The sequence below is a fragment of the Pistacia vera genome, unplaced genomic scaffold, assembly GCF_008641045.1.
Source record: "Pistacia vera cultivar Batoury unplaced genomic scaffold, PisVer_v2 Contig134, whole genome shotgun sequence".
NCBI classification, from domain to species: Eukaryota; Viridiplantae; Streptophyta; class Magnoliopsida; order Sapindales; family Anacardiaceae; genus Pistacia; species Pistacia vera.
In genome coordinates this window covers 243879-315967 of record NW_022195402.1, presented here as the reverse complement: position 1 = coordinate 315967, position 72089 = coordinate 243879, and the positions used below count along the sequence as shown (strand labels likewise).

At 36.7% G+C, this 72089-nt stretch overlaps 1 protein-coding gene, 1 non-coding gene and 1 pseudogene across 2 annotated transcripts; all 3 read right to left on the bottom strand.

Moving 5' to 3' along the window:
• Positions 1-12864: 12864 nt before the first annotated feature.
• LOC116122452 lies at positions 12865-12971 on the bottom strand. Its single transcript, XR_004126900.1, has one exon. It is a non-coding gene; the product is annotated as a small nucleolar RNA R71 (small nucleolar RNA).
• Positions 12972-31767: 18796 nt separating this feature from the next.
• Positions 31768-32583, bottom strand: LOC116122439. Its single transcript, XM_031408283.1, has 2 exons — positions 32291-32583; positions 31768-32125 (listed from the first exon to the last, which is right to left on the bottom strand). Exons 1-2 carry the CDS (start codon positions 32581-32583, stop codon positions 31768-31770), a joined length of 651 nt encoding a protein of 216 aa, XP_031264143.1.
• Positions 32584-49921: 17338 nt separating this feature from the next.
• On the bottom strand, positions 49922-70487 carry LOC116122438 (annotated as a pseudogene).
• Between the last annotated feature and the right edge of the window lie 1602 nt (positions 70488-72089).

Below are 72089 nucleotides of genomic sequence, written 5' to 3'. Positions count from 1 at the left end.
GATGAGTTTGAACACTACATGCCCACTCGTGCATTTTTAATATGCATTACTCTACCATGCCTCTAGTGTATTTATCAACCCTTCGAGGAGGCAAATCCAGAAAAAATACATCTAGTTAAGTCATAACCCATCACTATTAAGGAAAAACTCCAATGATGATTAACCTCCCAAAGGTAGAAGTGGCTCTTCACGGGGGCGAATAAGACTATGACGAACGATGGTTTGATTAATCCCATGGTGATGGAAGGCTCGTTTTAATGTTGACTTAATATCATTATGAGGGGTTTTTGCATTAATTAGTCTAACGAATTTTATCTTATTGAGCATGTTATAGTCTTGGCATTCAACCTTAGCATACTTCTACAATAAGACCAAAAAAAGGTGTTGGTACATGGCCAATCTAAAACCAATTTCCTAGAGCTTTGTGGAATTTGGTAGGTCACCTTATGTTCATACATTCCATTACAAAAATATAAAATCTTTGGGATGTCTTCACGCCTTCTCTTCATCTTCAACATCTATTCTAGTTTACATTGACTATAAAGAAACCTCGAGTTACATTCGAGGGGATTTAGATGAGAAGAGAATTACATTGAGAGTTTTGGAGAGCGGCAGGACACACAAGTCATATTTTATAAAAATTACAACATCCCTAAAACATAATAAATCCTAAGGTTGATGACCAAGTACTAAACACTATGCATTATTGACACCAATCAATATAGCATATATTCAAATTTACCAAATTTGAATTTATTGGGTAAATTACAATTTATCCCATATAATTGTGCAAAGTTCCATTGGTCCCTAAACTTGCAAAATTTGTAGTTTAGTCCCTACCCAATTTGAAAAAAAATTAAACAATCTAGAATAGTAGCAACTTATTCTATTCCTAATAACTTGGTGAAAACGTTCAAAACGCCGCCTTAAAATCCCTGAAACGCCCTTACCTAGTAATAACGGGAAAGTCCCTTTCACCTTCCAATTCACACACGAAAGCTCGCGGAATTCTCTCCTTGACAGGATGTTGGTACGATGATTACCAATACCCTAGCAACCCAAAAACCAAGCCACTTCCACTTGGCTCGCACATGTAATGCGAAGCCCAAAAATTCCCAGGCGGCTGTGCATGTTATTGCGCAACCTTGGCCTACACTGGTAGGATAGTGTCGAACACTTATGCTCATGGTAGATGCTAGGCATCTTGGATGGGTGCCTGAAATAGGCATTTGGATAGGGTTATGCGTAGTGAAGCATGCACGGTATGTTGTTGCCAACCGTCCGTTAACGCACGGCCAAAGGCTTGGAAGATGCAGCCTAGACAACACGCGTAGCTTGCATGAAGGCTATGTGCAGCCACGCATGACCCTGGTTCAATGGTTGCGCATATCCCAAATCAAGAGGGGCTATACGTAGAAATGTGCTGCTAGGGACAGTTCACAAGTAGGGAACAACATGTTATGAAACGATCAAGTCATAGCAGCGGAAACAAAAAAATATATATATATAACAGATCGTTTCCTTAAAACCAAGATCAGGGCACAAATTTAACAATATACTTTAAATCAAAATCTGTAGAAAAATCAGTTTAGAGTTAAGAATTCATACGCACGTTTGGAGGCTCCTCCAACTTGTCTCTGAATGGGTTTAGCTACCGATCCAAGTGTAGGATCGAACTAGCGGTAGTCCACACAAAGATAACCCCAAGGCACTAAAGAGGGGTTTGCTAGATCCGCTTTAGTCTTAAGAACCAAGAACAAGAATCAAGTGATATTTGATTCAACCCAAAAGGCAAAACTGGCATGGAAGAGAGAAAAGGGGGCTGGATTTTTAATTAAATGTGAATGAATGAAATTCTTAATTTAATACACAAAAAGCTTGCACTTGTATAGTGCACACACAATGCCCTATTCCATCATGGAATGGGCTTGGGCACCAACCCAAATAGCCCCATTTACATATTTTAATTTTAATTATCTTTATTTCAATTAAATTAAATTAAATTAATATATATATATATATATATATATATATATATATTAACATTTAACAATAACGATAATTCATTTAAATATATGAGAACACATATTTAAATATAATCTCACTTATTTAATTTTAATATCAAATTAAATAAAGGCTACAACCTCAGCAAATTTAATTGCACTGTGAGATTACCATAATACCATTTTGCCTAAAAAGATGAAAACGCCCTCCTTATAAATTGGTTCTTAAATTATCTTCTATGTGTGTGACCCATAGGCTTCTCATTATACCGGTAGTGTGTAGTATCACGATTAACACCAATTAATTGTTTCACTACACACGGACCAAGATTGGCCCCTAGCAAGACATCATGGCCACCAGATAGACTCAGATGTAACGAAGCAGTTACTTGTCAACGATATGGTTACCGTACAATCCAATCCTTTCATCATCTGTTATCTCAACAAGATTGAGGCATAGAAATAGTGTCAACCTCAGTTACTCTCGATATGTATGTATTTAGTTAGACCAATGACGAGAATTAAAAATTGGATAGAGCAACAACTTAATCTCACTGTGGCCACAATTTTAGTGTCATTGCCATTTACAGAATTGCATCATGAGATAACTTTCGTCGTACTCAGGAGTGATGAATCCTCTGTCGATCCACCATAGTCTTGATATACTCCTTGATGCAACCAATCACTATCGTATTGACAGCTATGAATAGAACTGCGTTGGGCTAGTGTCAAACTACACCAATCGGTGCACAAGGCACTCTAGTGATCTCAAGTCTAAGGATCACATGCACCACCATTCGTTAGAGGATTTATTCCATAGACACTAGAGTTACCATCCATATGGAATCCTCTACTGGGTCAATCTAGTGAAATTGCCTAGAGCAAGCACCCATGTGTTGCACCAGGTTGTCACCAAACAACCTCGACAAGTGAGATCAGTCACTGCCTTTCAACAGGGTCATTCAACACTATGATAGCCTTACCGTATTATTTGTGCCCTTACTTCAGAATAATACTTGGGCTACGGATGTTTCTAGAATAGCCATCATATGTGCTCATAGGGTTCTCACTATCAAGATTTGAAACACTTGATACCCTCGTCACGGTTCTACCATTCTAAGGATATATATTAATACATACAATAATGATTTACGTGATATAGAATAAAATGCCTTTTATTGATCAATGAACATTATTACAAAAAGTCAATTCTACAATAATTGATTGGCTCTAGGGCACCTACTCTAACAATCTCCCACTTGCACTATAGCCAATCATTCATGTATTTAATACCAAATGATCTCAAGTGCTGTTCATGCTTCTACTATGATAGAGGCTTTGTTAGTGAATCTGCTAGATTGTCGTCAATATTCACTTTACTGACTATTTCTATGATAAGATGGAATCGTCTGAGTATGTGTCTGGACTTCTGATGAGACCGCGGTTCCTTGGCTTGAGTGATTGCTCCATTGTTGTCACAATAGATGTCTATTAGATCAACAATCGCAGGAACCACACCAAGTTTAGTGACAAACTTCTAAATCCAGAATGCCTCCTTGGTTGCATCGGATAATAAAATATACTCAACCTCTATTGTAGAGTCTGCTATGGTGCTTTGCTTGGAGTTTTTTTAGCTCACTGCACCCCCATTGAGACAAAATACAAACCCTGATTACGATCAATAATCATTTTTGTCTGTTTGGAAACTAGCATCACTGTATCCTCTTATAGTGAGCTCATCTTCCCTACCATAGACCAAGAACATATCCTTAGTCCTCTTCAGGTACTTAAGAATGTTATTGACAGCCATCCAGTGATGCTCACCTGGATCCGATTGATATCTACTACAAGTGCTCAAAGCGCATGAGACATCAATCCGAGTACATAGCATGGCATACATGATGGATCCAATTGCTGATGCATATGGAATCCTTTTCATCCTAACTCTCTCATCTTGTGTTCTAAGACACATATCCTTAGAGAGGTAAACACCATGTGACATCAGAAGAAATCCCTTCTTGGATTCTTTCCATACTGAATCTTTTCAATACTTCATTAATATATGCACTCTGACTTAGGCCAAGCAACCTACGCGATCTATCATGATAGATCTTTATTCCAAGGATGTAGGCTGCTTTCCCTAAGTCCTTCATGGAGAAGCACTTGGATAACCAAGTCTTTACCGACTGCAAGTTCGGTATATCATTCCCAATTAGAAGTATGTCGTCGACATACCACGCTAGGAATGCCACTACACTCCCACTCACTTTCTTGTAAACACAAGGCTCATCTTCATTCTTGATAAAACTGAATTCTTTTACGGCTTCATCGAAACGAATGTTCTAGCTCTTTGAAGCTTGCTTGAGTCCATAAATGGATCTTTGCAACTTGCATACCCTATCAGCGTGCCCATCAAGAATGAAACCCTCAGGTTGTGTCATATACACATCCTCTTCAAGGTTTCTGTTCAGGAAAGCTGTTTTGACATCCATTTTCCAAATCTTATAGTCATGATGTGCAGCAATCACAAGCATAATATGGATAGATTTAATCATGGAAACTGGTGAAAAGGTTTCTTCATAGTCAATACCATGAATTTGTTTAAAACCTTTGGCAACCAATTGTGCCTTATAAGTATGCACCTTGCCATCCATGTCAGTCTTTTTCTTGAAGACCCATTTACACCCTATGGGTTTTACCCTTTCAGGTGGTTCCACCAAAGACCATACTTGGTTCTGGTATATGGAGTCCATCTCAGATTTCATGGCTTCAAGCCATTTAACGAAATCTGGATCCGATATAGTGTATTCATAGGTTCTGGGTTCATCGTCTTGTAGACTAGTACGTCACCATGTTGAGTCATGAGATAACCATTTCTCTCGGGCTCAAGGCGTACTCTCCCAGATCTAGGTAGCTCTTGTGCTACCTGAGGCGGTTCACTTTCATCCATAAGTTGTGGAGTAACCTCCTCATAATGTTCCATCACTTCCTGTGGTACATCATCTTGTCCTTCGTCTAGTATAATTTGTGGTTCTAGAACTTCATCGAGTTCTACTTTTCTCCCACTTGTACTTTTTAGAAAAAATTCCTTTTCTAGGAAGAAACTAGAACGACCAACAAAAATTTTCCGCTTTTTTGGATGGTAGAAGTATTATCCTTTGGTCTCCTTTGGATACCCCACAAATATACATTTACAAGATTTTGGGCCCAGCTTGTTTGAAGTCAATTTCTTAACATAAGCTTCACAACCCCAAATCCTTAGATAAGACAAGTTGGGCTTTCGCCCACTCTATAGTTCATATAGACTCTTATGTGCAGACTTTGATAGCACACGATTCAAAACGTGAGTTGCAATCTCTAGGGCATAACCCCAAAATGATGTAGGTAGATCACTAAAACTCGCCATGGACCTAACCATATCGAGTAAGGTCCTATTCCTCCTTTTGGATACTCTATTGTGTTGGGGTGTATATGGAGGGGTGAGTTGTGATACTATCCCAAATTCCTTTAGGTATTCAGAAAACCTTAAGCTTAAGTATTCACCTTCTCGATCCAACCGAAGAGCTTTAATACTTTTGCCCAACATATTCTGTACTTCATTCCTAAATTCTTTGAATTTATCAAAGGCTTCAGATTTATGTCTCATAAGGTAGAAATAACCATATCTACTGAAATCATTAGTAAATGTGATGAAGTATGGATATCCACCTCTGGCTTCAACTGTTAGTAGACCACATACATCACTATGGATGATGCATAAAAGTTCAGTAGCCCTTTCACATTGTCATGTGAAAGGAGAATTGGTCATCTTGCCTAAAAGGCATGACTTGCATACCTCAAATGACTGAAAGTCAAAAGGGTCCAAAACTCCATCCCTTTGAAGTTTTGCAATGCGGGTCTGATTAACATGACCCAATCTACAATGCCATAGATATGTCTGGTTTTGATCGCTATGTTTAGCTTTCTTGGTTTCAACATTGAGAATATCTTTATTGTTTAAATCAAGAACATATAACCCGTTATATAACCTTGAAATTCCAAATAGAATACCATTCAAACTAAAGGATAACAATCCATTAGATATCTCAAAATCATACCCTATATCATCCAAAGCGGATACTGAAATAGTATTTCTAGAAATAAAAGGTATGTAATAACAATTATGTAGTTCTAACAACAATCCCATAGGCAAAGATAAACAGTAAGTCCCTAAACCCAATGCAGCCACATGTGCTCCATTTCCAACTCGTAGGTCCACCTCTCCCTTGGCGAGCACTCTACTCTGCCTTAGTCCCTAGACATCAGTACAAATGTGAGTACCACATCTAGTGTCAATGACCTCAAGATGTTGAGGGAGAGAAGTTAATCTCAATCATAAATATACCTGAAGTCGAAGCATCTGACTTCTTCTTACTTGCGAGGAAAGCCTTGTAGTGTTTCCTCCAGTGGCTAGGCTTGCCATAATAGAAGCATACTACGTTGCCCTTCCTTATGCCACTCTTAAGCCCAAGAGCACCATGTCCTTTGGGCTTGGGATTGGGCTTGGGCTTGGGTTTGGCCTTGGCCTTACCCTTGCCGTTACCCTTTCCTTTACTGGCCACAACCAGTAAAACAGGCTTGGACTTCTTCAAGTCTTGCTTTGTAGTCCTCAGCATGTTCAAAAGCTCCGACAAGGTTTTCACCATTGTGTTCATATTGAAGTTCATTATGAACGGTGCATAAGAGTCAGGCAAGGATTGCAGAATTAAACCATTTGTAATTTTGCATCCAACTCAAATCCCAAAGTCTCAAGCCCTTCTATGTGCTCAATCATCTTGAGCACATGAGGACCAACTTAGGCTCCCTCAGTCAAATGACTTCCAAACAGTGCTTTTGACACCTTGTACCTCTCATGTCAAGCATTTCCCTCGAAAAGCTCCTTGAGGTGTAGAATAATGGCAGCAGTGTCCATATTCTCATGCTGCTTTTGTAGCACTGGTGTCATCGATGCTAACATCAAGCATTAAACGCCATCATCATCATCAAGGAACTTTTGATAAGTGTCCTTTACTTCTTGAGTGGCATCAGGATCAGGCTAAGCTATGTATGGCTTTTCAAGGATATATAATTTCTTTTCCGACTTGAGTATAATCTAAAGATTACAATACCAGTTTGAGAAATTGGATCCATCCAACCTGTTTTCTTTCTCGATTATCGGTCGCAGGTTCATAATGCTCATTTTGGTGAATCTACAATTGCAGAAAAAAGAAAAAGTCATTATAAAGTTCATTATTATTTAATATGGTCTTTTATTAAACGATGCTCCCACTATTTTCCTCAAGTCAATAGCCCTTACTATTAACTCGGGAAAGCCTGTTGGCTTTTCTAATGGACTGAGATCCCATTTGGCCTATTTCAAACCTTCACTTTGGCGAACAAGCCAAAATGGGTTGATTAGGTAGGCTAACAAACTTAATCCACACCAGTTGATAGCTTCTACTATCAACCTCAAATGTGAAGAAGCCAACAAGCTAATCACAAAATCCAATGGCCTCCATCATCGTTCTCAAGTGTGATTCTGAATATCAATAGAGTGGACACTACATGCCACCATGTACACACAATATTTGTACTTCTCTACTATGCCTATGACACGTTTATCAACCTTCGCTTTGGTGAACAAGCAAAACCGTCATTTTAAGTCGACCCATCACCATTAAGGAAAACTCCAATTAATTTTAACCTCCCACTGGTAGAAGTGTACCCTTCGCTTTGGCGAACAAGGTTCTGCCGAACAGTGGTTTGATTAAACCATGGTGATGGAAGACATATGTGACTTAATATACTTTAATTGAGGGGTTTTTATTTAGAGTCTCACCAGATTATTACTTTGTTAGAATGACATTGTTCGACATGTTATTGAACATTCAACCCTAGCATGCATGCTAAACAAAATATTAAATGTTCTGGTACATGGCCCAACTAAAATCGATTTCCTCGAGCCTAGATGAATCAGTAGGTCACCTAGGGGTCTTGTAATAAATATCTTAAGTCTTCAAGTACAATTGCATCGTCCTTTGCTCCGTCTCAATTACATTACATAAACATCATACTAAATTTACAATAAAATTAATCTCAAACTAATTTTACATCAATAAATTTAGAAACCTCGATTTACATTTGAGGGGAATGAGATGAGAAGAGAATGTACATTGAGAAGGGGAAGAAAGGTAGGACACCCAAGTCCTATTTTTAAAAAATTTACAACCATACATACCCAAAAATAATTTAGAACATTCGCCATAGGTCATAAGGCTCATGTACCAAGCACCATACAATATACAAACAAGTACATGGCATACATTTAAAAAACAATCAATTTTTTTGAATTAGGTGGGTTAATTATTAATTACCCTCTTATAGGTGCAGAATGGTTATTGACTTTATAGGTTATAAAAACTGCAATTTGGTCCCTTTGCGAAAGACACAAAATTGGGACAGAAACTTTGTTGTCGCGACGAAGTTTTATTTCGCCGCGGCGAGATCTGCATTTCCATAAAACTCTAAAAAGTTCTAGAAAGATTGTTGTCGTGGCGAATGGTAGCGTGCTGAATGCACCAAAATAATTAACCTTACTAACCTAACTACTAAATTGTATATAGGGTGAGCAAGGGTCGATCCCACAAGGAATGATTCGATTAAATCCTATATTCTATGCCAATAGCCACAATGAAAACAACAAAAAAATACAATAAAACCCTAAACAGTAAACAGGACAGCAGAGTAATGAAAGGGGGTGTTATCAATGCAATCTAAACTGAAAACAAATTATGGTAGAAAATATCAGATTAAAAACACCAGTTCTCGGTTCAAGGTCCACCTAAACATGCATTGGACATACTAACTGTAACATTATTCTGTCTCGTTATTACGAAATTACTGACCCTAGGAAACAACAAGCTCTGTTACCCAAATTTTCCCTTAATTGTTACTACTGAAATAAGCTTTTCAGTTAGATCCTAACCCTTAACAACCTAGAATAAGCTCTCTAAGTTTAATTCAATGGCAACCTTAAGAATTAGGAAAATAGATCAGTCCAAGCAACAATCACGCAAGTTCGGATTATTTAACTTAGGTTATGTTATTCAAGGTGACAGAATGAAAACTTGTCCATAATCATCTATCACCATGTGTTACTCATTGAATAGAAATAGGGCAATTACATATCACAATTCCTAATTCTAACAGATAAAATTCCGATTAAACAATTCAACAGGCCATTACTAAATCACTCAAACAGAAAATTATAAACAATTAAAACAGAATAACATAAACAATTCCAATAAAAACGAGATTGAGAACAATGATACTGAAGTTAAGTTACACGAATGACATGAATTCAGGCTTCAAAATCCCCTTGAACTGAAGAATAAAAATCAACCGCACATTTTGACGTAGAAAGTAAAAAACTAAAAACTAAACTCTATTGCTGTTCTCTCCCTGTTTAACCTAACAGCTCATAAATAAATAATGTATTTTTTCCTTAATTTTTCCCCAGGAATCATGGAAATTACTTTCCTAGATCTTTGCTAAATGATAGACTTCCAAAACTGTCAAAATCTTATTAGATATGGAAAATAGAATTCGTAATCTAGCTTGCACCAGGATTCTCAAAATGTAAAAGAACTCTTTTGGGCTTAGTCACTTCATAAAAGTTGTAGTCCTGAATGTGTAGATGAATTTTGGCTTCTGAATCACCTGCTTTCAATATCTGACGCTCCAGTTAGGCCCATTCGAAGACTCAATACTCAGCCAGGAAATCCTTCCGCGAATAGGAATCCAGGTCCAATTTTGCAACAACTAATGAGGGCCCAAACAAACTCGGATTCTCCTTCCTGGAATGCTTGATTCGTCTACTTTATTGTTCTGAAGAACACTTTTGCAATCGAGAAATCTGACTCTAGGAAAAACCTGAAAAACGCAGTGCTGGTCAGAATAACAAAAATCTGGAATTTCCTAATCTTTTCTCAATTATTTCATAAAGTCTATCCAAATATGCCAAACTTACAAAACAAACTCTAATCAACTCAACTAGGCATAAAGCATAACAAAAACATAATATGGAAGGAACAAAAAATATATAAATTACACTCTTATCAGCGAAGTTTTTATTTCTCCGAATTCTGCAAATCAATAAATCGCATAGTTCGCGTTTTTGCAGTTTTTCACATAACGACACATATCCAAATCAAATCGAACGCACAAGCATTCGATCAGGACACCAACCAACCAATATAGCATCCATCAACACATTATTAAACCAATTGATCAATCAAATCACTCATTTAAAAGCAAAGCAGATTTAACAGAATAACATGTTATTAATCAAATACATGTTGTAAATCAGACATTAAACTGTAAAATTTGGTACCCAAGGCTCTGATACCACTGTTAGGAAACGATCAAGTCATAGCAGCGGAAATAGAAAAAATATATATAATAGATCGTTTCCTTAGAACCAAGATCAGGGCACAAATTTAACAATATACTTTAAATCAAAATCTGCAGAAAAATCAGTTTAGATTTAAGAATTCATACGCACGTTTGGAGGCTCGTCCAACTCGTCTCTGAATGGGTTTCGCTACTGATCCAAGGGTAGGATCGAATCAGCGGTAGTCCACACGAAGATAACCCCAAGGAAATAAAGAGGGATTTTTTAGATCCTCTTTAGCCTTAAGAACCATGATGGGAATGCAAAATGTCATATTTACCCCCCTTAATGTCTAGTCTTTTATACTTATTTGCTGCCTAAATATACTCATTATTATTCTATTTTGATTTAGGATGCAAATGGAGGCGTTAATTGCAAAACGGAATTAATTAAGTGAATTCGGACAGTTTCAACGTTGTTTCGTAATCTGGGCATAACTCTCTCATCCGAGCTCCGATTGAGATGATTCAAAATGCTGTGGAACGATAAGAAAGAGATCTACAACTTTCATGTTTTGAGTTTGGAGAGATACTCGCTGCATCAAGGTTGTAATCGGGCTTGAAGTTGACGCACCTGCACTGCTGACGTTCTGGAACATTCTGCCCTATCATGCAAGTCAATTAGGCAGTTTATTATTGGAAGATTTGAAGACCTGTTGCACGCAAGTTACAGCTGGACACACCACTTTCCTATTTTATTTTAGGACTTTATTTTATTTTCAATTAATTAGAATCAGATTAGGATAAATGTTATTTTAGGATATTAGAATATTTTGAGGAGATTTAGTAGAATTCAAATACTTGAATGGGATATGTTTAAAAGGAGAGAGAGATCAGATTGAGATATATCACACACGCCTCTCTTTCTCTCTTCTGGAATTCGTTTTTCTTTTGAGTTTTTCATGGCCATGAGCGGCTAAACTTTCATAACTTGGTCGAAGGAAACGGAGACCTCGGAATCAATAAAACTGTGAGATCTATCTGTTTTTAGTGTTCAATTTATGTTTTGAGTATTGGATGTTCTTCTATGCATATTGTCATGATTGTTGCGTTTAATTACTAGGAGGCCTACTAGTTTATTATTTGTTGCAATCTACTGCTAAGTTAGATATCAAATCCGTAATTGTTTGATCCCTCTAACTTGTGAAGCAATTAGGGTTAATAATTTGCTGCGTCAGGAATTAGTAATCTTAAGAGGAACATTCAACTAAATTAAATACAACCGCTTGTGTTTGTGTTGTTTAGCTTCATCGATCTCTCTAATTCTTAAGGCTGCCACTAGATTAAATCTTGAGCGCTTGTCTAGGGTTGTTTAGTGGTAAGATTAATTAGGATCGCTTGTTTCTTAATTAATTACAATTAAGGAGAGATAGGAAAATAGTTCCAACGGTGAATATTCAGGTATGAATTGATTTAATTTTGCATCAATGATCAGTTGTAAGATTCCGATGGTGGATGTTGACGAGACCAAGTTTCGTTATATTAATTGATTTCGATTTAAATTGTTTTTGTTTTGATTTTTGCTAAGACTGTTTTCTGTTTTACTCAAAACCCCCCAGCCTTGTTCACATCATCGAAAATTCAGCTAGACACTCTTCGTGGGATCGACCCTTGCTTACCCTATTTACAATTCAGTAGTTAGGTTAGGAAGGTTTTTAATCTTGGTTGTCTACGACAGCACACCAGATTTTGGCGCCGTTGCCGGGGAGTGATTCTAGTTGATTATTTTTGTTTTTGTGATTTTTTTATTGCATTTATTGTTATATTTTTTTATTTTGCAGAAAAAAGAAAAGAAAAAAAAACTGTGAATAGTAGTACTATTCATAAGGAAAATTTTGGTTGAGTTAGGAGTGCCGTGAGTACCCGTTTCGAAGAAAACAACATTCTTAGCAAAATTAGAAAAGAAATTGAATGCACTTTGCATAGGTTAAGGAAGGAAGTTTGGAGAAATTCTGAGGAAAGCAATTTGGCTTTTGATTCCCAATTTGCTAGCAACTCTGATATAGAAGAGGAGGACGTCATGGCTGGAAATCGAACTTTGAAAGAGCTTGCTGCCCCTGATTTGAATCAAGCACCTTTATGCATAACGTTTCCTGTTTTAGATGCTGCCACTACTTTTGAATTAAAATCTGGACTAATACATCTCTTGCCCACTTTTTATGGTCTTGCAGGTGAAGATCCTCACAAGCATCTAAAGTAGCTTCATGTGGTTTGCACAAGTATGAAACCTACGGGGGTGACCGAGGAGCAAATCAAATTAAGAGCCTTCCCGTTTTCTTTGAAGGATTCGGCTAAGGATTGGCTTTATTATCTACCCTCCGGAACTATAACCACATGGAACGAGATGAAGAGATTATTTCTGGAGAAATATTTCCCAGCTTCAAGGGCAGCCAACATTCGAAAAGAAATTTGTGGTATAAGGCAGCACAACGGAGAGTCCTTGCATGAATACTGGGAGCGTTTTAAGAAATTGTGTGCAAGCTGCCCCCATCATCAGATTAGTGAGCAGCTACTTATCCAATACTTCTACGAGGGCCTTACATATACTGATAGGAGCATGATTGATGCTGCAAGTGGAGGAGCTTTGGTGGATAAGACTCCCGAGGCCGCGAAAACTTTGATTGCAAATATGGCAGCCAATTCTCAACAGTTTGGCAGTAGGCTTGACCTTCCATCTAGGCGTGATAATGAGGTAAATATTTCTTCCCTAGAACAACAAATCTCTAGTCTAACTTCTCTTGTTCGTCAAATGGCTGTAGGTAACATGCAAACAGTGAAGGCTTTCGGGATTTGTTCAGTATAGGGCATCCAACTGACATGTGCCCAACTCTTCAAGAGGAGCCTGTTGAGCAAGTGAATGTAGCAGGTGGTTTTCCTGGACAATCGCAAAGGAAGTATGATCCTTATTCGAGCACATATAACCCTGGATGGAGGGATCACCCTAATTTTGGCTATGGGAATCAACAAATGAGTCAGCCTTACCCTCAAAACCGCCCAAATTCCCAGCAGTACAAGCAGCCATACCCCCCTAGACAACAACCGGACACAAACTGCTATTCTGGTATGTCTTTAGAAGATATTGTTAAGTCTCTGCTACTAACACTTTGCAATTTCAACAGGAGACGAGAGCTAGTGTTCAAAGTTTAGAGAATCAAATGGGGCAGATGGCAACCGCAATCAGTAGCTGGAGGCACAAAGTTCAGGGAAATTACCTTCTCAAACAGTGATAATCCAAGAGAAATGTAGTGCGATCGTTTTGAGAAGTGGTAAAGAGGTTGAGATTCCAAAAAGCACCCCTGCATCGTCGGGAGAAAAGAGAAAGACATCATTGTGACAGAAAACGTTCCTAATGACGATGGCGTCTCTAACGTAAGTTTTCGTCGCTGTCCAATTATGAACCGTACCACCTTTTCCTCAAGCTTTAGCAGAATCTAGAAAGATGAGCAAAACAGAGATATTTATGAGACTTTCGTAATGAAAGGTAAATATTCCACTCTTAGATGCTATTAACAGTACCACTCGCTATGCTAAATTCTTAAAAGAATTGGTCACACTTAAGAGGAAACAGAAACTAAAAAGTGTGAAAAGGATGATTGGGAGAAATTGTTTCTACATAATTCAGCGAAAACTTCTAGCGAAGTGCAAGGATCCAGGTATGTTTACTATCCCTTGTACGATGGTGACACTAGGTTTGAGAAGGCCATGATAGACTTCACGAGCTTCTATAAATGTCATGCCATATCCTATTGCTTCTTGAAACTGGACTTTGATAAACTGGTGTTGTAATTCAATTAGCTGATGGTATCTAATGCTTATCCTAAGGGTGTAGTGAGATGTTTTGGTACAAGTTAATACTTAGTTTTCCCTACTGATTTCTATGTGCTTGATATGGAAAATGGAGACAATCTCTCCTATTTTGTTGGAAGGCCTTTCTTAAAGACATCCAAGACTAAGATAGATGTTCATAGTGGCATACTTACCATGAATTTGATGGTGAACTTGTCAAATTTAATATTTATGATGCCATGAATATCCTGATTGATGATGATATCACGTTTATTCATTGATGTGTGATTCTTTAGCACAGGAAGTTTTTGAACTTGATGGAAAGATGAATGGGAGTTGCCATTAGTAACTCTTGAGAAAGAATGAGGAGTCAGCTTTGAGTACTGATTTGCAGGAGACTGTTGCAGCGTTAAATGATTCTCCAAAGTTACAACAACAGTCAACGTCCTTATATTGCATTACCAATTCTAACGAGAGGCCTTTACATTTTGTTTTGCAGGATCCCATTCCAGATTTGAAGCCTCTCCCTAGTTATCTCAGAACGTGTTCCTTGGAGATGGAAACGTTACTTAGTGCATTGCAAGAAGAAAAGCATTAGGTCGAGCCAACGACATAATAAAGGCTCTGCTTGGGAGGCAACCCAAGGGAGTTTGTTTTCTTTTCTTGCATTTTAATTTTGGTTATTTTTGCCCTTTTCTTTGCAATTCACTTCCATTGGGACAATGTCAGTTTTAAGTGTGGGGAGGGGATTTAGGTTTTGTTTAGGTTTGTGTTTAAGTTACGTAAAAAAAAAAAAAAAAAAAAAAAAAAAAAACTGCCTATTTTAGGGTATATCGGCTGGAAACCAAACCCGCCTTAAAAACTGCCTAGCAGTACTTGGCAACCTCAGGTATAACAACGCCAGTACACCTTAAACGAAATTCCCCCGCATTTGTTTTTAGGAAGGTTTATGCTTTAATTCATGTCTTTGAACGTCTAGTGATCATGAAATATAACTTGACTTTGTTGTTGAGCATATTCCTTGACTTAGGATGTTAGCAATCTTTCATAAAATAGTTAATCATATTTGATCTTTGTATTTGAAATAATATGTCTTGAAAGTTGTGTAGACTTGGTGACGAAGCATGATTGAGGAGTGTATAACACCCTTAAAAAAAAAAAAAATTGTTTCTCTTAAGCTAGTCCTAAATTTGGGTTTAAGCAAATAGGAAAAGAAAAGAAAGGTATGTGGTGGGTCGAGAGGAGCGTAAAACGCACTCACTCATAAACCCAACCATGAATGAGATGGAGCAAAATGCACTCATTCTTTTTCAAAACAGAAAAAAAAAGAAAAAAAATTGTTTCCTTAGTTTGCTACCCAGTTTGTAGTAGTAAAGAGAAACAGTAAAAGAAAAGTTGAGAGGGAGTTGCACATGAATTGGTTGTGATTAGTTCCCTTGTTTGCATTGACTGATTAAGAGTAATTGTGGAAGATGATAAAGAGAGATATGTCATTAACTCTGTTTTATTTTATGGCTGCTTCCTAAGTTAGGTATGAAGGCATGGATTAAATATTGTTGCTTATGCATCATGCTGATGTTCTTGAGATAACTGGAAATATGGTGTTCTTGATATGACTGGTGTGTAATGTTTATTTGAATTAGTTTGCCCGAGGACGTGCAAAAGATAAGTGCGGGGAATTTGATGGAAATGCAAAATGTCATATTTACCCCCCTAATTGTTAGTCTTTTATACTTATTTGCTGCCTAATATATCCTCATTATATTCTATTTGATTTAGGATGCGAATGGAGGCGTTAATTGCAAAACGGAATTAATTAAGTGAATTCGGACAGTTTCGACGTTGTTGTTTCGTAATCTGGGCATAACTCTCTCATCCAAGCTCCATTGAGATGATTCAAAATGATGTGTAACGCTAAGAAATATATCTACAACGTTCATGTTTTGAGTTTTGAGAGATACTCACTGCATCAAGGTTGTAATCGCGCTTGAAGTTCACATCTGCACTGGACGTCCTGGAGCATTCTGCCTTGTCATGCAAATCAATTGGGCAGGTTATTATTGGAAGATTTGAGGACATTGTGCACACAAGTTACAGCTCAGAATCACCACTTTCCTATTTTATTTTAGGACTTTATCTTATTTTTAATTAATTAGAATCAAATTAGGATTAATTTAGATTAAATATTCTTTTAGGAGATTGAGTGGATTCAACACTTGAATTTGGATTTTTGCTAAAGGATCAAGTAGGGTTTTGGAGGGGGACCACGCCTCTCTCTTCTCTTCTCTGGAATTTTCTTTTCTCTTTTGAGTTTTTGATGATGGCCATGAGCGGCTAAAGCTTTTGTAACTTTGTCGTCGAAACGGAGACCTCGGAATCAACCAACTGTGAGATCTAATCTATTTTATTTTAATGTTCAATTTTCATGTTTGAGTATTGAATGTTATTCTGTGCATATCTTCATGATTGATGCAATTATTACTAGGAGGCCTACTAGTGTATTATTCATTGCAATCTACTGCTAAGTTAGATATCAAATCCGTAATTATTTGTCCCTCTAACTTGTGAAGCAATTAGGGTTAATAATTCGCTGCGTCGAGGATTAGTAATCTTAAGAAGAACATTCAACTAAATTAAATACAACTACTTGTGTTTGCGTTGTTAGCTTCATCGATTTCTCTAATTCTTAAGGCTGCCATTAGATTAATCTTGAGCGCTTGTCTAGGTTTGTTAGTGGTAAGATTAATTAGGATCGCTTGTTTCTTGATTAATTACAATTAAGGAGAGATAGGAAAATAGTTCCAACGGTGAATATTCAGGTATAAATTGATTTAATTTTGCATCAAGATCAGTTGTAAGATTCTGATGTGTGTTTGACGAGACCAAGTTTCGTTATATTAATTGATTTCGATTTAAATTGTTTTTGTTTTGATTTTGTGCTAAGACTGTTTTCGTTTTACTCAAAACCCCCCAGCCTTGTTCACATCATCGAAAATTCAGCTAGACACTCTTCGTGGATCGCCCCTGCTTACCCTATTTCACAGTTCAGTAGTTAGGTTAGGAAGTTTTAATCTTGGTTGCCTACGGCACCACACCAAACCAGAACAAGAATCAAGTGATATTTGATCCAACCCAAAAGGCAAAACTGGCATGGAAGAAGAAAAGGGGGCTAGATTTTAAATTAAATGTGAATGAATGAAATTCTTAATTTAATTCACAAAACTTGTACTTATATAGTGCACACACAATGCCCTATTCCATCATGGAATGGGCTTGGGCACCAACCCAAACAACCCCTATGTCCAAACAGCCCCATTTAGATATTTTAATTTTAATTACATTTTTAAATTAAATTAAATTAATATATATATATTAATATTATAATATATATATATATATAAAATATTAATATTTAACAATAATGAATTCATTTTAAATATATGCGAACACATATTTAAATATAATCTCACTTATTTAATTTTAATATCAAATTAAATACAGGCTAGAACATCAGCAAATTTAATTGCACAGTGAGATTACCAAAATACCCTTTTTACCTAAAAAGACGAAAACACCCTTCTTATAAACTGGTTCTTAAATTATCTTTTATCTGTGTGACCCGTAGGCTCCTCATCATACCAGTAGTGTGTAGTATTACGATTAACACCAATTAATCGTCTCACTACACATAGACCAAGATTGGCTCCTAGCAAGGCATCATGGCCACCCGATAGACTTGGATTCAGCGAAGCAGCTACCTGTCAACGATATGGTTACCGTACAATCCAATCCTTTCATCATCTGTTATCTCAACGAGACTAAGACATAGAAATAGTGTCAACCTCGGTTACTCTTGATATGTATGTATTCAGTTACTGGACCAATGACTGAAATTATAAACTGGATAGAGCAACAATTCAATCCGACTGTGGCCACAGTTTTAGTGTCATTTCCATTTACTGAATTGAGCCATGAGATATCTTCCCCCATACTCGGGAGTGATGAATCCTCTGTCGATCCACCATAATCTTGATACACTCCTTGATGTAGCTAATCACTACCGTATTGACAGTTCTGAATAGAAGTGCATTAGGCTAGTGTCAAACTACACCAATCGGTGCACAAGTCGCTCCGGTGATCTCAAGTCAAAGGATCACATGCACCACCATTTGTTAGAGGATTTGTTCCATAGACAATGGGGTTACCATCCCTATAAAATCCTTTGGTGGGCCAGTCCAGTGAACTTGCCTATAGCAAGCACTTATGTGTTACACCAGGTTGTCACCAAACAACCTTGACAAGTGATATCAGTCACTGCCTTTTGATAGGGTCATTCAACACTATGATAGCCTTACTGTATTGTCTGTGTCCTTACTTCAGAATAATACTTGGGCTACAGACGTTTCTAGAATGGCCACCATATGTGCTCATAGGGTTCTCACTATCAAAATTTGAAACACTTGATACCCTCGTCACGGTTCTACTATTCTAAGGACATATATCAATACATACAATAATGATTTATGTGATATAGAATAAAATGCCTTTTATTGATCAATGAACGTTATTACAAAGAGTCAATTCTACAATAATTGATTGGCTCTAGGGCACTTAGTCTAACACAACCACCAGATTTTTAGGGTCTTTGGATACCAATTTTACAATAACTCATTCAACAAAATTAAATAAAATTATACCAGGTTGAAAGAAATCAAATTAAACCCTAATCCATGCATATTAGCATACACCAAAATATACGAGTTGTAGTTATCAAACCTAGCTATGATACCATTTGTAAGGATTTCTATCGCAACAAGTGTGGAATCACAAAAAAAAAAAAAAAAAAAAAAAATTTACTACGATAGAGTCTCGTAATCCAAGATCACGATTCGATAACTATAACCACAATATGATTAAAACATACAAGGTTAGATTTTATACCTTGGTTGGTGGCTCCATCTCTGGATGTCTCCAAGGTATCGCTATCGACCTAAAGTAGGATTGAGCGCAACGGTATCCACACAAAAGTAGGTTGGGATCACTCTTGGATTGTTTGCTAGATCAAGCGAAGAGCTTAAGAGGAGTGGCAGCTTTGAGAGAAAATTCTCTCTAGGGTTGCGGCTAGGGTTTTGTGTTTGGGAGGTTTAGTTTAAAAATTGAACTAAAACTTTGCTCTCAAAAGTTGTAAAATCAACTTATCAAAAATAAAAACCAGGTCCCCTTTTATAGTGCAATCCATAGTAGGAATTTAATTAGGATTGTGAATCTCCAAATTCCTTTTCAATTTGGATTGCAACTTTAAAAGGATTTGGAATATCTCTAAACGATATTCTCTTATTAAATATGTTTCCCAATTAAATAAATATTCCTATTTATTTAATTCCTATATAAATGCATATTCCTAATTAAATAAACATCAATATTTATTTAATCCATATATATCTTTATATATACATATTTAATTAATGGGTTTTGATGTATTTAATTAAATTAAATATATTCCTCCATATTAATTAATATTGATATGATTCCAATTTTGCTAAAATTCCTTCAATATAAATATTGAATATTGGCGTCAACCCTAGCAAAATTACCCAAATAACCTTTCCGCTCAAAAGGACGAAAATACCATTTTCCTCCCAAATTACAAAAATACCCTTGTTGCCCAAAGGACGGAAAAGCCCTTCCAATCCATTTTCTCTCTTAACTACTTTTTATATGTGACCTGAAGGCTCTTTATTTTGTTGGTAGTGTCCTGATACCTAATTAAGCATCAATCAATTAATGTTTCGTTTATCAATCAAGATTAGCCTCTAACAAGGCATCATGATTACCCAGCAAATAAGGAATCAACAAATTAGGCTTACCTTTTCTACAATATGGTTACCGTACAATTCAATTCATTCATCATCTTATATCTCATCAAGTTTGAAGTACAGAAATAGTATGTGAAGCACAAAGCGGTTGGTAAAAAGGGATGAGAATGCAAAGAAGCTAAGTAGTAGGAGCAAACTGAACTTTAGCAAAAGTGATGTTGTTTTGCCAAAGTTCGGTCATCTTTATTTCACAAAAGAGAATGCATTTTGTTAGAGAATGTAGTTTGTGGGTTATCTCAAATTGTATAAAAGGGAAAGTTATTCCCTCTTGTAAAACTATTAAGAAAAAGAATCATATAGAAGCAAAATTCGATTTCTCTTGACTTTCTCTGTGTTCTCTGAACCCCTGCCATTGTTTCATATGGCATCAAAGCGTTGACTCACGTCGGCAGTTATAGATCCTATCTTCTCCCAATTTTGAATAATAGCAGTAGAAATGGCGAAAGATTTCCAGACTCGTACAGCTTCAATTATAGCTTCTAGCTTACAAGTAATTAACCCTAAGTTGACAAGGAACACCTACAGATTTTGGAGTTCACAAGTGCTATTTACAGTTGGCTCACACGAGCTAGAAGACCATCTACTAGGTAGGATTCCTTGTCCTTCAATAATTATTCTGTGTGATTCTGAAATTGAGACTGATCTAAGTAAAATTAGCAATGAAATAAAAGCTATTGACAATATAAGTGAAAAGTTGAATCCAACATATGTAATTTGGAAAAGGATAGACAAATCCTTAGTGAGCTGTTTGTTAGCTTCGATTTCTGAAGAAATGTTTAGCTATGTATCCAAATGTCGTTTTTCCACTGAAATTTGGTTAGCTCTAGAAAATTAGTTCTTAACAGACTCTGAAGCTAGGGCTCTTCATCTTAAGAATCTTCTTCAAACTACTCATAAAGGAAATATGAATATTGGTGATTATGTCAAAAAGATGAAAGAGATTGCTGAAAGTTTGTCTGCCAATGGGATAGCTGTGTCTGATGGAGATTTGCTACAGTATGTGCTTGATGGTTTCGGACCTGAGTACGATCCTACAGTGGTCACACTCACTTCTAGGTTAGAATCCAAAATTGATAATGTCACCTTACAAGAAGCTTAGTTCCTGTTGCAGAAGTATGAAATAAGGCTTGACAAGTTTAATTTAGTCGACTTGTATAATAGCTTAGTTAATCTTGCTGCTGCTAGTAGCTTTGGATGTTTTAACAATCCTAGTATTTCTAGCCAATCTAGTCAGAGTAATGACAAAAAGAATGACCAACCCAATGATGTTGTACCTTCATTGATTTCACTTGGCAACCCTCACTGTTCACAAACATATATAGCTCCCTCATTTTATCAAACACCATCTCCTCAACATTTTACTACACCTCAGCCCTTCTCAACTTACAATAACATTGGTGGATTTCCCTCTCGACTTGGTGGCCCTATACCTTATGGAAGAGGAAAAGGTAGAGGATACGGAAAAGGTAGACTTATATGTCAGGTGTGCAACAAAACTAGTCATTCAGCTATTCAGTGCTACCACCGATTTAATTCCTCATATACTGGTGCTCTGTCATCTCCTAAAAACACAACTCAAGGTGCCTATGCTAACTCACCATCACAATACACTTATTCAGCTGGTCCTCATCACTTCTCACATGGTGGATCCTAAGTTCATATGACAAATTTCCCTTACTAGCCAATTTACAATCATCATCATCAACAAAACTCCAATGCTCAGACTAGTCATAGTCTATCACCCAATGTCACTTTTGGTGTTCCCAGTCAACAGCCAACAAGCTCCTGCCAAGCCAATTTTGTGTCCACTGGTCATGGACAACTTAGCCAACCTAGTCATACTCTCACTGGTGTGAATTCTACTTCTGGGCATGCTGGTGGCCTCACAACCAGAAAATACATTCAGCAGCTATAGCTACAGCCTTTACCCCTACTGATCCCACATGGTATGTGGTACATGGACTCAGGAGCCACAGACCATGTCGCATCAGATCTTCATCAATTGAACATCTGCAATAACTATGAAGGTGAGAAGTAACTTCAAGTTGGTAGTGGTGAGTATCTTTGAATTTCACATACTAGTCACTCTATCTTTCTTACTTTACATTCCAAACGTTTATACCTTAGAAATATCTTATGTGTCCCTAAAATCACAAAAAAAAAAAAAAAAAAAAGTGCTTAGTATATCTAGGTTTACAAAAGATAACAATGTTGTAGTGGAATTTGATGATAATTGTTGTGTTGTTAAGGACAAGTCCACAAGGGCAACTTTACTACAAGGGGGCCTTAAAGGAGGTCTATATCAGCTAAATATTCCTTATTTTCCACAACCTTTGCCTGCTAGTACAGCTCATTACACACCTTATTTACCAGAACACTTGCATGCCACTACACAGCCTTCGAATTCAAGCCTAAGTCAGTCTTTTTCATTTTATGCTCATAAGTCAGATTCTATTAAGAATTCTGCATGCTCAATTGAGTCTAATCATTCTTACCCCATGTCTCAATGTACATAGCTTTACAATGCAAAGTCTGCAATAGTTCCTGGAACTAATTGGCAGTGTACTCAAATTCTTATGAATAATATCCATGTTTTTGAACCTCCACTTGCTTCCACTTTTGCTTATCATAATGCTTGTGATATACATGATAATATTGTTAGTAATGGCTTTTACCCTGCTCACTCTGATGATTATCATAACAGTCCTCTTGTTGTGATAATGTTGTTGTCAATTCTAAATGTGATATACATGATAATATTGTTAGTAATTGTTTTTACCCTGCTCACTTTGATGATTGTCATAACAATTCTCCTATTTGTGATTATGTTGTTGTCCATTCAGAATGTGATATACATGATAATACTGTTAGTAATTGTTTTTACCTTGCTTACTCTGATGATTGTCATAACAGTTCTCCTGTTTGTAATAATGTTGTAGCTAATTCTGAAACTTGTAACACCAGTAAACTTGTTGAAGAATGTAGCTATAGTAATGTCAATAACTTTGTCAATTCTGATGCTTGCAAGATTGTTTGCTTGGCTACTAATAAAGGGACTAACCAGTACATGATTTGGCATAAGAGGTTAGGACATCCTAGTCTCCTTGTTTTACAAAAAAAATTGTGTCAAAATTAAAAGCTCCCTATGTGCTTCCCCCACTCAAGTTAAAACACTAGGGACCAATCCTTTATTCTGTGATGCCTGCCAATTAGGAAAACTACATCAAAATAGTTTTCCTTTGTCCCAATCTCATTCTCTGGCACCCTTTGAACTTGTTAACAGTGATGTATGGGGTCTTGCCCTAATTCCTTCTATTGAGGGATTTAAGTACTATGTTCAATTTTTTTATGCCTTTAGTCAGTTCACCTGGCCTTTTCATCTCACAACTAAAGCTAAGGTTAAATCTATCTTTATCAAGCTCCACCATCTTGTTGAAAGACAATTTGGAACAAAATTGAAATGTATTCAGTCAGACCAAGGGGGTGAATATAAAGCCCTTGTTCCTTATCTTCATGAAACTGGTATTCAATACATGCACTCTTGTGCCTATGTTCACCAGCAAAATGGCTGTAGTGAGAGGAATCATAGACACATTGTAGAGACAAGACTTACCCTACTTGTGCATGCCTCTATGCCACTGACTTATTGGTGGCTTGCTTTCGAAACAACATCCTATCTAATCAATAGACTACCTACTGCAGTCTTGAATAATGATACACCATATCATACACTGTTTAGCAAAGAACCTGATTATGATTGCTTAAAAATATTTGGCTATGCTTGTTTTCATTATCTTGGAAATTACAGCAGTCACAAGTTTGATTTTCGTTCTACTAAATGCGTATTTGTAGGATATAGCTTAGTGCACAATGGGTATAAGTGTTTGAGGAATAATGGTAAAATCTTTGTTACTCATAGTGTGAAATTCAATGAGGATGAGTTTCCTTTTTTAATTGGTGATTTTATTCAGTCTAAGGTCTTGTCATTTTCTGATCAATCACAGCCCAATTATGTTAATCCCTTACCTACTTTAACCCATTTATTCACCTCAGTTCCTACATAATCTTTAGCTGATCTCGATCCTTCAATTTCTATGCCAAGTTCAGTTGACCCTAGCACTCCAATAATAATTAGCCCTTGTGATAAGACTGCTCCTCACAATGTAATAGTTTCTGATAACAACACAACAACAAAGTGTCTAACTCCAATATCTTCTAGCATAATACAGCTAACACACGATTAGCCACCACAACTTCAATCACACTTCCAAATACAAACACACAGCCCCATCATATAATTGCTCCTACACAGTGCCTACACGTAGCTCCAAACACACAGCTCTCAAACACAAATTCAAATTCAAATACAAACACACAACCCCATCATATAGCTACTCCTACACAGTCCCCACACACAGCTCCAAATATGCAGCTCTCAAACACAAAATCAATTACAAACACACAGCCCTATCGTATAGCAATTCCTACACAATCCCTACACACAGCTCCAAACACAGAGCTCTCAAACACAAAATCAAAGGCTACAAACATATTACCTATACCTTCACACTGTCCTGATCCTGTTGTACAAAATCTACCCATCATTACATCATCTGATGCTCTACCCACTTGCTTACTTAAGGTTGATCTTACATTAACACAGTTCTCTGATGTTCCTGTATCTGGTGTTCATGTTCCTACCTCTTCTGGTCCCAACATCCATTCCATGATAACAAGAGCAAAATCAGCTGCAAGTGCTCTTAACCATCATACTTCTGCTCTCCCTTATCAAGTCTACCTTACAACAAGTTAGAATGTAGTTGAATCTCAACCTTCTCTAGTAGCTAAAGCTCTTGTCAGCTCTGCCTGGACAGCAACCATGCAGGTTGAATTTGATGCACTTGTGCATAACAACACCTGGACCTTTGTCCCTTCAACACCTGATATGAACATTGTAGGGAATAAGTGTGTGTTTAGAACCAAATACAATGTAGATGGCACATTGCAAAAGTATAAAGCAAGATTGGTAGCTAAGGGTTTTCAACAAACACCCGGCTTAGACTATTTTGAAACTTTTAGTCTAGTGATTAAAACCATCTACCATTCGGATTATACTTTCCCTGGCAGTAACCAATTCCTAGGATGTCCAACAAATTGATGTGAACAATGCATTCCTAAATGGAACCTTGAATGAAACAATGCATATGGCACAACCTCTTGGATTTGTATCAACTGCTTATCCATCTTTTGTTTGCAAGTTAAACAAGGCTTTATATGGATTAAAACAGGCTTCTAAAGCCTGGTTTGACAACCTTAAAACTACTCTTCAAATGAAAGGGTTCAAGAACTCCATTTCAGACTCTAGCCTATTCATTCTACATCAGCCCTCTGGTCTCATCTATGTCCTGATATATGTAGACGATATCCTTATAACAGGATCAGATCCTAGCTATATTTCTCACCTAAGACAAAATTGAATGAGTAGTTTGCTTTAAAGACTCTTGGTTCCTTGAAATACTTCCTAGGCTTGGAAGCCAACAGAGGGTCTACTAGAATACATCTTAAACAAACCAAATATGCCTTAGATTTGCCAGAAAAAACCAATATGATGGATGCTCATCCTTGCTTCACACTAATGGCTGTTGGTACAAAACTATTTGCTGGTGATAGTCTCTTCTTTGATCAACCAAAGCTCTATAGCAGCACCATAGGGGCACTGCAGTATTTGACCCTTACAAGACCAGATATTAATTTCCCTGTCAATCGGCTGAGTCAATTTTTGCAAGCACCTACTGATCTATAGTGGCAGGCAAGCAAAAGAGTGCTTTGGTATATCAAAGGTACTTTATCCTATGGGCTTCAATTCAAACCAACAAGCACTCTTCATGTTGAGTGCTATACCAACGCTGACTAGGGAAGTAACTTAGACGATAGACGATCAACTAGTGGCTATTGTGTTTACCTTCGTCCAAATTTGATTCAGTGGAGCTCCAGGAAATAGAAGGTAGTGGCTCTCTCTTCCACTGAAGCTGAATATAGAGTTTTAGCTCACACTGCCACTGAAGTGGCATGGCTTTAGAGTAAGTTCTCTAAATTAGGGATTACACTTCCTCACACTCCAATCATTTCGTACGACAATGTTAGTGCAAGTGCTCTAGCCGCCAATCCTGTGTTTCATGCAAGAACAAAACATATTGAGATTGACACATATTATATACGAGAACAAGTATTAGCTAAAAAGATTAGTGTTCAGTACGTGCCTTCTAAATTGCAAATAGCTGATCTTTTAACCAAACCACTATTTGCTACCCAGTTTGCTAAGTTAAGAAAAAAGCTAAGCGTAGTTGAATCTGTTCCTCCATATGCATAGTTCAAATCTGCATACTAGTGTCAGCTACTTATTGCTTATCCTAGTGTTCACTTAGTTCAACTGTTATATAAGTTGATTAATTGCTACTTCAGTTCACTTGTTCAGAATACAATCAGTTCAACTGTCATATGAGTTGATTGGTTGATTGATTAGTTCAGAGCTTATTAGTGTCTACTGCTTACTACTTACTTGGTATTCAGTCAGTTCAATTACTATATAAGTTGATTAGTTGGGGGATCAGTTTAGAGCTTTGATCAATTCCTACTTCAGTTCACTTGTTCATAATATAATCAAATTACAGTCATACAGAATGTAGACATATTATATGTTTTATATGTTCAGATTGTTTTGTATTGTAGTCTTGATTGCTATCAGAATTTGATTCAATTGATTTGTGATTAAAGATTACAGACTTGCTCCTCTTATTCTACAAGTTCAGTTCAGCTTACAGTCATAATTTGTTCAGTTGATGCGTGATCATTGGGCCATAATATGTGGCTCAACTATGTTGACAGCAATGTACTGAAGCTTCTCAGTTTGATTTGAGGGGAAGTGTTGATAAAGTAATGAAGCTTCCCAGTTTGGTTTGAGGGAAAGTGTTGGTAAAAAGGGATGAGAATGCAAAAAAGTTGAGTAGCAGGAGCAAACTGAACTTTGGCAAAAGTGATATCGTTTTGCCAAAGTTCAGTCATCATTATTTCACAAAAGAGAATGCATATTGTTAGAGAATATAGTTTGTGGGTTATCTCAAATTGCATAAAAGGGAAAGTTATTCCCTCTTGTAAAACTGTTTAGAAAAAGAATCACATAGAAGCAAAATTCGATTTCTCTTGTCTTTCTCTTTGTGTTCTCTGAACCCTTGCCATTGTTTCACAAAAGCCACAAACAGATTCCACCAAAAAGCAGGAAAAGGATCAACATCTTTAAGAGTGACTTAAGAAATTGATCAGTATACTCACTTCATCCTTGATAGCATGATGAACTGCTACTTTGCTAGTTTTCAGACATTGTAATTCTGGCAGAGGAATGTTCAATACTTCATAGTACAATATATCAGAAGTCTGTCCAAGAACATGGTGAGAAAAAGCATAATATTATATTTTCCATTATATTTCAACATCCCAGATTAACTACGACCATGAGTACTACCTGGTTGTAGTGAATCGGCATATTCACCAAATGATCAATGCCATGGTACTTAATAGGTTAAGGTTTAGGTTGCTAAGAGTAGCAGTTATGTGATGTACGCCTGATTTTGGATGCATCATCCAAATTCAATTTCTAAGCTACTCTTTCTACAACATCATCATACGTAAAAAGCTTTGACCTTGAAATTCAAAACACAATAGCATCAGATACAATTACTCGGTAATGTACATATACATAATATAATGCACAATCAACAAAGATAAATCTGCAGTAAAATTACAGAATTCAACTTCATCTAATATTAAGCCCTTACATCTCTAGACAAAAATCATCTTCCTTCAGCTTTTCAAGAGATCAGAAGAAATCATCTTCCTTCAGCTTTTCAAGAGATCAGAAGTGAACAACCACTTACCACACAAAATCATGCAAAATTTAGCAAAGTTAAATGACGAGTTGATGAATACCAATTAATTATAAAAACAATAAACATAATGTCTAGGGATGACAAGGAAGATGTTCACTACAAAAAAGCAAAGAGATAAATCACAAATGTAGGGAGATTGTAAACCAAAAATAAAACAAAAGGAATATCAAAGAAAAGCTTAGTTTTCTAAATACATTAGGAACCATGGAGGTGTACCCGTTGATTATGCACATAGTCCAAAAATGAAGGAACATCTGGATAGCGATATTGTTTAGCACTTTCAACTGTATGAGATTTTTAAAAGCAAACAATATCTCCATCTTGAAGCTGCAACAGAGACAATGCCAGAGTTAAACATTATCACAGGGAAAACAAATAACACCATGTCTGTTATGCATAACATTTACCTCGCTAGCTTGAAATTTATATCTATAGTCAATGGGTTCGTACATCACACTGGGCTCAAACATAATTTCCTAAATATCAAAACATGAGTAAGTTACCATCCTCAAAATAATGCATAACCATGCAAATTTAAATATGGCATGCTAGCTGATTATCAAATAAACCATTTGTTAGTGTTTTTACTAATGTCGGATGTGCAAAGAAAAGAGAATGGAAGGAAAAACTAATCTGATTTCATTAGGCAACAAAACCTGCATATAACATACTTTGGCTTACTGTTTCAACTACTGTCAGTAAGCTTTTACTTAATCTCAGCTAAACCACTCAAGTCTAACAACTTCATTACAAATTGGTGAAAGTAAGCTGAGTCATCAAATTCAAAATTAACATACAAGATGACAAAATAAACTTAAACTACTGAACTTAAACAGCACCATGCACGTCCATCTTGCAGCAGCAAGATAACTTCAAACTTTCAGCAACAGCAAAACATACTTCCAGCACAGCATCAACCTTCAACACTCCACCTTGATGCTTTGGTTGGAAACACCAAGTTCTAGTCTTAATGCTTCAAACTTGGATTTGCACAAGGCCTTTGTCATAATGTCAGCAACTTGCTCTTCTCCTCTACAGTGCATTAAACTCACTTCACCACACTGTTTAGCCTCCCTTACTGCATGATATTTAATCTTGATGTGCTTGGTTCTGCCGTGGAGCTCAGGGTTCTTTGCCATGGCCACTGCTGACTGGTTATCACACAAGATTAATGTAGGACCATCCTGCACATGGTGCAAATCATCCAGCATCTTCCTAAGCCACACAGCCTGGTTCACTATTGCTACAGCAGAGACATATTCAGCTTCAACAGTAGACTGTGCCACAGTCTCCTGCTTCCTTGACAGCTAGCAAATTGCACCCTTATTCAGATAAAACACATAACCAGAGGTGCTGCTAGCATCATCTAGGGATCCACCCCAGTCACTATCAGTATACCCCACCAATTTTAGACTTTCAGCTTTCCTAAAACAGATGTCTAACATGATGGTTCCCTTTACACACCTCAACACACGTTTTGCAGCCTTAAAGTGCAGTTCACTTAGGTTGCTCATAAACCTTGAAAGATAACTTGCAATGAACATAAGATCAGGTCTGGTGGCTGTGTAATACAACAAACTTCCCACCAAGCTTTTGTATTTCCCTTCATCTACCCTCTCTGCACCATCAGATTTGCTTAGTTTCAGGTTGGGAACCAGTGGGGTATCCACTGGTTTACAATTGTCCATTCCAAACTTCATGAGAAGCTCGGTTGCATACCTTTGTTAGCACACAAAAATCTCACCTGCAGTCTGCCTTATCTCCATGCCTAGGAAATATTTCATCAATCCTAAGTTAGTCATTTCAAACTCAGTTTGCATGGCTGACTTAAACTGGTCCAGCTCTTCAGGATTGCTTCTAGTCACTAATAAGTCATCAACATAGAGAGAGACCACAGCCAAACCCCTTTCAGTTTTCCTTATGTAAAGAGTGTGTTCATTTGGGCTTCTAGAGTAACCAAGGCTCCACAAATGGTCATTTATTTGGCTGTGCCAGGCTCTAGGAGCTTGCTTCAAGCCATACAAGGCTTTCCTTAGTAGATAAACATGATCCTCTTTGCCCTCAACCTTGTAGCCTTCCAGTTGCTCCATAAAAATCTCCTCTGAAATCCAACCATTCAAGAATGCCAATTTGACATCCAGTTGGAAAATATTTCCAGTTAAACTGAGCTGCAAGTGCCAACAGCAGCCTGATTGTGTCTTGCCTAGCTACCGGGGCAAATGTCTCTGAAAAATCAATACCTGGTTGCTGTGCAAAGCCCTTCACCACCAGCCTTGCTTTATGCTTATAGATTGTGCCATCTGGATTGATTTTCAGTTTGAAAATCCATTTCACCTGAATTACTTTCCTTTTTTTAGGTCTTGGCACCAATTTCCAGGCTTGATTTTTATCAATCATGTTGAGTTCCTCCTGCATTGTAGCCCTCCACACTTCAGATTTTACAGCTTCAAGATAACATCTTGGTTCCACCACTGCCATATTACACCTTTTGTATACATCAGCCAATGATCTTGTCCCTCTAACAGCATGTTCTTCTTCCTCATCTGAATCTGCCTCTTGAATCAGCCCCTCATTCATCTCTTCCTGTCTTGATTCAGCCTGCACATCAACTCTCTTTTCTTCCCAGTTCCAGACTCCACCTTCATCAACCTTTATGTCTATTTGATTACAATCTTCCTAGACTTAGGAACATAAACTCTATAGGCTTTAGAGTTGCTGCTATAGCCTATAAGTATCCCAATTTCAGCCTTATCATCCAATTTGGATCTTTTGCTTGCTGGGATCATTACATAGGCTATACGTCCAAATACTTTCAAGCTCCCCACTGCAGGTTTGATTCCACTCCACGCTTCAATTGGTGTTTGATGTTTGATGTTTGACTGCCTTGGTGGGCAGCCTATTTAGGAGAAAAACTGCTGTATTAACAGCTTCAACCCAGAACACTTTAGGAAGATTTTTTTCAGCCATCATGCACCTAGCCATTTCCATAATGGTTCAGTTTCTTCTTTCACAAACACCATTCTGCTGAGGGGTGTATGGCACTATGAACTGCTGCTGAATTCCAGCTTCACTGCAAATTTTGCTGAATTCATTTGAGGTGTACTCTGTCCCGTTGTCACTTCTTACGGTTTTGATCAAGGTTCCAGCTTCATTCTCCACCAGCAACTTGAATTTCTTAAACACAGCAGCCACTTCATTTTTCTGCTTAAGGAAATACACCCAAGCTACCCCTGAGTAGTCATCAATGAAGAGTACAAAGAACCTGCTGCCATTTAAGGATTCAGTCTTCATTGGACCACACACATCCGTGTGGATCAATTGCAGCTTGTGACTTGCTCTCCAGGCTTGATTCGAAGGAAATGAAGGCCTGCTAAGTTTGCCAAGTTGGCAGGTTGTACATAAGGATTTTTTCTCTTCTATTTCAGGTAGCTCCAGCACCAATTCTCTTGCCTTAAGTTCTTTGATTCCCAAGTAATGAAAGTGGCCAAACCTTTTATGCCACAAATCAGACTCATCAACCTTACTAGTTAGTGCTAGGTTTCCTGGTTTTTTCCACTCTACCGAGAAGCTTTTTCCTAGCATCCTGACACTCATCAATTCATTTCCCTCACAATCCATTATTACACAAGCATGATTTTGAAAATGTAAGGTGTAGTTTTTCTCCAACATTTGACCTACACTTAACAGGTTTTATGCAATTTCAGGAACAAATAAAACACTTGAAATGATCTTGGTACCTGGTTGAGTTTGGATAGCCACATCTCCAATCCCTTTTGCCTTCACATACTCACCATTTCCCACCTTGACCTTGGAGTTGTATGTTCTGTCTATCCTGACAAAATTCTCCAGTTTTGTTGCCATGTGGTTAGTACAACCACTGTCTATTAGCCAAACATCACCGGTGGTCTGCATGGAGTAGCATGAAGCTACAAACAGCTGTTCTGGTTCACTGCTATGCTGTTGGTCTTCTACACTTTGTGCTTGCTGTGGTGGCTGTGCATTTTTATTCCTGCACACTTTTTCAATGTGCTTGAACTGTTTGCACCTCCTGCATTGGATCCCAAGTCTGAACCAACACTTACTGTCTGGATGTCCCTTCTTTTTGCAGTGAGAACATGGTGGATAATTCCTTCCTCCACTCAGTTTTCCCCACTATCCATCAGTTCTCTCTTTTCCTCTCTTATCTCCAGCATATTTCTTATTTCTTCCCTACACATTCAACCCCTTTTGAGCAGCCATCATAGCACCTTCATTTGAGTCATCCTGCCTCATCAACCTTCTTTGTTCTTGGGCCTGTAGGGCATGAACCAATTCGGTGAGGCTGATTTGGGAGAGGTCCTTTGAATCTTCTAAGGAAGATATTTTGGACTCAAATCTTTTCGATAGGCTGACTAACACTTTCTCAACTATCATCTTGTCACTCATCTCAACTCCCAACAATCTAATCTTGTTCACTACACTCATAAGCCAATCTACATACTCTTTAACCTTCTTTACCTCCTGCATTCTTAGCATTTTGAACTCTCTTCACAGGTTCATAACTTGCATATTTCGAGTTGTATCACTCCCCATGAACTCCTCCCTCAATCTATCCCAAGCTTCCTTTGCAGTTTCACATGCCATTATCCTTGTAAATACAAGGTCTGTTACTGCAGAATGTATGTGAGAAAGGGCTCTTGGAGCTTTGGACATTTCCTCCTCATACATCCTCATTTGATTCAAAGTTGGGTTTGGACCAAGCTGCGGTGGTTGTTTCTCCTCTTGCACATACTGCCACAACCCTTGCCCTCTTAGGTAGGCTCTCATTCTAACAGCCCAGATGTGATGCTGGTCCCCATTGAACACTGGAGGTGAGAGAGAAGCCGATTGAGTTGCCATGCGAAACCAGGTTGGAGTTTTTCTGGAAAGTGTTGTTCTTGCGGAAGGTTGAAGTTTGATGGTGATTCAGGATGTTTTTGAGTGAGTTTGTTAGATGCTGGTTTGTTAATGCAGCTCTGATACCATGTTAGTGTTTTTACTAATGTCGGATGTGCAAAGAAAAGAGAATGGAAGGAAAAACTGATCTGATTTCATTAGGCAACAAAACCTGCATATAACATACTTTGGCTTACTATTTCAACTACTGTCAGTAAGCTTTTACTTAATCTCAGCTAAACCACTCAAGTCTAACAACTTCATTACAAATTGGTGAAAGTAAGTTGAGTCATCAAATTCAAAATTAACATACAAGATGACAAAATAAACTTAAACTACTGAACTTAAAACAGCACCATGCACGTCCATCTTGTAGCAGCAAGATAACTTCAAACTTTCAGCAACAGCAAAACATACTTCTAGAACAGCATCAACCTTCAACACCATCATTCCAATGCAACCTCCAGAATGGACTTAAACCCCAAAATCCTGTAACTAGAGATCTCAGCTCTCAGACAACTCAACTCTTCATGGTCCACATTTTTAACTGACAATATTAAAAGTCAACCCTTAATACATCAGTCACTCCAAATAACCAAAGCATGGAGAGACAGACAAGTGGACCTAAAACGAGTTGCGTACCAGTAAGTATCCTACACACTCTAGGGCAGAGAGCACCAAATTATCATAATTTTTTGCTCATAGGCAAGGATGACATTGGCTTCAAGTCCAAGCATAACTAAAGGAAATCATCTCCAAAACATAAGAAATAATATAAATCTCTAAGGGGCCGCAAACTGTTAGCACACCCAAACTTTAAATTTCATAAAACGGTGTGATTAACTACTTTTAACATATATTTTTTTTAAAACCACTGAAGTTGCTTTTTTTTGCTAATTGAAGACCATTTTTCCTCAAGAGAATTTTGAGTGCTCAAATCCTTCATTTTTTTTTTTTTTTTTTTTTCCAAATACAGTACTAAATACATTTTGCATTAACTATTGAAAATAAGTCTGAAATACTATAGCAATCCACTCCTTAGTCACAACAATTGAAGAGAAACGTATCCTTTTTGCAGCTTTACTAATTAAGTAATGGACTAAGAAATTCTTAAACCACTCAGCTTGAGTTCGCCACCGTTCATTTAAGGCTTCTCATGAAAGATAAGCAGCAGGAAACAAACCTCACAGAGTTTGATTTCTTCATCAGGATCATAGCTAGCCATTTTTTTAGTTTTGCCAAATATTCGATCGGATTACCAGTACTCTTCACAAAAAGCCTTCCAACATAGCTATTATCACAGAAAAATAATCTCTTCCAGAAGAGAAAAAAAAAAAAAAAATACACTCACAGACACAAATATACAATAGAAAACAACAAAGTACCACAGCTGTTCTTTCTCAGGGTCATAAAGCTTGAAAAAAAGTAATATATCTTCCTTTGTCTTGCCAGGTGGAGCAATAGGCCGTAAATACTGAACATAAAATACAAACGTAAATAACATTTATTTTGATTGGTAAGCCACTCTAAATTAAATGTTTTTGAGGGCTGTTTAGCTTCAGGTAATTTTGGTATTATCAAAACTATACAGATAGCTATAGAAATTAGCATATCGACTTTATACTAGTAGCCTCACTGAGGGATGCTACTATTTTGCTAGTGGACACCTGCCCACATGTATCCACTACTTTTTATCAATATAATTTTCATGTTTCTTTAAAAGTAATAGAAATGACATTAATAACATCACTTAAAATATGGCGATAGTTCAAGGAAGAAACCAGAAAGCTTAAATAGGAAGGAAAGAATTACCAGTCCACGCTCTACTTCCAAGAACAACTTCAACTCCGCATTATGAACCTTATTCGATGTCTCCTTCAGCTGCCCAACCCAAAATACCAAGATAAAAAAAAAAAAAAAAGAAACTGGGCAATGCATATCTTCATGTCCTTAGGCACTAAAACCACTAAAACAAGTGCCCAATTTATATAGTAAAACCATTTGGAATAATGACACCCCAACAGCAAAATGGAAGGAGACATTGCCAAAGCTGATGACAATTCGATACAATATTGCAGAAATAAAACATAATGTTGGAGATAAGCAACATCAATTATCTCATATTGAAATGTATATTTTCATATAGAAAACCTAAAACATAAAAACTATAGATTTGTGACAGCTACCACAAAGTGTTTTACCATTAGCAAGAGCAGAAAAAAAAATACAATGGATGGGAATTAGCACATGCATTGAAACGGATGGTCAAAATCATAATGCTGAATAAATAAAGAACAATTATCAGAACAATTCACTAGTTCTTCCAAGGAAACATATGGATATTAATTCACAATGAAATTACAAATCATACAGGATTACATATTTGCCTAATATAGACAATTGCAAGCAACATATTAGCAATGGCCCAAAAGAAGAATGTTTGTTATAATTATTACATCACAAGGAGTCCCTTGAACAAATTTGGCATTGCCTGAAACTAAACAAACCTACCAAAAAACTCTTGAAACAGTAACTATAGGGTAGTAATAGCAAGCAGAACTACTTATAGTTTGTGTTTCCTCCAAAGGTGTCAACGGCCGATTAGGGCGGTATGTATGGTTCTGGCACTGTGCCCACAGCCAAAACCGCTGAAGTTGCACTAGAATACCAAACTCTTTAGCAACCTCTTGCTGCACACACAATCCATCACATCGAGTCTGTAATACCCTGTATTTTTTTATAGAATTTTATTTTTTGATTTTAGGGGGTAAAGTGTTAGATTTTGAATGTTTTAGGAGAGCAAAGTGTAATGGCCGAAACAAGTGAGAACTAAAGTGAAATTTGTCAGACATTTTGATGAACAGTTATCATTCAAAGAAAGGAAAAAGGGAGAAGAAGGGAACGATGGGGAGAAGAAGAAGAGAAGAAAGAAAGAGAGGGAAGAGAGGAAAAAAAGAGAGAAAATGGAGAAAAGAAAAGAGAGAAAAAAGAAAGGAAGAAGGGAGAGAACGTAGAGAGAGAGGAGTAAAGAATGATGAAGCTGGCTGGAAAAGTGCCCACCGGCGAACAAAACTCCGATGATCGGAAAGAGTGGAGGAAGATCAAGCATGTGGGAGGTGAATAAAGCTTAAAATTTCTCTCTTTGATGAGTTTTAGTTTAATTGATTTGTATTGTTCATAATTGAGCACAATGGCATGAGATTGAATTAAAATATGGAGATTGATTTCAATAATTTTATGTGAGTAGAATGTACACGTTGTTCCTAAACAAAAATGGGTTAAAGATATAATTTTTGATATAAGTGTTTATTGTGCAAAAATTTGTCCATCTGGGATTCTAAAATTGTTTATATGTTTTGGCTTCTTGATTGAAGCTGAATTTTTGATATCTTGTTGTAGGCTTCTTGAGGAGTGTTGAGAAATTTATTTCACTCAAAAACTCAAAGGATTGAATTTTATATGGATTTTTTAAGTTGCCTTGTCAATTCTGGAATTTTCGTTTTCTGCAGAGCATGTATTTTCGGAAAATGATTTGATGCATCTATTCTTATCCAAATTGAGTGATTTTAATTCTGGTGAATCTTATATGTGTCTAATTAAATTCTGGAGAGTTTTGTGAGGTTTAGATTAAGGGTTGAATTGTTATTAATTTTACAAGTTAGTAACCTCAATTCTGGAAGCATTTGGCAGATTTGAATGAGTTGAAAGAAAATTGTGTTTTAAATAGTTACTGATTCTAGAATACTTGAGAAAATTATGGTAACAACTTATGTGTCTGTAGAAGGCCCCATCAAAATTATGGCTCAAAATGATGGATAAAGTTTTTATGAAAAATCCAAGAGTGACCAATGTTCGGTTATAAGACAGTTTTGTTAAAGAATAAGCTAAGTTAATCTTTTGGTGTGTGTGAAGTTTCCAATTAATTTAATAATGAGGTGTTACCTTATGGGGACTCACGTATGGAGAATTTATTGGATTTTATATATAGGGAGGCAAGCGGGGCATTGTTAGAGGATTTCAATCTTTTTTGGCTTAAGGGTCAAGCTCCAAAATGGTGAGTGGAAAATCCAAATCCTAACTTTCATTTTGAAATAATTGTTTGTTATAAACTTCAAATGAGTTGTTTTGGTTTATTATTTGCCATAATTTAGTGATTTACTTTATATAAATATGATTTATTGCCAATGTTATTGGTTTACATGAGAAATTGAGTTTTTTTTTTTTTTTTTGGAAAATTGTTGTTGATAATATAAAAATTGGGTTAAGGTGTTATTATGAAATCATGTTGAAAACTTGCATTTTAGCCTTATACTGCACATGAGAATTTAATGTTATGTTATATGTTTTCTTGATGAATGAAGGCATGAGATTTATATAAAATAGTGAGTTAAAGGTATGTATATTGCTGATAGTAGTTTTCAAACCACCATATATAGTACTCATCCCCCTCATGATATTGATTTGATTCTACCCATGCGTATGATATGATTTTGCCGATCCAAGTGGGTCGAAGGCCCGAGCAAGGCAGATATCACTACACAAGATTTTGTCGGCCCAAGTGAGTCGAAGGCCCGAGCGAGGCAAATATCGCTAGACATGATTTTGCCGGCCCACGTGGGTCGGAGGCTCGAGCGAGGTAAAGATCGGTAGACATGATTTGGTCAGTCCAAGTGGGTCGAAGGCTTGAACAAAGCAAATATCACTAGACATGATTTTGTTGGCCCAAATGGGTCAAAGGGCCGAGCAAGGTAGATATCACTAGACATGATTTTGCCGGCCCAAGTGGGTCGAAGGCCTGAGCGAGGCAGATATCACTAGACAGGATATGATTGTGCCGACCCGAGTGATGCATGGTCTCGTTGGGTTGAAGGCTTGAGCGGTGATAGATTCTGCCTATCAGGATGGATCTAGTGGTTCAAACCATGCAATGTTAGATCTTGTTAGGTTGAACGAATTTTCCCCTACGTACTAGTTGGATAAGAGTTTTCACATGTGATTGAGAGATGGTTTGGATATGTATATGTATATCATGAATTTAAATTGGAAATTTATAAACGCAAGTGCTATCTGTATACAAAATGTTTTTTGAAATGAGATTTTTTAAAGAAAATGAGTATTGATTTGTTACCATGAAAGTTTTCAGAAAGAAGTTTTTTTTTTTTCCAGTGAGAGATTTCGGCATTGGTTATGAAAGATGGTTTATATTATAAAATGTATTTATGGAAATGAGATTTTATGAGCATGAATGTTTTATTGTATATTGAAATATTTTATTTCATACTCAAGGGATCCAACCTATTGCTTGTAAATATGTTTACAAGAAAAAATACCATTCGGATGGCACAATAGAAAGATTAAAAGCCAAGCTTGTTGCTAAAGGCTATACTCAGCAAGAAGAGATCGATTATCACGAGACTTTTTCTCCTATAGCCAAGATTGTCACTATTCAATGTCTTGTAGCTATTACAGCCATTAAGGGCTGGCATTTGCAGCAATTCGACATATATAATGCTTTCCTTCACGGGGATTTGGATTAAGACATATATATGGTAAACACCCCCCCCCCCCCCCCCCCCCCCCGATATACAAAAGGCAAACCTGGTTAGGTATGCAAACTCCTCAAAGTTTATATGGACTCAAGCAAGCTTCACGTCAATGGCATGCAAAATTTCCCAATTCTCTCATTCACTATGGTTTTACACATTCAACTTTCGATTATAGTTTATTTACCATGTGACTAAGATTCATTTAAAGCTTTGTTAGTGTACGTTGTGACATTGTTGTTGCTTCCAATTCCATTGCTTGCATTGAGTCTCTTAAGAACTTTCTAAACACTTGCTTCAAAATTAGGATTTGGGTCCACTTCGATATTTTCTCAGCATTGAGCTAGCAAGATCTACCAAAGGAATTCATTTGTGTCGCGAAAATCCAATCTGGATATACTCTCAAACTCTGGTCACTCTCGGCTCCAAACCTGCCAAACTACCAATGGATCAAAATCGCAAGCTACATAAAGACCCGGCACTGCACTCCAAGATCATAGCTCTTTCAGGAGACTCATTGGCAGGCTTCTATACTTGACACACCTAGGCCATATATTAGTTATTCAGTCCAACTTCTCAGCCAGTTCATGTCTCGACCAAGTGATCTTCACCTACAACTGCACACAGATTTTAAAGTATCTCAAAAGCAATCTAGGTTAGGGTCTTCTCATCTCGGCTAACTCCCCTCTTCAGTTGCATGGTTATGGTTGTCCATTGGGCTTCATGCCCTGATACCTGAAAATCAACCACTGTTTTTTGCCTCTTCATTGGACAATCCCTTGTCTCTTGGAAATCCAAAAAGCAGTCTGTTGTATCTCGTTCTTCTACCGAGGCTGAGTACCGTGCTATGGTAGCCACTGGTTGCAAGTTTCATGGATTCGTCAAATATTTCATGCTTGCACATTCCACATCCTAATCCCCATTCTGCATTGCGATAATCAAGCGCTTTACATTACTGTGAAGCCCGTTTTCCATGAACGTACCTTAGCACATAGAAGTGGTTTGTCACATCATTTGAAACAAAATTCAAGAGAGAAGCATTGCCACTGCCCATGTCCCTAGCCACTCACAGTTAGTCTATATATTCCCTAAAGCACTCCTCTAATGTGCTTAATACTCTTCTTTCCAAAATGGGAATAGTTAATCTCTATTCTCCCTCTTTGGGGTGGGGGGGTGGTATTGGACAATAATAAACTTGAAAATGTTTGGACAATAATAACTTGAAAATGAACATCACATGTAGTTGCAAATCACCACTACTTTACAAAAGGGCCCTCGGCACATTTAGATGAGAAGGGTAGTCATGTGCATTGTAATTTAATAGTCAATTATTTTGTTGCTCAGTTGTACAAATTAGTGGTAGAGTTAGTTATTCTTTTCTTCAAGAATCATCTGTACAAAAGGCATATTTAGGCTATTTTTTTGTACTTATTTTACAATAAATACAATATACTCAATTGAGGAATTCTTCAACCAAACATTGGTATTCTCCTTTCTCGAAGCTTTTCTTGTGCGAGACACCAAAATATGAAGAAACAACAAGAATGAACATAAAGTTTAATCAGATACGAATACTAGTTCATATTACAAAACCCAAATGAAAGTAAATACTAACTACCACCACCCCCCTCCCCCCCCCCCCCCCCCCCCCCCCCCCCCCCGGCCCCAACAACAAAAAAAAAAAAAAAAAAAAGACCAAAGCCAGAGCAACTAACCTTAATGCTAGCACAGTCAAAGCCTTTGTGTGGCTAAAAGATCAAACTTTCATGACCCTCAGTTTCTTTCCACTAAAAACTCTGGTAATGTTGCTTTCTAAAGGAAATGAAGTTTTTTTTGCGTGTTGTGAAAGACAATAGTCAAACACAGAGCCAAGTATTATATAAGGTTTTTTTTTTTCTTTTTTTAATGAAAATAAGAAGTTATTAAGTATATTTTTTATCTGAAAATTAAAAATAATAATAATAATAATAAAGTTGTAAAATTATTTTAAAATGTACACTAAATTTACCGTTTTCCAGTAATCTTATTATTATTACATCTTTTTAATTTTCCTTTAACCTTGTATTGTATTACAATATTTTCTCATTTTTTTCCATGACCTTATCATAAAGATTTTGGAAGCTTTAGTAACAAAGATTACATAAAAAAAAAAAATGATTAATATTAATTCGATTCCATAAATAATGAAAATACATTTATTTTATTTACCTTTAAACCATCCAAAAAGAGCTTTTAATCCTAGTAAAAAACTTTTACTATCTAAAAATAGTTTTTATATCAAATACATAATATAGAGATATTTACTTATCGTTTAGGTACTAGTAATTTTGCAAAACCTTCTATCGTCTGTCGGCGTTAACAAAATTGACAATTGCTCTTAGTTTTCTCTTTTTGCCATACCAAACCAGAAAAAAAAAAAAATGGGGTTTAATGAAAACATTTCCCTAAAAATAAACATATTATTCAAATTTAGCAAAATAGCTCATTCAAGTGCAAAGGTGTCTTCCACTTCAGGTAGGTAGGACAAAAAAGTATATAATAACTTTTATTATTCATACATTTACTATTTAGTTCACAATCAAATAGATGGTTAAATTCAAAATAAATATTTAAGGGTGTGTTTGTTTTGTTATTTTGGGTAGGATTTTTGAAATAATATTGTGGAGTTGAGTTGGGTTATTATTACAAGAATATGATTTCAATAAAATGTGTTTGGTAGAGTATTTTGACCTTATTATTTGAGTTGAATAAATTGTTGAATATTTATTTGGTATATTTTTTACAAATGATTTATTAATACAATATTTTGGTGCATTTTGTTAAAATAATTTATTATTATAACCTAAAAACTTATCAATTTACATTTTAATAATATTAAACATTTGATTGGTAATTTCATAGCCACTAAATTAAAAAATAATCTCATATAAATTTCAAGTACTAATCCAACTGTTTAAAAACACCATATTAAAACATATATGACAAAGCTACTAATTATGAACCCTTAGAACGTTTGTACACCTATACTCTATTAACAACTATGACATAGTCATATGTGCTGCCCACATTTCAGTCGTTATGTTATCCCGTAGAGTCGCCACGTCGTCTATGTATAATACCTTGCTACGGTTGACTCGATTCGTCTCCATTTCCGTCATCTTCTGCTCGTTTTGGCCATCAAAATATACTTGCTCATTACCCGTATTTTCAATATACCGTTGGATGATAGGGTCCTCCGTATTGTACATTCTGATAAAATTATGAAGTACACAACATGCCATAACAATTTTCCCTTGTTTGTCCAACAGGTAATTGTTCATTCCATTGAGAATACGGAACCTTTTTTTTTAAAACACCAAAGCTTCTCTTGACAACAATGCGGAGTGATGCATGTCTATAATTAACAACTCTTGTGGCCTGTAATAACTCTCTCTAGCTACTATACTTTGGGAAAATATATTATGAAATCACTAAATATGTTATAGAAAACATATATGTACATAAGTATAAGATAGTGGGCCCAAAAATAGCATTACTTTTATATACAAATCTCTACATCAAGTACCATAGTCACAAAAATAAACTCAAAATACAGTCAAACAATGTTGTCTTTCTCCTCCGCTACTTGACGTCTGATCCTACCGCATATCTTCTACTACCTGCAAAAACAGTGAAATCAATGGGGTGAGCACTAATTGCTCAGTAAGTAAACCCACAATACTTCTATTCTTTCTCCATCACTCAGATCCTAGATTTTCTTCCCTTACACCAAACTTCTCAATTCTTCTCTACCCTTTATAAAATTCTAGTTTCTCACTTACCAATATGTAAGCACAAATTGGGAAACTAACTCGGGATAGTAGAAATGGTATGATGCATATGCAAAAATGCATAAACTTTTTCTATGCATTGCATTCTCTTTTCTGTTTTCTTATTTTGTTTTCTTTCTTTTTCTGTTTCTCTTCTTTCTTTTCTTTTTCTCTTGCTTTTCTATTCTTTCTTTCTTTTCTATTCTTTTCTATTCTATTCTTTCTATTCTATTCTTTTCTATTCTATTCTATTCTATTCTTTTCTTTTCTTTTCTTTTCTTTTCTTTTCGTGTTTGCCGATCGGACTCGGTTGAGGCATGGATTCGGAACCTTGGCCGTGTGAGTGGGTACAGTGCTCATCTACATGCACTTCTAACGGACTACAAATTCTTCTCTCTTATTCTGAGGCCACTCACTCAAGGCGGCATGCATGTAGGTATGCTTTTTTGGGTACAGTCCTCATCCACATGCACTTCTAACGGACTGTACAAATTCTTCTTTTTTATTCTGAGGCCACTCAGTAAAGGCTCCGTGCATGTGGGTTATTCTTCTTCTCGGTCACTCATGGGTTCCCCATCGCAATAGCCTTCTCTTCTCTTATCTTTTTACATTTCTTTAAATAAAATTTCAGATTTGAACTTCCTTAATTATATTCTTTAGAGGATGATTCTACAATTTATTTCTTTCTCTTTATACTTTAATGTTCTCATACATGTATATGTGCATGGAAATATTCTCATTATGGCATATAAAGATATCATTAGGGAACTAGTATTTTCTACCAACAATATTCCCATACTTGAAATCAATTATAGATTATTAGACTAAAAATAAACTAATAAATTGGAAGCACTTTTGCGGTAGTCATTCTGCACAGGTCATATTCAAGGAGGCATATCTCGAGTTATACACATCGGATTGCTATGATCTTGGTCTTATTTTAAAGCTTAGAGAAAGGGCTACAACTTTTATGTTTAGGTCTCAACCCAGTTCGATATATAAGATGCTAAAAAATTACTCAGAAAGCCATGGATTTGACAGGGCAACCATGGTAACATGTTTTCTCTTAGGATTTTCATCAAACAATTCATATGCACATGCAAATACTAAGTTGGCTATACTTCCACATCTTTCTCAAGCCACCAAAATAGGAGTAAGAACTCCCTAAAGCCAACAATCAACCTAGCTGAAATTCATCCTCCACCTTTCCACATCCATACTTTCATTTTTCATCCAAAATTCCATCAACTCAACACATACAAATACATCAATTCTCATCACATATTAATAAATCAATTCTCATCCCATACTAATAAATCAATTCTCTACACATACTAATGAATCAATTTTTCATCACATACTACTAATTTACTTCCCATCATATACTAATAAATTACTTTGCATGGTCATGAAATTCACATATCAAACAACCTCAATTTTCAATCCATAATTTCTCATCATCCAAACACACATACAACATAAAATAAATTTCTCTACACTACTTGTGATTAAATCAAGGCTAAAGTTGGATTTACTTACCTTGAATTTAAGCAACTCCAACACTATAATCTCTCTTTGGTAGAATTCCCTTTCCTCTTAAACCCTAAGCATATACAACCATAAGAATTCAAAACTTTAAAATTCAATCTCACTTCCTGGTGCAAGAATCTTACCTTTGGATGCTTAAGATTGAAAATCTATCCAAAATCCTATGAAATTCCTTGGAAATTTAGTGAAGAAATTTGAGAGAATTTTGGGTGAAGGTGGCATGAACTATGGGTAGAGTGGCTAGGGTTTCTCCTCTTGAATTCTTATTACATAATAATATATATATTAGTTTCCCATTTTACCCTTGCACTTTCTAAAAATTCCATCTATGTCCCTTAGTCATTTACAAGAATGCCCTCATTTTTATTATCTTCTCCATGTTATTCTATTTCTTTTCACTCCCCACTCTTTCATCTAAATATGAGTGAAATGACCATTTTACCCGTAATAACATTTTAAAGAATATTTTTCACACTTGTTCAAGATAACTTTAACAAAATTCAACTAAGGGTACTAGGGCATGAATAAAGCTACGTACCTTGATGTGGGCGTTACATGGCCCCCTCCGGTTATGGCAGTGATCATGAATATGGTAAGTCACTAGCCTATGAGGAGCGAGGAACCCCTCTCTATTTGGATAACCCGTATTAACCTAATAATATTTTCCTGTAATAAAATCACACATGTTATTTGAATTCCAAGGCCTCAAAAATGGAGCCAATACGCTATAATACGTAAAGAAGATACTTATACCTGGTGGAGGATGTGGGAATCCAGAATTAGGATCATCAAGAACTGAATTTAAAACTCTTGAATCATGCACGGATTCTTCCCATCCAGTGACGACATAAGTGAACATCATCCTAAAGTCGCATACAACCATTACATTCTGTGACAACGTTCCTTTGCCATTCCGGTACCTATCGCCAAACTCCTGTGGAACCGAAGCATAAACATGTGTGTTGTCAATGGCTCCAATACAGTCCTATCATCAAAATTAAATTTTAGTAATATTAATTGACTATCAACATTTATAACATAATGAACTTAACTACCCAATAATATAAAACATAATGAAGAAATACCTTAAAGAAAGGGTAATTTTTTCGGTTGGTCGATATTTCTAGTGGAACATCACTAAAGTCAAGTGGCCTGATGAACTCGTCTTCAACTCACATATCGCCTTGTAAACTTTGCCAACATATCTAGAGATCGTCTCACCCGAATGTTGGAAATCCTCCATCATTGTTCTGATTGTCACGTTTTTACCTATGATTGTAAAGAATATCATGACTTGTTCTTCAATACTCACCCTCCTAGTTGCTCGCATTTTCCCTTGCTATGCCAAAATGTAACATAAGTTTGTAAAACAATCTTTGTCCATGCAGCACTTTTCAAAGATTTTGTCATCATGACCATTTAGTACTTCCAACATGTAATCATGACCAGTTAATATGGATGTATGTCATCAGTGACGCCTATTTGTTTCCAACGCAGCAATAGTGCATAATGCAACTATTATATATGTCAGTATTACTTCTTCGTCATATGCAGTACTTCGTCTTCTTCCTATACACCTAGACGACGCCATTTAAACCTGTATATTTGTAAAACATTGATCATTATTTAACAGTTGTTGTAGTTCTTAGCAAAATATAATATTCAATTTTTAATTCTAATTACAATCCCAAACTCATATGAAACATGTTATCTCACATAAAACAATAGCACAATGAATAAGTTCATATAGTAGCAGACATTTGGGGACATTTTTCAAAATCAAGGTGCTGAAAAAAAGTTTAGGTTAGTTGTTAAAGGAATAAGTGCCCACTGGTGCATACAAAACTGTGGCCAAACACTTAAGACATATAGGGTCATCTACAAATTGTGAAAGTAGTTATAAATCCAATTAGCCTTTTCCTCGGGCGGCAGTTTTACGAATATCTCCCACCACCTTGGATTTTGATATAAGTACTTGACAACCGACATGTAAAACTCTGTGGGTACTTGCATGGCTGTCAAAACGTCAATACAATGGCTCATGGAAAACGGATTAGATGGAGCACTGGTGTTCTCTTCGTCCCCCTCATCTCCACTACGATTGCTAGCCCTCGATCCCATACTCCTCTCCACAAGCACGTCCGTCAATCTTCTAATGACACCCACAAGTGCCTATCTTGGGCCCCTTCTTTTCCTCCTATTTGTTGGTCTTGCATGACCAGATGTGTCTGACCGTTTTTCCCCTATCGTTCGATCCGGATCAGGTTTGAAGTCACTATCATCAATGTCAATTGGTCCCTGATCGGAAGAAGTGAAGTTCTTCGTAGGTTGAGAAGTAGATGTGTAAGCATTTCTCCCTGTGGTATTTTGCTTCTCAAATATGACTTCATAAAGCTCCTTGTGAGAAAGTCCCTTGTGGAAGAATTATTGCGCCTGTGGGTTTTCCTGGTAATGAAAACAAACATATATTAAGATCTGTCAGTCCTAAAAAAAATTCGTAAAAGTACGGTGTCGTAGATTAATATGAATTTGAAATTTTGAAATTTACCTTGATATATTCTTGCCAAACCTGTAAGGGACACGTTGGACTTTGCGACTCATGATCCCAACCAAAGCCCGTGTGTTGAAACAATTTCTGCCATGCTTGATATACTTTTCTCAGGCGAACAAACTTAGAGGCTAGTTGTGTCACATTGAGTCTCCTCCCAGCCAATGATGATAAGTCATCCAACATACCCTAGTAATCTATTGTTTTTTATTGAAGTACCGTGGGAAATTTTTGCATGCTCAGACAACAAAACCAAAAATTTGTGGGTCTTCTCAGCGAACCAGTTGACATTATCACTCATCTAATAATAGTACGGTGAGAACGAAAACCAAGATTGGGAAACCATAAGAATCAGCAAACACATTACCAACACACATACGCACATTTAAACCTCATAAACTAAACACAAATAAATTGTTACCTCGTTCGATCCAACATTACTTGAAGCCGTCAATGCAGGGGAAGCTATGGGCAATGTTCTGGAAAAACGTCGAAACTTCCTCTTCTGCTGAAAGTAGTAATCGATCCTATGACGGCGGGCTAAATTATACTGACTTTTGTTCATATGATTGTAATTTGTTCTTATGATCAAATAATGATGCCGAATCTGCCCAAAATTTCTAGTAACCATGGTTAACTAACTATAGTTGACAGTAACTATAGTAACCAATTCAACTAACTAAACTAATCACTCCTAACCATGTACAACCATATTAACTACAACCTAACCAACTACAAATAAAACACAAACAACTAATGAGATTCATACATAGCATTATGTATAAGTAAATCATAAACAAATATAATACAAATGCAAAATAAAACAAATATAAAATAAACCCTAAACAAAGATTAAACTAATATAAAACAAATGCATCCTAAAACATAAGCCAAATCAGAGACCTAAACAAATCAGCGTGCTGCATTGTTTGGGTTACCTATTAACAAATATTTCAGATTTGGCGGCGTAGGGTTGGAGGACGGTGGTCAACGGTGGGTTAATGAAGTAGTTAAACAACGTTGTTGATGCTTAAAGAATGTGGTGGCTTCGGGTTCGATAAGCTCTCGCCAATGATGGTGGTGGAACTAGTGCTCGTTAAAGAAGCTGCTGGACTCGGGTTGGGGGAGGTTTCACGAACAATGGTGCTAGATAAGGGCTCGTGTGGGCGGGTGGTGGCGCTCGAAGGTGGTGACTGTCGAAGGTGGTGTGCTCAGGTTGGAGAAGAAAATCATTTTTGCTAGTGGATCTAGAGTCCTGTCAACGCCGGAGGTGGTGCTCGAAGGTGGTGGCGATCGAAGCTGGTGGATGATGATGGTGAAATGATTTGCTTTGGGTTCTTAGTCTGTGACTATGGTGTGGAAATGTTATCTATAATTGTTTCTTTTTCCTCAGTAGATCGTGAATGTGTTTATGTCCAGTTGAGAAGTGCTTTGGATATGGGCTGGTGTTTGTTATTGGTAGGCAGGGTGTGTGGATTTTGGCTCAATTTTTCAATCTGTCGAGGTTGGCAGTGGGATGTATTGCTGTTGTCCTCTTCTACTAGTGGTCTTTTTTTTTTTTTTTTTTTTTTTTGCTAAATATCGTTGTAGGAGTTTCAAGTTCTTTGGGTGTTGAGTTTGAATGCAAGTGGAAGATGGTCTAGCTTTGGTTGTAACGTGGAAGATGGTCTAGCTTTGGTTGTAACGTGGAAGATGGTGACTGTTGGGGATGACAATTTGGATTTCCTAACGCCGATGGTGGTTTCAAGTTAAGGGTGGGTTTCTGAATGCCTTAAAATGTGTTAGCGTGGTGGGTTTTTGAATGCCTTAAAATGTGTTAGCATGGTGAAGGAAGAAGAAGAAAATAAGGAAGAGAGAGGAAAAGCAGGAAAAATTAAAAAAAAACCGCTGACCTTTTGTCAAAATGGTCATTTTGTGCGTTAGGAATCAATTTTTTAGAATTTGGTTCTCTAAGCACTGAAACAAACATTTTTTTTGCTAAATCCAATTCCAAATACAAATAGGGAACCAAACTTAAATATCAAAGTGATAGTATACTGTTAAAGTAGAATACAGATAAATATTTCGCATTTATAATATGATAATGAAAATAAATATATTGTTATTTTCAGATACTATGTTTAAAAATAATAATACATACATACATGTCTCAAACTATAAGAACACAAGAACATTATGTTCAACGCTGGAAGCTTTCTTTCTAAAGCAACAACTTTGGAACTTCAAAACCTCGACATGTAAATTCTTAATGTTATGCGTACTCTGTAGATATGAAACAAATACCACATTCAAAGGAGTCCAAGTCCAAGTGATCCGGATCTTGGTCTTCGCCAGCTTGAAGAAGGGAACGGAAGTGGATCAGCACCCTGATCCTTAGACTCCCCAGAGCCACTGGAATCTTCAATGAGCTTGGAAGTAGCATCAGACAAATCCTTTGATTACTTATCCCGCTCTAGAATCGTCCGCGCCAGGAGTAGAGCCTTTTGTTCAGACCTAGAAGCTTTTTGCTCTGAAGCAATATCTTGGTTCTTCAAAACCTCATTCTCTGCTTCATTACAGACCAGTTTAGCCTCCAGGAATAGAGCCTTCTGCTCAGAGCTGGAAGCTTTTTGCTCTAAAACAATAGCTTGGTTCTTCAAAGCCTCATTCTCTGGTTGCTTCTTGATCAGTTTAGCCTCCAGGAATAAAGCCTTCTGTTGGGAGCTGGAAGCTTTTTGCCCTGAAACAATAGCTTGGTTCTTCAAAGCCTCATTCTCTGCTTGGTTCTTCAAAGCCTCATTCTTTGCTTGCTTCCTGATCAGTTCAGCCTCCAGGAATACAGCCTTCTGTTGGGGGCTAGAAGCTTTTTGCTCAAAACAATAGCTTGGCTCTTCAAAGTCTCATTCTCTGTTTGCTTCTTGATCACTTCAGCCTCCAGGGATTCAACTCTAGAGTTCCACCTCAGATGATTCATAACTCTTCAGCTTTGCCTTTGCTTCTGCTAACTTACTAGAACTTAAGGTAACCTCAACACTTAGATTCGACATTCTGCTCTCTAACATCTTCAAAAATGCATATAAGATTACCTTGTCCTAGGAAGAGGAGAATATGAAATGGAAAGCTGAAAGAGAAGAGAATAAACAGAAGAAAATTAACTAAGTATTAACCTAAACAATGGAAACTTCAGAAGGCATAGATGCCATCAACTCATCTGATAAATGATTTTTCAAATCCTTCATTCCTGTAGAGTGGAGCCTTTTAGATAGCTCTAAAGCAGCAGCTAGATTCTCCAATATGTTTTGCAAACCTATCTGTTCCACTTGACGATTAAAATTTTCCCCAAGCCTAGTGAGATACATGATGACCTCACTGGTGGCCTCCTCAGCTCCTTTCTTTCCAGCAGGAGTTTCTTTTTCAATTCCTTCAAGGTTCTGAGAGGAATCAAGTAGAAATTTAAATCTCTTCGCGCGAATAAGACGTTGTAAATCTCATTATAGAAAACTTCAGACCTTGTATATCTTACAATAGAAAACTTCTAGCAACCAGAGTTCTACATTAGGATGAGACAACTCCACCTGCTCCAGAAATTTAGATTTAAGTAAAAAGTGAAGCACAAACAGATTCTGCCGAAAAGCAGGAAAAAGGCTCAACATCTTTTAAGAGTAACTTAAGAAATTGATCAGCATACTCACTTCACCCTTCATATCATGATGAAATGCTACTTTAAGAAATTTCAGACTTTCTAATTCTAGCAAAGGAATGTCCAATACTTCATAGTACAATATATCAAAAGTCTATCCAAGAACATGATGAGAAAAAGCATAATAATACATTTTCCATTAAATTTCAACATCCCACATTAACTAGGACCATGAGTACTACCTGGTCGTGTTGAATTAGCATATCCGCCAAATGATCAACGTCACGGTACTTAATAGGTTGAGGATTGGGTTACTAAGAGTAGGAGTTATGTGATGTAAGCCTGATTTTGGATGGATCATCCAAATTCAATATCTGAGCTACTCTTTCTACAACAACATCATACGTAAAAAGCCTTGACCTTGACATTCAAAACACAATAGCATCAGATACAATTACTCGGAAATATACATATACATAAACTAATGCACAATCAAAAAGATAAATCCGCAGTAAAATAACAGAATTCAACTTCATCTAATATTAAGCTCTTACATCTCTAGACAAAAATCATCTTCCTTCAGCTTTTCAAGAGATCGGAAGTGAACAACCACCTACCACACAAAATCATGCAAAATTTAGCAAAGTTAAATGATGAGTTGATGAATACCAGTTAATTATAAAAAAATAAACCCAATGTCTAGGGATGACAAGGAAGATGTTCACTACAAAAAGGCAAAGAGATAAATCACAAATGCAGGGAGATTGTAAACCAATAATAAAACAAAATGAATATCAAAGAAAAGTTAGCTTTCTGAATACAATAGGAACCATGGACGTGTACCTGTTGATTATGCACATAGTCCAAAAATGAAGGAACATTTGGATAGCGATATTGTTCAGCACTTTCAACTGCATGAGATTTTTGAAAGCAAACAATATCTTCATCTATAAGCTGCAACAGAGACAATGCTGGAGTTAAACATTGTCACAGGGAAAACAAATCACACCATATTTGTTATGCATAACATTTACCTGGCTACCTCGAAATGTATCTCTCTTTTCATTGGGTGTGCATATCACAATGGGCTCAAACTTAAGTTCCTGAATATCAAAACATGAGTAAGCTACCATCCTCAAAATAATGCATACAACCATGCAAATTTAAATATGACATGCTAATTCCTTATCAAATAAACCTACGTTCCAATACAACCTCTAGAATGGACTTAAACCACAAAATCCAGTCACTAGAGATCTTACCTCTCAGACAATATTAAAACTCAACCCTTAATTCACCAGTCACTCCAAATAACCAAAGCATGGAGAGACAGACAAGTGGACTTGAGACAAGTTGCATACCAGTAAGTATCCTACACACTCTATGGCAGGGCGCACCTAATTATCATAATTTTATTCTCACAGGCAAGGATGACATTGGCTTCAAGTCTAAGCATAACTAAAGGAAATCATCTCCAAGAAATTCTTAAACTACTTAGCTTGAGTTCGCCACGATTCATTTTGCCAAATATTGTTCAAAGAAGTGATATTTTGCTTGAAACAATATTTGGATTATGCTGGAGCTATGATCTGGCAGCAAAAGAGAAGATTTTGAAGTTTGGAAACTGGTCTAGAGTAGTTCACATAGCTGGTTTGTAGGCATGCTAAAGTGATATATTTTGGTGAATATGGCTTGCATTTGGTTGCCAAATTTGTATCAATTAAATGTGATGTAACCAGAGTTGATAAGAATGTATGGTTAGGAAGTTATTTGGACTAAAATAGGTTTTGTGATTAGGTACAACAGTTGTCTATATGCTTATGAAAGTCTGCTATAATTTTTTCTGCAATATTAAGAAATATACAAGTTCTTCCTCTCTCTCGGGTTTTTTCTCTCTTTTCTCTCCCGTATAACCACATTACATGCTAAAACAACCAACAACTAGTATTAGAGCAATACTTTGATCTTAAAGGGCTTGCAAAAGCCTTCAGCTTGGCACACTCTCTGTTAGTCCTTACCTCATCAAAAACCAGGCTTCATGGCAGCAAGTTCAACCTCTCCCTTGCCTCCAACCTTCAATGGGGAATAGTACCATATGTGGGCTATTAAGATGAAGGCTTACTTTAGAGGTCAAAGTTTATGGCAGTATGTAGAAGGAGAGAAGCAGCCACCACAGTTGAGACCAAACCCAACCCTGAACTAGATAAGACTCTATGAAGAGGAAACTGCAAAAGCTCCAAGAGCCTTATCCTATTTACATGCTCCAATCACTGATCAAGTCTTCACAAGGATAATGGCTTGTGACACAGCAAAGAAAGCTTGGGACAAGCTTAAGGAAGAATTTGGAGGAAGTACCAAAACTAGAAACATGCAAGTCTTGAACCTAAGGAGAGAGTTTGAGACATTGAAAATGCAAGAGGTTGAAGTGGTTAAGGAGTATGTAGATAGATTAATGAATGTGGTTAACAAGATAAGGTTGCTAGGGGAAGAGATAACTGATAAAAGAATTGTTGAAAAGGTGTTGGTAAGCCTACCCGAGAGGTTTGAATAAAAAATCTCTTCTTTGAAGGATTCCAAAGACTTGTCTCAAATCACCTTAACCGAACTTGTCCATGCTCTTCAAGCTCAAGAGCAAAGAAGAAAACTGAGGCAAGAGGATAGTGGTGAAGCTGCATTGATTGTCCAGCAAAAAAGTAAGCCAACTCAGGGAGGAAACAAGAAGTTTATAGAAGATAAGATAGGAAATGAGAGAGTAAGCAATCAGTTGAACAAACTAGCAAGTTTTAAGAGTTTTGCACCATGTTCCCACTGCAAAAAGAAGAAACATGCTGAGTACAAGTGTTGGTTCGGAGCAAATGTTCAATGCAGAGCATGCACGCAGCTAGGCCACATTGAAAAGGTCTGCAAAAGCAACCCACAGTAGCCTACACAGCAAACACAAATGGCTAAAGATCTACAGTAGAATTCAGAATCTGAGCAGCTATTTGCAACATCCTGCTATGCTGTTCAGTTCAATGCTGGAACTTGGCTGATTGATAGTGGATGTACAAACCACATGACACCTGATATGGAGAATTTTGTGAAGCTAAATCAAGCATACTAGTCAAGTGTAAAGGTGGGAAATGGTGAACTTGTGAATGTTAAAGGCAGGGGAGATGTGGCTATGCAGACCATGATAGGTACAAAGATTATTTATAATGTGTTGTTTGTTCCTGAAATCAACCAAAATCTACTTAGTATAGGACAAATGCTTGAAAGAAATTACATCCTACACTTTGAAAACAAAACTGCACAATATTATATAATGAGGGAAATGTGATGATACATGTTAAAATGGTGGGGAAGAGCTTCCCTGTTGAACTAAAAAAATCAGAATTTCATGCTATGATAGTGAATTCAGATGACACAGACCTATCGCATAAAAGATATGGTCATTACCATTATGCTGGCCTTAGGCAAATGAAACTTAAAGATATGGTACACACCTTACCCGAAATGGAAGAGAAAGAGGGCTTGTGTAGAGTATGCCAAATAGGAAAGCTTAGCAGACCAACCTTTCCAACAAACCAGGCCTGGAGAGCTACTGAAAAGCTCCGATTCATGTACACTTATGTGTGTGGACCAATGCAGACCCCATCCCCAAATGGATCCAGATTTTTAACTTTGTTTATTGGTGATCATTCAAGAATGACTTGGCTGTACTTCCTAAAGCAAAAAGGAGAAGTTGTTGTTGTGTTCAGGAGGTTCAAAGCTGAAGTTGAAAACCCAACTGGAGAAAAGATCAAGGCTGTGAGAAGTGATAATGGGGGTGAATACACATCAAGTGAGTTTGAATCAACATGTAAGGAGGCTAGAATATGGCATCAGTTTAGCTGTACCTACACTCCTCAACAAAATGGAGTGAGTGAGAGGAAAAATAGGACAGTGATGGAGATGTCCACATGCTTGCTGACTGAAAAAGTGATGTCGAAGGAGTTATGGGCAGAATCTGTCAATACTAGTATGTATTTGTTGAATAGGCTTCCAACCAAGGCTTTAAAGGATCAAACACCATTTGAAGCATGGTATAGAGTTAAGCCTCAAGTGGAACATCTAAGAGTCTTTGGGAGTCTATGTTATGTGCTCATACCAACCATCAAAAGATCAAAGCTTGATGACAAAGCAAGGGATGGAATTCTGGTAGGTTATAGCTTCCGATCTAAGGCTTACAAGGTTTTCATTCCAGAGTCAAGAAAGGTAGTTGTTTCAAGGGATGTAAAGGTTGATGAGAGGTCAGTGTGGAACTGGGAAAAGAAGAAAATTCAGGTTGATCCACAGCCACAGTAAAGAGAGCAAGTTGCTGACCAAGTTGATGGGGCAGATTCTGAAACAGAAGAAGAAGTTTCAATCAGAGGAACCAGACCTCGTGCTGAGATTTATGGGAGATGCAATGTTGCAATGCTTGAACCATCATCTTATCATGAAGCAACTAAGTCAAAGGAATGGAGGCTTGCTATGCAGGAGGAGTTGTCCAAGATAAAAAAGAATGGAACATGGGAGCTTGTGGACAGGCCTGCCGGGAAGAAAGTGATCTAGGTAAAGTGGATCTTCAAGAAAAAATTGAACCCTTTTTTGTTCAGTTTTGAAGCACAATGCTAGGTTAGTGGTGAAGGGGTTTGCACAAAAACATGGTGTGGACTTTCAAGACACATTTGCCCCGGTTATAAGACATGATACAATCAAGTTAGTCCTAGCTTTAGCAGCTCAATTCAAGTGGAAAGTGTATCAAATGGATGTCAAGTCAGCTTTCTTGAATGGTTGGCTGGATAAGGAGATCTTTGTTGAACAACCTGAGGGACATGAAGTCAAGGGGAAAGAGGACCAGGTGTACTTACTAAGGAAGGCCTTATATGGCCTAAAACAAGCTCCAAGAGCTTGGTACAGTAGAATCAATGACTACCTAATCAGCCTAGGTTATGCAAGGAGCCTAAATGAGCATACTTTGTATGTGAAGAAAGCCAATAAAGATGTGATCATGGTTTCCTTATATGTAGATGATTTGTTGGTGATAGGAAACCATACAATTCAGGTTAAAGAATTCAAGAAAGCAATGCACAAGGAGTTCGAGATGACTGATTTGGGAGAAATGACTTATTTCCTTGGAATGGAAATCCATCAATCTCAAGATGGCATTTTCATTTGTCAAAGGAGATATGCTAATGAGATGCTTAAGAAATTTGGAATGGATGAATGCAAGTTGGTTGCCACACCTTTGGTGCAAAATCAAAGGCTGTGCAAAGATGATGGAGCGGCCCTAGTGGATGAGATAGATTATAGGAGAATGATTGGGAGCTTGTTATATTTAATAGCAACAAGACCTGATTTCATGTTTGCCACTAGTCTCCTATCAAGATTTATGAGTAAACCAAGTGAGGAGGATCTTAAAGCAGCCAAGAGAGTGCTCAGATTCATTAGAGGAACTGTAGATCATGGAATTTGTTTCAGGGAATCTAAAAATTTCATATTGATAGGCTATGCAGACAGTTATCGGGGAGGCTCCTGTGATGACATGCGAAGCACATTAGAGTATGTTTTCCTACTAAATCATGGTACTTTTTGTTGGTCTTCCAAGAAACAAGAAATAGTGGCTCAATCCACTACAGAGGCTGAATACATATCAGCTGCTGCTGCAGTAAATGAAGCCATATGGTTGAGAAATTTATTGGCTATGGAGGTAAAACAGTGTGAGCCTACTAAAATTTTTTGTGATAATCAATTGGCTATTGTTATGGCAAAGAATCCAGTCATGCATGGTCGAACCAAGCACATAAAAATCAAGTTTCATGCAGTAAGGGAGGCTGAGCAATCCAGAGAAATCAGATTGACACACTGCAAGGGGGAAGTGCAATTGGCTAACATATTTACTAAGTCCTTATGTAAGTCCAAGTTTGAAGACTTGAAGCTTAAACTTGGTGTCCCAAGCAAAAATATCAAGGAGGAGTGTTCAAAGAAGTGATAGTTTGCTTGAAACAATATTTGGATTATGCTGGAGCTGTGATTTGGCAACAAAAGAGAAGAGTTTGAAGTTTGGAAGCTGGTCTAGAGTAGTTCACGTAGCTGGTTTGTAGGCATGCTGAAGTGATATATTTTGGTGAATATGGCTTGCATTTGGTTGCCAACTTTGTATCAATTAAATGTGATGTAATCAGAGTTGATAAGAATGTATGGTTAGGAAGTTATTTGGACTAAAATATGTTTCGTGATTAGGTACAACAGTTGTCTCTATGCTTATGAAAGTCTGCTGTAATTTTTTCTGCAATATTAAGAAATATACAAGTTCTTCCTCTCTCTGGTTTTTCTCTCTTTTCTCTCCCGTATAACCACATTACATGCTAAAACAACCAACAAATATTCCACCGAATTACCAGTACTCTTCACAAAAAGCCTTCCAACATAACTGTTATCATAGAAAAAAACATAGCACTCACAAACAAAAATATACAATAGAAAACGACAAAGTACCGTAGCTCTTCTTTCGCAAGGTCATAAAACTTGAAGAAAAGTAATATATCTTCTTTTGTCTTGTCAAGTGGAGCAATAGGCTGTAAATCCTGAATAGAAAATACAAACGTAAATAACATTTGTTTTGATTGGTAAGCAACTCTAAATTAAATATTTTTGAGGGTTGTTTAGCTTCAGGTAATTTTGGTATTATCATACTATACAGATAGCTATAGAAATCAGCATATCGACTTTATAGTAGTAGCCTCACTGAGGGATGCTTCTATTCTGCTAGTGGACACTTGCCTACATGTATCCAGTAATTTTTTTCAATATAATTTCCATGTTTCTTTAAAAATAATAGAAATAACATCAGTAAGATCACTTAAAATATGATGATAGTTCAAGGAAGAAACCAGAAAGCCTAAATAGGAAGGAAAGGATTACCAGTCCACGCTCTATTTCCAAAAGCAACTTCAATGCTCCATTATGAACCTTATCCGATATCCACCTTAGCTGCCCAACCTAAAATACCAAGATTAAAAAAAAAAATTAAATTAGGCAATCATATCTTCACATCCTTAGGCACTAAAACCACTAAAAGAAGTGCCCAATTTATACAGTAAAACCATTTGGAATAATGACCCCCTTACGACAAAATGGAAGAATACATTGCCAAATGATGGTTCTTGGCCAGAGAATGCAAAAGGAAAGATAAAAGAGTAATCAAAACATGTATGCAAAATTCTTAGTTTTTCATTCAACTTGAGCAATATATGCATCAGTTTAACAACTCTCTACTGTTTTAACAACTACAGCAGACATATACAAATTTAAATTTAAATCTTAACAACTAATTCTGCATACACAAAACACATCATAATACTGAATTAATTACACTTAAGCCATTCTACTACAATACACCAAAATGTTGCAGCCATGCTCCTTGGACCACCTGCAAAAAACTAACTTCAACGGGATCCAAAAACAATTCCAACTGAAACCTGCAATGTTGATGCATTTCCAACAAGGTATCACTGCATGAACACTCCTTGATAGCTTTGTTGGAAACACCAAGTTTGAGTCTAAGTTCCTCAAACTTGGCTTTAGGCAATGCTTGGTCATAATGTCTACAATTTGGTCCTTATCCTGGCAGTGAATTAAAGTAACTTCTCCATTGTTTTTAGCCTCCCTTACAGCATGGAACTTTATCTTAATGTGCTTGGTCCTGCCATGAAGAACTGGATTTTTGGCCATGGCAACAGCCGACTTGTTGTCACACAAAATTGGAGTTGGGCTTCCCTGATTTTGCTTCAAATCTGCCAACACTTTTCTAAGCTAAACAGCTTGGTTTACAGATGCTGTAGCAGAAATATATTTTTCCACTGCTGTGGATTGTGTCATAGTATCTTGTTTCTTTGACAGCCAGCTAATTGCACCAGAATTAATATAAAATACATAACCTGAGGTGCTTTTCATGTCATCAAGCGATCCTCCCCTATCACTGTCAATATGGCCCAACAACTCTAGATTTTCAGCCCTTCTAAACCAAATGCCAAGTCTGGAGGTTCCTTTCACATATCTTAACACCCTCTTGGCTGCCCTATAATGCAATTCACTTGGACAACTCATGAACCTGGAGAGATAACTTGGTGAAAACATGAGATCTGGTCGTGTGGCTATTAAGTACAGCAAGCATCCAACCAGACTTCTAAACAGTCCCTCATCTACTCTTTTCTCACCATCATTCTTGCTCAACTTCAAATTAGAAACCAGTGGAGTGTCTGCAGGTTTGGAATTTTCCATGCCAAACTTTATAAGAACCTCATTTGCATACCTTTCTTGGCATACAAAGATTCCATTTTTGGATTGAACAATCTCCATACCAAGAAAGTATGTCATCTTTGCCAAATCTGTCATCTCAAATTCAGATTGCATGGACCTTTTAAACTGACTAAACTGGTCTGGATTGCTCCCTGTAATCAGCAGATCATCCACATACAAGGATATCACAATCAAGTCACCTTTAGCCTCTTTAACATAAAGAGTATGTTCATTAGGACTTCTAACATATCCTAGACTGCTTAGGTGATCATTGATGTGGTTGTACCAGGCTAGGTGTCTGCTTTAGGCCATACAAGGCCTTCTCTAGCAAATACACTTTGCCTTCTTCACCCTTCACTTGATAACCTTCTGGTTGCTCTACAAAAATTTCCTCACTCAAGCAACCATTCAGAAATGCTGATTTAACATCTAGTTGGAAGATTTTCCAACCAAATTGGGCTGCCATAGCAAGGATTAATCTAATAGTGTCATGTCTAGCCACCGCAGCAAATGTGTCAAAGTAATCCACCCTTTGATGTTGTACAAGACCTTTAGCCACAAGTCTTGCCTTGTGTTTATAGACTGAACCATCAGGATTAACCTTCAGCTTGTAAATCCACTTTACCTAAATTATTTTCCTGTTTTCAGGTCTATCAACAAGCCTCTAGGTATTGTTTTTCTCAATCATAGATATCTCCTCCTACATTGCATTCCTCCAAGCTTCTAATTCAACAGCTTCAACATAATTTCTTGGTTCAAGCACTGCCACATTACACCTTGCATATACATCAGCCAAGGTTCTAGTCCCTCTAACTGGAGGTTCTTCATCCTCTTTAGTCTCAACTTCTTAAAATAAGTTTTTGGTTGGCTGTTGCACTTTGCAGTCAGCATCAATCTTCTTATTCTCCCAATTCCACATTGCATTTTCATCCACCTTTACATCCCTTATTATCACAATTCTCTTTGACTCAGGGATGTATACTCTGTACCCTTTTGATTGATTGCTGTAGCCAATGAATATACCAATCTCAACTTTATCATCAAGCTTTGTTCTCTTCCCTATTAGAACCATAACATAACACACACTCCCAAACACTTTCAAGTAGCTCACTGCTGGTTTAATTCCATTCCAAGCCTCAGCTGGAGTTTGCCCCTTGACTACCTTAGTTGGCAATCTATTCAGGAGATAAACTCCTGTATTGACAGCCTCACCCAGAACCTTTAGAGAGCTACTTCTCTGCCATCATACACCTAGCCATCTCCATGATGGTTCTATTTCTTCTTTCACTGACCCCATTCTGTTGTGGGGTGTAAGGAGTAGTAAACTGGTGCCTAATTCCAGCCTTTTGACAAATTGAACTGAATTCTCTTGATGTATATTCAGTTCCATTATCACTTCTTATGGATTTGATCTTTGTTCCAGCTTAATTCTCCACCAGCAGTTTGAAATTTCTAAATACAGCAGGTACCTCTATTTTCTGTTTCAAAAATTATACCCATGTCATCTGTGTGAAGTTATCTATGAAAAGCACAAAGTACTTGCTCCCACTTATTGATTTAGTATACATAGGGCCACAAACATTAGTATGGATCAGCTAGAGTTTTGTTGTTGCTCTCCAAGCCTAATCCGAGGGAAATGGTGGCCTACTTAGTTTACCAAGTTGGCAGGCACTGCAGAGGCTTCTCTTCTCTTCAATCTTAGGTAAGTCTTGAACCATATTCTTATTCTTTAACTCTTTGAGGCCATTATAGAGGAAATGGCCAAGTCTCTTGTGCCAGATTTCAAACTCTTCCAGCTTAGATGATAGGGTTAAGTTGTTGGAGTTTTTCCACTCAACCGGGAAGCTTTTTCCCAACATTTTTACACACATCAATTCAGTCCCTTCAGGGTCTAATATGGTGCATGCTTGATTTTGAAAATGTAGAGAATAACCCTTTTCTAACATTTGCCCAACACTCAATAAGTTTTGGCTAATCTTAGGCACATACAATACATGAGAAATGATTTTGGTACTTGACAAGGTTTGGACAGTCACATCTCATATTTCTTTGACCTCTATGAAATCATCATTTCCTATTTTAACTCTGGAACAATATGAGCTGTCCAGGTTGATGAAACTTTGTCTGCAACCATATGGTTGGTCTAGCCACTGTAAATTAGCCAAGCTTCATTGTTGGTTTGTATTGTGTAATAAGTGGCCACAAAAAGTTGTTCAACCTCCTAACATTGCTGCTGGTCTTCTCCAACCCAAGCTTGCTATGTTGGTTGGCTTCCCCTGTTCTTACAAACCTTCTCTATGTGCCCAAATTGTTTGCAACTTCTACATTATATCCCTAGTCTGAACCAGCACCTCTTCTCTAAATGTCCCTTCTTTTTACAGTGAGTGCAAGCTGGAAACTCCTTCACTCCACCTGACTTCTCCTACTGATTGTTACTCTTTTCTTTCCCATTTTTATCCCCAGCATACCTCTTATTTTCTCATTGTGTAGGCTTGCCTTTTTGGTTTGCTACCATTGCTCCCTCACTTGTGTCTTCTTGCCTCAAGAGTCTTCTTTGCTCTTGAGCTTGGAAAGCATGAACAAGCTCAGTCAAAGTGATCTGAGTCATGTCCTTAGAGTCCTCAAGGGAAGAGATTTTGGACTCAAATCTCTCTGGCAAGCTCACCAAAACCTTTTCCACCATTCTCCTATTTGTCAACTCCACTCCCATTGGCCTTATTTTGTTGACAGCACTCATTAATCTGTCAACATAATCCTTGACTTTTCCTGATTCCTACATCCTTCGCATCTCAAATTCTCTCCTTAGATTGAGCACCTACATGTTCCTTGTTGTGGTATTGTCCATATACTCTTCTCTCAGCTTGTCCCATGCTTCCTTTGGAGTCTCATATTCCATGATCCTTGTGAATACAAGGTTCGTCACTACTGCATAAATGTGAGAGAGAGCTCTCAGTGCTTTGGCTATTTCTTCCTCATGCAGGCTCATTTGATTCAAAGTGGGATTCTATCCTAATAGAGGCGGTTGTCTGTTTTCTTCCACGTACTGCCATAGTCCCTGACCCCCTAGGAAGGCCTTCATTTTAACAGCCCATATGTGATAGTGTTCCCCCATTGAACACCGATGGTGCCATCAAAGCAGACTGAGTTGCCATGTCTTTGTTTTTTGTGTCTGTCGCAAAGAGGAGAAATGAGCAGATGCAGGCTGGTTTTTGCTGAAAATAGAAAGTGTTCTTGAGTTGAAGTTGATGGTTGGATGCAATAGGTTTTAGATTTTTGTGGGTGGCTCTGATACCATTTGATGGTTCTTGGCCGGAGAATGCAAAAGGAAAGATAAAAGAGTAATCAAAACATGTATGCAAAAGTCTTAGTTTTTCATTCAACTTGAGCAATATATACATCAATTTAACAACTCTCTACTGTTTCAACTACTACAGCAGACGTATACAAATTTAAATTTAAATCTTATCAACTAATTCTGCATACACAAAACACATCATAATACTAATTTAATTACACTTAAGCCATTCTACTACAATACACCAAAATGTTACAACCATGCACGTTGGACCACCTGCAGCAAACTAACTTCAACAGGATCCAAAAACAATTCCAACTGAAACCTGCAATGTTGATGCATTTCCAGCAAGGTATCATAGCATCAACACCAAAGCTAATGAAAATTTGATACAATATTGCAGAAATAAAACATAATGCTGGAGATAAGGAACATCAATTATCTCATGACAAATGCATAGCAAAATTGAAATGTATATTTTCATATAGAAAACCTAAAACATAAAAACTATAGATTTGTGACAACTAGCACAAAGTGTTGTACCGTTAGCAAAAGTAGAAAAGAAATACAGTGGATGGGAATTAGCACATACACTGAAACAAATGATCAAGATCATAATCCTGAATAAATAAAGAACAATTCATTGGTTCTTCCAAGGAAACATATGGATATTAATTCATGAGGAAATTACAAATCGGATTACATATTTGCCTAATATAGACAATTGCAAGCAACATATTAGCAATGGCCCAAAAGAAGAATGTTTGTTATAATTATTACATCACAAGGAGTCCCTTGAACAAATTTGGCGTTGCCCGAAACTAAACAAACCTACCACAAAACTCTTAAAACAGTAACTATAAGGTAGTAATAGCAAGCAAAACTACTTACAGTTTGTGTTTCCTCTAAAGGTGTCAACAACCAATTAGGGCGGTATGTATGGTTCTGGCACTTTGCACATAGCCAAAACCACTGAAGTTGCACTAGAATACCAAACTATTTAGCAACCTCTTGCTGCACATACCATCCATCACATCAAGTCACTGATTCAATACATTGAAAAACCACACTAATGCAACATATATAGAGTCAATGAGGTAGAGATGGAGTGTAAATTCACTAAAATAAAAACATCACAATTGCTGGTAGAAACACATTAGATACTCCAAAAAGATGGTACCTTGAAGAGGTAAAAATGTATCTACTCTTGAGTACGGAAACTCCTTACTTTGTCATGATCCACAAGATCAAAATATATATGCCTTCCAATTTGTTCCACAAGGTCCTCATCTCATGGAACCTAGAGATATCATATAACAACTAAGAAGATATGCTCAACTTGGTGTCAATATTAACTATAATCAATAAATTTAGTATTAACACAACAAAGATTGAGAGGACCAACCTTTATAATTCTATAAAGGTGTGCCTTTGCCTTTTCTTTCTTCAACCTCTCCTGGGAAAAATCCATAATGTACAGCAATGTGTTTCGTAGCAAAGACAATGAAACCTAAAAGAGTAGCTAATTGGATTATACACAGAGAGAGCAAAGGAGATCATCAGAAGGTGGTCGAAAAATCACGAGACACGAAGAGGTGGAGTCTTTTATTATTTTAATTGGTTCTCATTTGAAAAATGCAGTTGCACTTGGATGGATGTGCAAATGTTACTGGCCAACACACAGTGATTAGCCATAATAAGCACACTCAAATTATGCATGTTCTCTTATTGCTTCGTAATTTAGATAAATTATGAAATGCTAAAATAATGATTTAATTTTCTTCTTAATCTTGGCTTGACAGTGGAGCCCAACCAAACACTACAATATTTGGGAAGTGAGAAACAATGGTCTTTGGCCATATAGGTGACCGTGAGGAGGCTCAATCCCCAAATCTCATAGGAACAAACCATATCAACTATCCGGCTAAGCCCACATGGGTGTCAAGGACTCAACCATAAACACTATATTTCACATAATGTAGGGAGGGAAAATTCATTGCATAGCAGTATAGATCTTTTAATATTTCTTATGCTTTATATCTAACTTAACATATTCCTCTGCTAAGATGAAAAGGAATGATAAAACAAATTCAAGTCTTACAATAAATAAAACCATAAATCATAATGAAATTTATATATGTACATGCGCACAATCTTATTAAAGTTTGAAAGGCAAGAAAATAAAAATCACAATAGAGGAAAATGAACAAAGAATGTATCTCAACAATATATGATAATTGTTTCAATCAATAAAACAAACATATACAGTAAAACCTCTCTTTAGTCATGATGGTGGGACTAACTAATTTTATTACTATGAGAAGGTTATAACTTAATGGAGGTGTAGTTACAAAAATTATTGTTTTGATTTCTTATTTTATAATTCATGTTTTAGTATTATAGTATTATGATTTCAATTCATATTTTAGTAGTATTATGATTTCAATTCAGTGCTTCAATTGGCTATTTTTGAAATGGATAGAAGATCGTGTCTTGGAACCAACAAAGATAAGTGTCATTGATGGAACTGTAAATACAGTTTATACATGGTCAATTCATGTGAAGCCACAGACAATTACCAATGGTTTTAAGCACTGCAAAATTAGGATCTATGGTGTCAATGAATTGCAAGTTATAAATGAAGTGGATGAGAAGAATAAAAGAGTCATTGCGGAATTGAGAGATCAGATTCAACATCTTCACTACACTAATCAAATGGATATTAATGTCTTGCTCGATCATCCAAATGAACAACAAATAATATATATTATAACCAAAGAAGAAATTATTACTACAATTAGACAAGAAGAAAAAGGAAATAATCCTAAGGATGGTAATACGAAAATACAAAAAGTTTCTTGCTATGAAGCTCTAAACATGCTTGAGAAGCTAAAAATATTTTTGTCTCAACAAGAAGGTGTCCAATCTAGCGAGGTATTACGTAATCATAAGATAAAAGATGTGGTAACAACTCTAAAGCATAAATCATTGTCCCAAACAATTTCAGATAAACATTTTTATTTTATCTTAAACCTTAAATGTAACATAACATATATTTATTTATAATATACAGATAATTATAATTATGTAGAGGCAACTTTCCTTAAGGCGGGAATTAGAAAAATTATAACTTATTACAATGTGAAGTATATTCTTATTTATAACTATCCCAAATTAGGATTATAATTTTTTATGACTATGTAGAGTTTATTCATATTTAGAGTATCATTATAGAAAGGTTTTACTATATATAAGAGAGTATTTGCATACTTACAATTTCAAGCTGAAGATCCAACCTTCATTTCTGCTTTTGCATTACATTCATATACCAAATATAAAACTGAGTGAGTCTAATTGTTGAAGCTACAATAGATCGTTTTATTTTTAGTCCCAGCAAACAAATGATTCAATTATATAGAATTTAGAATGAAATTCTTGAAGAAAATGCTTAAGAATAAAGCATTAATATTCTTAAATCTTTATTAATATTCTTAAATTGACCCCAACATTAGTAAATAGATCTATATCTAAACTAAAGGTAAATATTCCTAAAGACTAAATCAATTAATTCAATTCCTAGCAAGAAGAAAAGTATGTAGTATTCTTAAACCTCTTCTCAACCAAAACATCTATTATAGATCATAAAAGAGAACGCATGCCAGGAATAACTCTTTTAACATTCTGGTATCAATAAATGATAGAAATCTATATATTCTTTCTTTAGGACACAAATGCGGCCTGTATTAAAGTGAATACAAGTAGGAAAAGAATGACAGCAAAAATGATAGAAATGGCAGTCCATGGAGTTCTCAAAATATGCTGTTTCAAATTTCCCTTCCACTTGCTCCAAGGTCTTCTGCAATACGCATTCAGATCTTCAACAAGAGAAGAAAACTGGAAATAATAAAAATCATAAGTAGCCTGTTCCACAAGTTTATGAAAAAAGAGTTGACACTCGTTTCACTATCCCCAAGTAGATTTTCAATAATTTCTTGTCAAACAAGCAGTTCCACATCCTTGGGATTGTTAACAAGATTATTCATGAAGATAACATAGTCACATAAGAGATTATCGTCACATAAAAAATTAATTTTAACATAAATTTAAATTTGTGATTAAAAAATTAAAAATTAATGGAAAAGAAGCATTTATTAACACTAAGAATATTAAAAAGAATTTAAAAATTAATGTAATCCATGATATTTTGGACTCTTTCTTGAGCACAACCATAATCTTTTTTAATTTTAGTCTTCTTCTTATGTTTGGCTCTTCTTTTGGGATAACAAGACTGTACTAAAATTTGTCCCACTGCACTCTCCTTGTTTAGTCTCAACCATAATCCTAAATTGATTGTTATTATTTCTTAAAAATCTTTTTGTATGATGAAATAAAATCAGGAAAAATAATATAAACGTAAAATTGTTTGAAATATTTAAATAAATTTCTTGGATTTGTGTATATTATTAATCATATATATGTTTATATTGACAAAATGAAGATTATTATAAACACTTACAGGGTCATTTATGTTTCGTTTCTTTGACTTTGGCATGTTGGTGTTTACACATCGTCTTTTAACATGACCCAATTTCCCATATATTCCACAAGTGGTGGTCAATTTCTTTCCTTCATCTTTGTCCTTCTTCAACCATCTACTACCTTTGTCGATCACCCTTTGTACACTATGAGGTATCGAAGTGTTCCATTTTTCAGCCTCAACTCTTCTATCATCAATCCTTTGCACAGTCATGGACCTCATGGTCCCTATCATCTCAAGCGTGCTCATAATTGATAAGGTCCTGGATTCATTGAGCCAAGCATTCCAAGATTTGAACATATTGTTAGACTTAGTCCTGTGATCGACCTTCAATTTAGGATTGAATGCATGCTTGGATCACTGTCTTATTGGGATCTTCCTGAGGTAGTTAAATGCATTGATGTTAACGGTCCTTATCCATGGCTTTGTTGAAGTTCAGCATCTAAGGTAGCCGAGGCCACCGTAGGTGGAAGCCTTCTCATACCACCTTTAGAAGTCGATGAATCCATCTCTGCAAAATACTATGGGGTTGAGATGTTGGTTCAGAAATAAAGAGTTCCTCCGCTAAATACAAGAAGCCTTGCCTAATTCTTAACAGTTGAAACAAAATTATCTCAAATCGTTGTTTTAACATTTAACTCACATGGACCAGATAGAAAAAACCAAGAGATGGGAAAAGTGAAGTGACTAGAACCAAGATAGATAATCAGATATAAGCTGCATCACACATATAGCATGTGAAGTTACCACTCGACCAAAAAGTATAATCTGATATGTAAGAGTTCGACATTAATATTTAAGTCTAAGAAAAACAAATTCGATATTCTCAACTTTTGAGACTTCCCTAGGAAACAAGCTTAGGATCTAAACTATGGAAAATTACAAAAAAGGAGAAACTAAGAGGCATCGAAAAATAAAACAAACAGGAGAAGAACAGATGAATTTTGTTCTATAAAGCAGAAAAGTGTAAACGTCCAGGATTCCCCAAAAGCAAAGGACCAGAGTACCCACACTCCCATCTCTATCCCAGAACAAACTTAATTTTTCTTTAACCCTTGACAAAATTTGAACATTTAATTCCCCAAAATAAGTACCAATCTATGCTCTCTTTAGTCAAAACAAAAGGCCTGCTTCTCATAAACAGAATTGAAACCAAAAATCTACTCTTGATATGTAAAAATATTCCACTCCATACCCACCAAAAAAAAAAAATTGCATTCAGCATCAGTAATATCTCAATTTTCTAAAATAAACGTTAATATCCAGAACATATCCAAAGTTGGGAAGAGCAAAATCTCTAAAACAAATTATATTCCGAAGAAAGCAAGACACAAACACCTTAGCCAGAAAGCTAAATTGTAACACTTAATTCCTGAGATGTTAGATGCACTTGCGACAAAATAATAACTTCTAAATGTTACAAAACATTGCATTGCTACAAAAAAGAAAGCACTGAAGACAGGCAGATAAACCAAAGCTATAATAGTTGATGCAAATACCGAAAGCAAACTCGAAAGGCATCAACTTTAAACTAATAAAACTATTTGTAACCTCAAAGAGCAAGAAGAGACACCAAGATATGAAGAAACAAGCAAGAATGAACATTAAGTTAATCAAAGTTGGGCATACCAGTTCATATTACAAATGAAAGAAAATACCGACAAAAAAAACTTACATTGTCCCCAATGTAATACCCCAAATGTAGAGACAAGCAAAGAAAAAAAAAAAAAAAAAAAAAAACCGAAGCCAGAAGCCAAAGCAACTAACCTTAATGCTAGCACAGTCAAAGCCTTTTTGTGGCTAAAAGATCGAAACTTTCAATAACCCTCTAGTTTCTTTCCAGAGTAAACGACATGTTCCCATCCGAGGTTTAGAAAAATACTAAGTTGGTACCCTTGATTTCATTTATTCTAGATTACTACCCTTATAATAACACCGTTAACTACTGTTAGGTTCTGATAGATGTGCATAGATTGCAATTACTAAACTGCCCTTGAACCTTTGATTTTTGATTATTTAGCAATAAAAAAATGAGTGAACATGTAAAAACCAAGAATTAATGCCCCCATAATTTATTATATATACCCATAATAAATTTATGAAATCACCATAATGCCCCTTTATTTTATCTGTAAATTTCCAAATCTAATAAAAATCATAAAACCCATAAAAAAAAAAAAAAGAAAATTAAATCCTGCATCTTCCTGGTTCCTGCTCCTTAGTGCCACCACAAGCTCTCAAGCCACTTTGGCCATTCCCGACATTGGAGAACAAAGGTGAGGCTCCCCAAATGATGACTAAGGCTTGAATGGCCCGATCACGAAGTGAAAGTCGTAGGCGTCACTGAGGTGCCTCAAGCTAGGTGGTCGCCTCTAGCCTCTGCGCAACCACCAGGCCAGCCCCTAGTGCTAACCATCCCACCTAACACCACCGACTGCTTCCCCTTGCCATCCCCAGCAAAACCCCGACACTATCTGGCTACGGCGCTCACCGCCCATCACCCAAGTCTTCTTTCTATCAGGTCGTGCAACTCTACATCGTGTAACCCCAAGCCACGACTTCATGCTGCAACTTAGCACCGTTGTAAACTGCCCCCATCAAGCCTACCGGTCGAACCCCGCTACCAATGCCCTATCACGCGCCACTTGCAGTCGTGTTGCTTTGGTTTTTTATTGAATCACAGTTTGATTGAGTTGATTGTGTGATTGAATGGGGTTTGGTTGAATTTGATTTCTAATTTGTTTGTTTGGGAGTGTGAATTTTTTTTTTTCAAAATTCCAATCGGAAGATCACAAAAAAAAAAAAAAAAAAAGGGAGGCGGAGTTCTTTTTTTTTTTGGGTAAAAGCCTTTTGGTTTTGCTTTAAGATTGGGAAAGGGGTTTCCCTGATGTTGTGCAGTGGAAATGTGAGATTTGGCTAGAGCCGAAGGTGGTGGAGGTGGAGGCTTTGGTGGCGGTGGAGGAGGAGATGTTGGAGGTGATTTAGATGAAGGTGGAGGCTTTGGAGTTGGTGGCAGGGCTAGGGGTGGTATTGATGGTGATGGTGGAGTAAAAGGAAGAGGTGGAGTTGTTATCTGGACACGATGGAAGCTTTGGTGCTAGAGGATGAGGTGTTGGTGGAGGGGTGGAGGTGGAGTAAATAACCATTTTAACCTTTCACTATTAAAATAATTGAAACAGCATTACTTTAAGGGTGGGGATCTAGAGTAAATAAAACCAGGGGTAAAAACTTACTATTTCATTAAACCTCATGTGGGAACATGTTGTTTACTCTTCTTTACACTAAAAACCTTGGTAACGAAGCTTTGCTAAAGGAAATGAAGTTTATTTTTGCGTGTTGTGAAAGACATATAGTTAAACACAGAGCCAAGGTATTATATAAGGGTCTTTTTTTTTTTTTTTTTAATGAAAATAAGAAGTTATTAAGTTTATTTTTTATCTGAAAATAAAAACAAAAATAATAATTAAAAACAAGTAGTTGTAAAAATTATTAAAAATGTACACTAAAATTTACCTTTATCTAGTAATTTTTATTATTATTACATCTTTTTAGTTTTCCTTTAACCTTGTACTGTATCACAATATTTTCTAATTTTTTTCCATAACCTTATTGCAAAGATTTTGGAAGCTTATATAAGCAAAGATTACATTAAAAAAAAAAAAAAAAAAAAAAAAATTGTAAACCATTGAATGTTATAAACTTTTATTTACCAAAAAAATATGATTAAATATTAATTCATATTCTATAAATAATGTGTTGAGTTGTACAGAATTATGTTAGGATTAAGATATTGAGTTGTACACTATCACATTGGAGACAAGGATCAAACTTATTAGGAATAGGATGATTTCATTTCCATTTTTGCTGATTACTGGGTGTATATATAATGGTTGTACATTATTCACAAAATATCAAGAAATAGTAGAAAACCTTATTCTAATTTCACATGTTATTAGAGCTCAGAAATCAGAAACCCTAAAATTTTTTTTTTTTTTTTTTTTTTTTTTGGTGCTCTTTTCCAGCGAAGTTCAAGTAACCTCCATTTGGTGTTGATTTAAAAATCCAACCACACCAGCCTGATCGTCTCTTTGTCATTGGCAAAACCCCAAAAGTTCGTTGCTGTTCTCCGCCACACATGCCTCCACACACCGATTGTATTTCCAACAGCTTCTTCTCCGATCTCTTTCTCTAACTAGCGTGACATCTCACAGCCAGTACCAGTAGCCTCAGACAACGCCGTTGAGTATTACCTTGGGTCTCATCACTATCCAACACCTGCCACGTCATCACCATTGTTGAAAAACATTCTCTATCATCGAAATTTTTTTTGCTACTGTCTAGATCAGCTTCATCTCTTTCATACCTTGAATATGTCTACTAAGGGGTCCAGCTCTAAATCAAGTTATGTTTCATTCTTCTCTCTTCCTCCTATCACAACTAAAAAGTTAATAGGTAGCTCTAGTTACTCCTCTTGGGCCTCTTCTATTGAATTGTGGTGTATGGGGCAAGGCCTGGAGGATCACTTGACTACTAAGGTTGAAGATATCAAAGAAGATAAGGCAATTTGGGTAAAGACTGATGTTTTATTATATAGTTTATTATGGCAGATGATTGACCCTCCCCTTCACCCTATTTATAAAATATACAAAATTTGTTTTGAGGTATGGAGCCAAACCAAATTACTTTACACAAATGATATCCAGCGCTTATATTCTGTTGTGTCCAATATGGTTACTCTCAAACAACAAGATATGGGTATGTCAGATTTCCTTGGTAAGATGGCTTCTCTTAAGGATGAATTTAATTTGTTATTACCTGTTGGCAAGCTTGTAGTAGAAGATCAGGCACAACGAGACAATTTTTTCATGGTTCTTACTCTTGTTGCTATCAACCCAAATCTCACTTCAGTACGAGATCAGATTCTAGCTAATGCTACTGTGCCATCTCTTGATGAAGTGTTTGCTCTATTACTTCACGTCTCCTCTCTTGGTGCTATGACAAGATCTCCCTTGGTTGACTCTTTAGTGTTGGCTTCTTAAACTTAGAACACTTATAAGCGAGATAGGGAGACCGTGGTGGTAGGGGAGGTCGACCTAACTGTAGCTACTGTAATCGGTGGGGGCATACCAGGGAGAAATGCTACAAGTTGCATGGCTGCCCTTCTCGGGCTGCTAATGTTGTTCAGTCTAATCACCCTGATTCGCATTCAAAATCATATGAGGGCACATTCAACAATCCTTGACTCTCACTAGTGCTGATTATGGGGAATATTTTAAGTATCAAGCAAATAAACAGTCTTCTTCCTCTATCACCTCCATAGCTTGCTCGGGTAATTCAGTTGCATGTCTCACTCAGTCTTCTCCTATAGGGCCTTGGGTACTTGATTCTGGTGCTTCTGATCATATTTCTGGTAACCCTCACTTACTTTCTCACCTTACTACTACTACATCTCTATCCTCTGTCACTATGGCTAATGGGTCCAAAACAATTGTTAAAGCCATGGGCTGTGCACATCCACTTCCATCCTAGCCTTAGACTATGTTCTTTATATTCCTAGTTGTCCTTTTAATCTTATGCCTATCTGTAAACTTACCTGGTCTTTAAATTGTTCTATCACTTTTGATCATTCTTCTGTTGTTATACAAGTTCGAGACACGGGACGGATGATTGGCACAGGACATGAGTCATAGGGCCTCTACCATCTCAATTTACTTTCTGCCCCTATTGCATGCATTGTTTCGAAATCTCTGACTCTCCTTCATAATCGTTTGGAACATCCTAGTTAATTGAAGCTTTAGAAGATAGTTCCATGTCTATCTAATTTATCGTCTTTCAGTTGTGAGTCAAGTCAGCTTATGAAACATTCTCGTAGTTCATTTGTCAAGCATGTCAATA

What these genes read in the sequence shown, in the direction of transcription:
- LOC116122439 (XM_031408283.1), bottom strand. Translation starts at nt 32,583, where the DNA reads ATGCAGGAGGTAAAGAAGGTTAAAGAGTATGTAGATTGGCTTATGAGT. An exon ending in GCTCAAAAGGGGTTGAATGT is followed by an intron (nt 32,126 to 32,290) that starts GTAGGGAAGAAA and finishes GATCCAATGCAG; the next exon opens with GAGGTGCAAACAGTTCAAGC.